This window comes from Sinohyriopsis cumingii, chromosome 2 (assembly GCF_028554795.1).
Source record: "Sinohyriopsis cumingii isolate HCF-2022 chromosome 2, ASM2855479v2, whole genome shotgun sequence".
Taxonomy (NCBI): domain Eukaryota; kingdom Metazoa; phylum Mollusca; class Bivalvia; order Unionida; family Unionidae; genus Sinohyriopsis; species Sinohyriopsis cumingii.
The window spans coordinates 10,744,511-10,816,599 of NC_142962.1; the positions used below are offsets into that span (position 1 = coordinate 10,744,511).

Genomic DNA, 72,089 nt, shown 5'->3' on the forward strand with positions numbered 1-72,089 from the left:
TTTTTCCCATTGGACATGTCCGTCAAGTGGTCTCTTAGAAGAATTAAGTTAATTCCTATTGATGGGTTCATTTAGTGAGTTCTTTTACGGTGTTGGAAATTTGAACATATCTCGTTGGAATAGTGATACTATGCGTGTTTTAGCCTTTTCGGCTGTATATAAATGGCTCGGGTTTGGCAGTTTTCTCATTCTTATTTCTTGTGTTGTTGTAACATCAAGTCTGCAGGCATATTACATGTTGTATTTAGATATTATTTTAGATGAAAGATATTAGTTTGAACTATTTAGTGGAAACAGAAAGTGGTTTTTGGACTCTAATATTCGTTTGGAACTATTGCGAATTATTCACAGTCCTGAACGATGCCATTTGACACGTTAAAACTGTTGGTGGACCGATGTATTCGTGGATCTAAAATTTATATATGTTTCGTTCTTTTTGAACTTGAGTAGAACTGTTTCAGGTTTATTTTGGATTCCGTTCATAATAATGTAAGTTCCTCTTAAATTTTCATTCTTATAACATTTATAATTAAATTGTTTGTTCAATTTTACAAAACTTGTTAATTTTCCTTCTTTCGTTACATAGTTTATGTATTTTATACTCTCTGCAGGTACTGCATTGTGCACTGCCTAAGGGTACTGTATTTTGGATTATCTATATATACTGTATTTTGTATTATCTATATGTACTGTATATTGTGCTATCTATAGGTACTGTATATTGTATTATCTATATGTACTGTATATTGTGCTATCTATATGTACTGTATATTGTATTATCTATATGTACTGTATATTGTGCTATCTATAGGTACTGCATTGTGCACTACCTAAAGGTAGTGTATTTTGCACTATCTATATGTACTGTATATTGTACTATCTATAGGTACTGTATTTTGCATTATCTATATGTACTGTATATTGTACTCTCTGCAGGTACTGCATTGTGCACTACCTAAAGGTAATGTATTTTGCAATATCTATAGGTACTGTATATTGTACCATGTATAGGCACTGCATTTTGCAGTATCTATAGGTACTGTATTTTGCATTATCTATATGTACTGGATATTGTACTATGTATAGGTTCTATGTTTTGTATTATCTTTGAATACTGTATATTGCACTATCTATATCTTCTGTATATTGTACTATCTATATGTACTGTATACTGTACTATGTATAAACACTTCATTTTGTATTATCTATCGGTACTGTATTTTGCATTATCTATAGGTCCTATATATTGTACTATCTATAGGTACTGTATATTGTACAATGTATAGGTACTGTATTTTGCATTACCTATAAGTACTGTATTTTGCATTTCTATAGATGCTGTATATTATGCTATGTATATGTTCTGCATATTGTACTATCTATTGGAACTGTATCTGCATTTGTTTACTTCGTTATTTCTTAACCATTTTCTTTCATTTTAAGATACTAGTCCACTCAAAAAATTTCAAAACATTCACATACAGTACTGTGGAAATCTCTCACGGCCGGTAGATCAGCACGACATTTTGTCTGTTTTAATGATAATATGTATAAAACGTCGCACCAAATTAAATCAAATAAGACAAATTAGTGTACTGAAATGAGACAAAAATCAGGCTCACCGATATTCGTCAAAATTGTACAGGTGACAAGACTGTACAACGACTCTCTGGCTGAAAGATTATACAATGCAACATCAAACCCAATGCCGCATATGATGACACTTTAGGAGGATTTGGTCAATATTATTTTATTGAATTATATTATATTGTATTGGTTTGTTTTTATTTTGTATTCATTATTTTAACGTACAGATTACACTGGACTAGACCCCATTTACTCTGGTCTTAACCTACATCTTGCTTTAAAATGTTCAAATTCCATTATCACGGAATTTCTAAAAAATAAATCCTGGAAAAATCTTGGACAAAAATTTCAGCGTATTACTGGCAATACACGTTTAGTTTAAAAGCACAAAGCGCATACTAGAAGGATTTGTGCACAATCGACTTCAAACTCCTTTATGGAGAAAATACAAGTCAAACACATACTTCGACAAGAAATAAATTGGTACTTTTTAGAAGAGCGCCAATGATGATGGGAGTGAATTATTGCATGTATGTATGTATGTATGTATGTATGTATGTATGTATGTATGTATGTATGTATGTATGTATGTATGTATGTATGTATGTATGTATGTATGTATGTATGTATGTACGTACGTATGTATGTATGTATGTATGTATGTACGTATGTATGTATGTATGTATGTATGTATGTATGTATGTATGTATGTATGTACGTATGTATGTATGTATGTACGTAAGTATGTACGTATGTATGTATGTATGTATGTACGTATGTATGTACGTACGTATGTATGTATGTATGTATGTATGTATGTATGTATGTATGTATGTATGTATGTACGTACGTACGTACGTACGTACGTATGTATGTATGTATGTATGTATATCCCATGTACGAAATTAGTTCAGGTGCATGTTTTCTTCTCTTCTTTTGTGCTTAGAATTGGACCTGAACTATGAAAAGACGAACAGGAAATTATGTTGACTGATAGGTCCCGTCTTCTTAGTCTGTACTGTACATTAACCAAAAACTTGGCATAATCAGTTTGACAAGAAAAGTAGGTCATCACAGCTACAATTAATTTATTTTGATTTTTAATCAAGGTGGCATCAGATATGAAATTGCATGATACATGAATGTCTTGGAAATTTACAAGCTCTAAAGAGTGTCTGGTTTACCTTAAACTTCTTGCATTATCTATTGCTTTAACTCACCGGATCAAAACTGTTTCACTACTTGGAGATTTCATTGCTATGCATTAAAACTTTTTAAACTCATCAGCGACAGCAGTAATCAATATTTCATTATCACATAAATTAATATAAAAAAAAGTATCAAAATATACTCTCTTAAGGTATGTCTGTTATTTCCGCTTTTGGAATCCATGTCCTTTTCCGTCAAGCCGAGAAAGAAACCACTACATTCGGAACAACTTTTGTTCACATGGCACAATATGAACTTCAGATTTTTATCATGTTCAAACGTGAGTGTCAGCCTTTTTCCGTTCAATATCATTTTGACAGCACTTTTCGACATTTTGTAACCAATAGAGAAAAAAAAGAAATACAGATACAACCTAAACTTCACTCGCATTTATAGAGCAATGCTCTTGGAAGTGTGGCTCCTAATTCTAGCTAGCATTAATAGTAATGAAAATTAGCGCGGTTCTATTTTGAGCCGACTCAGGTGTCAGATGTATATGAGCAGACCCTATAAAATCGTGTATGACTTTAGAAGGGTGTCAATCGATCAAACAAATTCAATCAAATGATTGTTAATTTCGTTTTCTACCATGCAGGGTACTTCATACTGATGTTTATTACGTCTATACCTGTATCCACTCCATTCCCTCCTTACAATGCATGTACGATATCCACTCCCTTCCCTTTCTTACACTGCACGCACGATATCCACTCCCTTCCTTCCCTAAACTACATGTATATCCACTCCCTTCCCCTTCCAACATTGCATGCACGATTATGATATCATCGATAAAAATATGATTTCTTTACGTGCTACCTTTCCTATGCGCAAAAGTGGTACACTATTGTTCTAATATAACATGATTTTGTCGTTCATCCGGATAGTAAAGACAATCCAATATTATCAAATAGTATCCGTCACGCCATTCTGTTTACAGCGTGCGTTCCAGATAAACCATCTACCGTCATAGGAAACTTTTTTTATTTATACAGATGAGAAAGATAATCCATCAAGGAAGTACTCTTTATTTTTTTAAAAATCAGCCCCAAAATACCAGTATGCAAAAAAGACAGTCTAAAAAATCAGATAGTGGTTTCGATTGGTTGAATGTCAATGATGACGTCTTAGTAAAGTTACTGATTTATTATGGTATTTTAAAAGGTAGAATATTATCTAGATTTGACCATCCAAATTATTGGGATGAGCAGACTGAAAAGCACTTTGGAGTTTTTTTCTCAACTGTAGAAAATGACTCCTATTCTACTACAAGAATTTTTATGATCTCATTCTCATATAATCATCATCGTCATCATTTCTCCCGTAACCTGGCTGGTCAAAGGGGCACCGCTGATGACTTTTCGGCAATCTCTCTCCATTTTTCGCCGTTCTCCACTCCTCTTTTGGAATTTGCTACATCAATGCCTGTCTATTCTTTGATGTCATCTTCCTAACTTTTCTCTATCTGCCTCGTTTTGTCTTTCATCTCACTCTTCTCTTTAGGATTGTCTTTGACAGGCCAGATAAGCGTAAAACGTGACCATACCATCTTAGTTTGTGTTTCTTTACAGTGGTGAGAAGATCTTCTTATGATCCAATTGCACTTTGGATTCTAATGCGCGACTCCTCATTAGAAACGTGGTCTAAGTATGGGATGTTCAGGATCCTTGGATAACATCTCATCTCTAAGGCATGGATTCTTTCCTCTAGTTCCGGTATCAGGGTCCGTGTCTCACATGCTTGCAGGAATATGGACACGACGAGGGAACGCATAAGATTGATCTTGGACCCAAGAATGATGTTGCTGTCCTTCCAAATAGGCTTCAGCCTAGCCAGTGCAGTTGTTGTCTGCGAAATCCTGGAAAGAACCTCAGGTGTGGAACCTTCATCCAAATCGATAGCGCTTAGGTACTTGAAGGTTGTCACTGTGCACAGCTTCTGTCCATTCAATCATATTTTCTTTTCGATGCTTTTCGGGTTGTTTGTCATTAACTTGGACGTTTCAGCTCTGATCTCCATTCCATACCTGAGTAATGCTTGGTTGAGACGGTTCTCTAAGGTTTCCAGTTCGTCTTCATCTCCTGCTAAGCCATCGATATCATCAACGAAGTGCAGATTGGTGATCGTTCTACCTCCAGCACTGAAACTACCCTTATGGTCTTCCAAGGCATAAGAATGATCATTTAAATATGTTTTGAAGAGAGTGTGTGAGAAGAGGCAACCCTGTCTGACTTCGACTTTGGTTCTGAACCAAGCTATTATATTGCCATTGACAAGAACTGCGCGTGCTCAGGAATCGCTGACTTTACCTATTACTGCCTATTACTGTCGTATTGAAGGTGGTGATCAATGAGTCTATTTATTTCTTCAACACATATAATTGTGAGTGGTGCAAATGTTCCGCCTAGTGTTGCATCAGATGCTCCTGTCACGCATGAATCTTTAAGATTTCCTAACCTTTCTTGGCTTCTTGAATTTTCTTAGACGAAATATGATAGTCATCATTAGCAAGTTATGATCGCTTCCTATGTCAGCTCCTGGAAAGATTCGTGTTCTGACAATGTTGATCCTAGGCGGGAAACGCTACCTCAAAAAGATGCAGTCAATCTGGTTGTTGTGTTTCCCATCTGAACTGTGCCAAATCCATCTTCTATATGGTTTGTAGGGGCCAAGGTGTATGTTAGCACTTGGTTATTGCTGGTGGCAGGAGGCAACGTTCTGGAGCTTCATTCCTCTCTCATAGTCTGTTCATTGCCTGTGCGTCTTCTCCTACCTCGGCTTTCTAGTCTGCTTGAATATCTAGCATATCCTTCTTGGGTGTTTAGTCAGTGAGAGTTTGAACATGGTCGTAGAACGCATACACTTCTTCGTCATAATGATTATATGTTGGGTCATAAACCTCTATGATGGTGATGTTGAAAGGAGAAACCTGAAACCGATGGTAATCATCCTGTTAGACATTGGTCTACAACCTATGACTACATTCATAATGTCTTTATGTACCATAAATCAGACTTCATGTTCATGTCCACTGAAGAAAATCACGTGTCCTTCATCTGCTGATCTCTCTCCGAAATTCTTCCAGTGCATCTCACAGAGTCCAAGGATGTGTCATTGGTACCTTCCCATCTCTTGGGTCAGCTCCTCAAGTTTTCCTGCTGGTCTTACTGTCCTGACATTCCACGTTCCAACGGTGATGTTACCTCTTACCCGTACTTTGAAGATGGTTGCACCAGTAGCATGATTATTACTTCCGTTCTTGCTGGTTATCACTTCCGTCCCGGTATCTGGTGGATGGCGTGGTCATTGGTAAAAACGGCTGCGATCGATTCAGTATGAGAACTATATGCATTAAGATATAGTCATCTCTGGCGTATCGTGGGCAACCTGGCAGAGCCCATCACTCTCCAAGCTGTAGACCACGGCCAATATCAACTACCATCCTATTTTCCCCATAGGTAGGAAGACTCGTGGAAGCTGGAGTGTCTTAAATCGTTCAAGTTTTATCTTGCACACTACCTATCCAGTCAAAGTAAGTCCCTAATGTTAAGCATCAAGCTAGGTAGCTCTTGGTGCCATTTCCATTTTGAATCTTGAAATGGCTCGGCCGGGATTCAAGCCCGGGACCGCTTGCATACGAGGTCGATGTACTAACCACTTGATATCTGGACCGAAGTTTCGCATATATTACAGTAGTTTAAACTTTTCATTCTACTAATTTAGCCAAAATCCAGATTTAGTAAACCCCAAAAAGGAATTTTGTGGTAATATTGAGGACTAGATGACTCTCTTTCTCTCCCCAGATTAAGTTTGTATATACATATAGTGAATTTACCTACATGTTTCATAATATATGACAAGCGACCTACTCGAATGTTTGCCAGTTGTTTTGTATTCATTACATATCTACAGCTCTGGCGCGACTCGAATGAATTATATAAAAATAAGCCTATAATCTGTTGTCGTTTTCGGTACAAACGTATTAATTTCTAATATCCAAATACAAATGTTATGCTTCAGCAACTTTTAATACATATATAGAATATGATTCATATAGTATCACAAAATCTTGTCTCGTCGGAAGACTCAACAGATCCAAGAACGCTTATGTCATCTCATAGGTAATTCAATGACTACATAATTACTTGGAACGATTATTTTGAAAGATTAAAACATGTATAATATTTCTCACGATTATATTTTGAAAGATTAAAACATTTATAACATTTGTTGAATAAAGACTCATCTTAACAGATCCAAGAACGCTTATGTCATCTAATAGGTAATTCAATGACTACATAATTATTTGGAACGATTATTTTGAAAGATTAAAACATGTATAATATTTCTCACGATTATATTTTGAAAGATTAAAACATTTATAATATTTCTCATGATTACATACCTGAGTTACGTCTGTATAGGTTGTGACTCAAGTAATGATACTTCAGTTACCAGAATTATGTACCAAACCAAAACGTGTGATCCTAGTAGCGATTAATATATGTGGCTTACATTACATGCTGAAATATTATTGATAGATGGGTTTCGACTTAAAACTTCGAGCTATTTTTTCAAAGGTAATACGAACAAACGAATGGAAAAATGATGAAAGGAAGCGAGGAAATAAGAAAGGAAGGAAAAAGTAGGGAACGTCAGAAAATGGATAGAAAAGAGAGGGAAAATTAGTTACTGTATCACGTTATTGTAAATTTAATATCCGACTTTTTGGATGATGTATAAGTTTTGTTTCGTCAATAGAATTGAAGCAAAACCTTTGAAACGAACTACACGAAGGATAGTATGTTTTCATCTGCAATACGGTTCCATTTTATATACTGTTATTTATGGTAGAAACAGTTCATACAAATGTTCGTCATCACCCGAGACAAACCGAGATCGTTAACCCGGGTGAAATCTGGAAATGGGGAAGTGTTAACATGACTGCGACTAAGGAAGGCCTATACAACTATTAGGCATCGCATTTCAATACAAACATATATATGATAACTAATGGAACATTTTAATTGACGTAGTATCACCAGTATAAGAACTTAATACTTCACAGATTCAGTTGTATTTATTAGTGACTCACATTAATGACGTCATCGTAAACGTGTATTCTATAAATAATAACTCGTTATGACGTAGTCTTCAGCATTTATTTCAAATACCTCGTTATGAAGTAGTCATGAGCATGCACTCTATACAAATATAGAAGATCTCAAATGGGTAATGATTTAATATTAAATTTATGAAACTCGTTGAATAATGTCCAGCTTTTCTCAAATGGGTAATGATATTAAATCATTACCCATTTGAGATTCTTTTTATCACATAGTTTTTATTTCAGTGGAACTTTTTTAGATAGAAATAAGAAAAAATAGTTTCGTTAATTCTGACAGCCGGTGCACCTTTCATTTGTTGAGCATAAAATATAATCCCAAAAAAGGTTGAACTAGTAAAAGCAGACTGCACTTTTTTACAAACTATAAATCAAAGAAAAAGCTTCCATCCGAATAAACAAAACATTTTATAACGACAAAATCATTTTTCAAAACAGAACGATCAATGCGATGTGATGCCACATTGTTTGATACGGTAAACAGTACTGCAGTAGGCGTAGAGTACATGTTTACCCTAAAATGTCACTTTCAGAACTAAACATTACATTGTTGCGATTTTTATGTGGAAATAGGATTACTGGATGCAGAAATTCCCACATTTACTGCAATGCATTAGTGACCGGATATTTGCAGTATTTGACTGGAACAATAGACCGTACAGAAAACGTAAACAAATTTCTTTTTGAGTCGGATTTGCATCCCATATATACTGCGTAAAGATGCTGTGGTTGGATAAAGTTCTGTCAGTTAGGAGACCCATTTATGTCAAAATTCTTCTGTGAACAGAGGTGAGTTTGTTTACTTCTATACGTTTACATTTAAACCACGCTTGTATATACGGTGGATTCTATATGTTACAGATATACCGCTCCCTCCCCCACCCCGCCATCAAATAAGCAATACCCTTAGTTTTACTTCTTATTGTTGTTCTTGTCTTGTAGTTTTGCGCCATTTTTTTCATTCTGATTTTATTATACATGACATAACAAACCCCTGTGGGGGTAACATATCCATGTTCAGGCAGCCTAGATAATATTTCCTCAATTTCCTTTCGCGAGTCGAGTTAAAAAAATGGCCGCCAAAAATGTTCATTCAAAACCAAACATTCCAGAAGGCGCGGTTATAAACGTTTTTCAACGATCCCAGCCAATCAGTAAAGAGAATACTGCACAATAATTTCATGGGCTTATTTGGACCAATCAGAATCACATAAAGTGATATTTTAACGTGTGGTAGTATCAAAAATATGAAACTGCACATACTATAGGAAAACTATGCCTACTATGTGATAAACCTCGTTATGACTAAGTAGTTTGTGATTAGCGTATAATCAATTTAAAATCATTGTGACTTCGTAAATCCAGTAAAACGTGAAGTTCAGTTCTTATAATTAAAGCTAATTATGCATATACTATTGAATTTCATGCCATAAATAGCAAACCACGTTGACTATTGTTTACAATGTCAAAACACACTAGAAGGTCACATCATTACCGAAGTATTTCCTTTATGGTGGCATGAACTGGTGATTTCTAGTTTTCCACATCACCTGTGCCTGTAGTCTCGAATGTACCAATGTGCCAGTGACTTGGAATGTGTTGATGTGCTAACAGTCTTTTGATGTATCACAATAATATATTCCAAAATGTCCTCGTCTGTATTGACAATAATTTCAATCTGATGATTTAGTCCAAAAATATTACTTAGCACTTTGTATTTCCAGCAAATAATTTAAATAAATAAATCCCCTTCTGTTAAAAACTGAACATAACAATAAGATTGATTCCACTTCGGATGTTAAGGCAGGAATTCGTTATTTTTTTCAAGTAAACAATATTGATATAAAAAGGTAAGACACAATAATAGAGCCAGGATTTAGGTCAATCTCCTCTCCAAAAGATTCAACGTTTTCGACAAGTTTAGGAGTTTCCAAGTGAAAAAGTAGTATCCTACATTCAGTTAGATGTAGACATGTTTATCACTATTAATAATGACTTGATTATTTAATCTTTAATCATAGAGAAATATTAACTATGTATTATGTTGTTTACAAAATAAATGTCACTGGTCTGGTAGACTATTAACTTGGTTTTGAACTAAGATCAATTACGAAATATACATTTACATAATATATAATCACTGAGAAATATAAAATCATTGAGAAACATAGAATCATTGAGAAAAGCCAGAAAGCAATACAAATTAAACAACAATACTCAAAGACGGATTAAACAGATTAAGCACGTAGAATTAAATGGGCATGTAATAAAAATAGCAAATCAGCCAGCCTAACACCTGCCAGTGCAACTGACATGTTTATTGACGAGTTGGCATGTCGATATTCTCGGTTAAATTGTGTTCTCTACTTACTCGATATGTAAATTGCTGACGACTACTGCTTAAATAATTTTGTTTATTTTTAAATGAAATATAAACTTTGCGTGTCAGAACGGCTACGGTTGCTAGACATGTGTACCAGTGTGGGACCAAAGTCGATACCCAGTTTGGCATTGATGTTAACAAATACAGAGATCAAACTGAAATTCATAACATGGAAATATTATATTTCAAAATAAAATGAACAAAACGCATACTTTTGTTTGAGTAATTTAGCAATTTTAATGTACTGTATGTTTCTGCAATGAAAATCCTTCCCCAAAATATATTAGTTTGTTAAAATATATAAGTTTTAATTTCGATTGCCCATCCTTTTTGGCAAGACATTTGCCTTTTCATTTGAACAGCAAGACCAATTCCTTTCCCAAAAATAAGCTTGTTTCCGATCAGAGAAAAACTTACTAATTATCGAGGTTCGTTTTTTTTTTTTTTTACATTTTGTCCTAGCTAAGGTGGACTAAATATAACAATAATGAAAAACATAGCTATTATTCGGTGACCCCGTTTTAATTATCACCTAAGTGCAGGTGATAAATTCAGAAGTGACACTTAAAATTAAAAAGCCACCTATGTTAATGCAATAATTATTTTACCACTTGCCATACAAATGCAGGTATAGCAGTGAATACCCCAAAAAGCAGGCCGCAATAAATGTGCGCATAATTGGTGCTTTGTGTTCTTTGGCACAGCCGCACAAGTAGGCTATTTAGTGACAAAACCATTCGAGTAAATTGCCTTACGCAAGGATACATCTCACTAGCCGAGCCAGGCTGATCTGATGGTAGGATTCAAGCCCGCACCCTTTCGGTCGCTGGTAGGATTCAAGCCCGCACCCTTTCGGTCGCAAGTTCGGCACGGTAACTACTGAGCCAAAGCGGCTCCTGCCTGGGTCGCCTCTTTCGACATTTTGGAGGGAGCATCTGCACAGAGAAAAGGGGAACAGCTTAAGCAATAACAGAGATTTCTGCTCATGGTTCGATTACAAATGCATTATGATTCAAGACAGCAGAAGAAAGATAATCTTTCGATCTGCCATTTCTCTACTTCTTATAAAAAAGATATAGTAAATCGACTTCTTTGATTAAAAATTGTTTTCCTTTCACTCCAAAAAAATGAAGATAGCAATAATTCGCAATAGCTTTTCTTATCTTGAGTTTTTTAATCGCACAATAAAACATTTCCCTGGCGTTCCCGATAGCAAGAAAAATAATACGATTGTATGAAGGTTTTTATTTCAGATTTTTCGCCCGCAATTTACATTTGCCGAAGAGATATTTTGTTTTTAATTATAGCGTCAGATGTTTTCACATACAATAGAAATGATGCGAAAATAAAGTTCCTAATGTAATACCAGTTGCGCAAAAGTGTCAAGAGAAACTTAAATAATTCACTAGTTATTATTCACCACATTATTAGCCTATATTCTCTGTGTAATTCATTAACATCATCAGACTTGTGACAGAACAAATAAAATAAATTAAACGCACTGAACTCATTAACCTTGTTTCGTTGCCGTCGTGTTTACTCTTCACTGGCTGACTATCGCATCCGATTTCCACTGACGGTTAGTCCGGAGTTTTAATATTTCCATCAACAATTATTCTTTTTTATTTAGGGCTGTTCCCAATAATATATTTCATTACAACACACGATGACCACGCTATTCTAAATTCTTCATTAGAAACAGTACAATAACACATTAGTGACAAAGACCATTGTTTTCTTTTCTTCTGCAAGTCAACTTCCACCAATATTGAAAATAAAAGTCTGTAAACGTTACAGATAATATCAATAATATAAATACGTCCTTGAAAGTGTTCACATTGATCCACAATTACTTTTTTATTGGTCAGTAATGGTGACAATTAATATGACCAATAATATAGTCATACTTAATATGTCTTTGGTTTGATACACGCAAAACATACAGATTATTTTCGTCGGTCTAAACTACCGACACGTATACACATAAGAGGAAAGCTACACCTGTAACAGGCAATAGTATACCCCCAGTCCGGAGTATACCTGGGGTTAAAGCGGCCTAGGCTAGATTATACCCGGGTACATTATGGCCCGGGCCAATTTATACCCCTGGGGTATATTATGGACTCGGCCAATTCATACCCCTCAGGCCAAATTATACCCCCATGATATCAATAGTGTTGAGCGATATACACAAGAATTACTTAATTTTTGAACAGTTTATTGAGGATTCAGCTTTGTCAGGTAAGTTAAGTGACATATTTCAGACGTACTCGTAGTCTGTCAAGGTATATACATACAAGATAAGATTTTATATATATATATATATATATATATATATATATATATATATATATATATATATATATATATATATATATATATATGACTTGAAAGAAATCGTTCTGTCACAAAGTAGGAATTTTTATAAATGATATAATGATGATCGATGTATTGCATTATTTCAATTAAATTGTAACTTATGTATGTTCAACTGTGTTAGGCTGAGAGGAAAGGATGGACCTTCCATATTGTTTGCAACATATCAAAAGTAGGTATCCTTTCTTCTTAGAAACACGGAAAAGTGCTCTTAACATATCCAATGTGACACTAAGATAGTCTCTTAACATACGAACTTACATGATTTAAATTCATGTCTCACTGCCGTAGATTGTACTAGTATATTAGTCACAGTGGTGAGTGTTTTTGCGGTTTCGAAAGGGAGAGATGCCAGGCGTGTGAACATCTTTTCTGTGATGAAATCTGAGGCAACCTCCCAAACTTCCCGGCCACAAAGAATGAATGAATCACTTTACGGAAGTAAGCATAAGTCATTAACCCTATACACAGCTCATTACAACTCATTACTTAACAAATACGCATTACATTATGCGTTCCGTATAGACTTGGGAAATACACATCCAGCAAACACTACAGCTTTTGTCAGACTCACTAGGGTCTTCTAAATTTCATTTTAATTCTACACAATAACTGTCTGTTAACTTTTCCTACTAATTGAAGATGTTAAAAATGCCATGCTTCCAATACCTGCCTAGGTTACTTGTTTAAAAATTCAGACATTTGACGCAAAGTCACTTTCCCGGCTGCGTACAATACAATACAATACAATACAATACAATACAATACAATACAATACAATAAAACACAATACAATACAATACAATGTAGTGCAGTGCAATGCAATGCAGTGCAGCACAATATTATACAATGCAATGTAGTGTAGTGCAGTGCAACACAACACAACGCAACACAACACAACACAATATATATATATATATATATATATATATATATATATATATATATATATATATATATATATATATATAAACAGTGTAGAAAACAATCAATTGTGGCTCATTTAAGATAGAAAACAATCAATCGTGGTTCAGTTAGAAACACTAGGATAAAATATAAAGAATTTTTAAACTCTAGTTAGCTGAGTCAATTGAGTTTGATGTATTGATTTACTATTCGTTTCCCTAATTTACTTTTAACAAGTAAATTGAAAGAACGATAACCTTTGTTCAGATACTAGTTAACTTATTCAGCCTTAAGGGTTCCAATTATGCCGTTAATAATTAGAGGTCAATTGGTGCCCAAAACAAAATTCCCTTTGTGCTTATTAACACTTCCTCTTGGTGAGTCAACGTTCCAGCTTGATTCTCACACCCATGCATATCGATGCTTTGCTGAATGACGGATTGCCTATGCTTTCCCTGATAGCGTACCCTATTTTCTTTAATACCAAACTATACAATAAATCCATCAGTCGTAAAACAACAATATTACCAAATGAAATATGGTTATCCATGTACAAAGCATCATAATGCTTGTTTTTAACAAGCATGAAAAGAGTATCAACGTGCATAAGCAACAATTCAGCCCTGAAAATTATAGGTTATATTGCCATTATAAAGTATGTAAAGAAACAAATAAATGTAATAAGCGTATGAAACTTCTATTTTATAGAATGTACTTAGTCTGACATGAAGTCGATAAATCTTATTATAGCGTACATGGTAAATACAGTCCAACAGGTATGGTATATATGCACTGGCAATTATATGGACAGACAGAAGGAGCGTGGTAAATATGCACTGGCAATTTTATGGACAGATAGAAGGAGCGTGGTAAATATGCACTGGCAACTCTATGGATAGATAGAAGGAGCGATTTGAAGATTTAACACGGTTCACAACAAAACAAAACTTCGTTAAACTCAGGTTGTAAAGGTTACCACATATGAATTATATAAGAAAAAGAATGTATGATGTTATTACAAAATGCTTAACAGGGATTACAAGATTGGGGAAAAAAAAACACCTGCAATTATTTCTTATGCATCATTCGTTTCCTGTATTCATTAATTGATTATATCTATAAAGGTTAGTCCTGGAAGTGTAAAAACGAGGTATAAATGTTCGTCTTTCTTCGTGAAAATAAGAACATTTTAGAAGATAGTGACATTCATCCTTTTGAGATTGACAGAGTGTGCAATATTTCTTGAGACTGACAGAGTGTGCAACAACTCTCGTTATAGGGAGCATTAAACCCATCTACCAGTTTCAACGGGAAACGCAGGATTTGCAGTTCTAAACTTGATTACATTTTTAGATGTATTATTTGGAAATGTGAAATAGATCTTTCCTAAATCCAAGCTAGTTTTAAATAACCTGTAATTAAGACCTCTAGAGGACGTATTGATGTTATCGTGACGTACTGATGTTATCATGACGTATTGATGTTATCATGACGTATTGATGTTATCGTGACGTATTGATGTTATCGTGACGTACTGATGTTATCATGACGTATTGATGTTATCATGACGTATTGATGTTATCATGACGTATTGATGTTATCGTGACGTATTGATGTTATCGTTACGTATTGATGTTATCATGACGTATTGATGTTATCGTGACGTATTGATGCTATCATGACGTATTGATGTTATCGTGACGTATTGATGTTAGCTGCCCAAGCTTTTAAGTATTGATCTTTTATTCGTTGTTCTACCGAAGTTGTTAGCCATTTAACCGACACAAAACTTTGATTTCTGTGTGTTTGTGTGTGTGCGTGAGAGAGGTAGAGAGAGAGAGAGATTGGATTTTTAACGTAGCTGTACAAAATATTCAGTCATATCGCTACCATGTCTATATTGTGGCAGTTTATAGTGATGTCTTGCACTTGGGCATCATGCCACAGACATTTAGCATCATGTCCCACCCAGTCACATTATCCTGACGCCAGACTGACCAGTCCTAACACTAACCTCTTAATGATGAGCACCTAGTGAGGCAGATGTTAGTACCATTTTTATAAGTCTTTGGTATGACTCGGCCGGGGTTCGAACCCGCGACCTCCCGCATCTGAGGCAAACGCTCTGACCACTAGACCACCGGAGCGGTCTTGATTTCTTTATACGTAGCTTAACCCAACATCAGCTATACTTATTTACTTCAAATAACCATTTATTGTCATAGGAATTATCAGCAAAGTGTTTGTGTAAGATTGAATACATATGATAAGATATTTTTTCACAACTACTAACCAGTTTAGCCCAATAGTTTATCATGCGATTTTTAATGTTGATAATTACGGGGGAACGACCAAGTTTTTCGTATACCATATAGAGAAGGGTCCATTTTCGGACATTCAATAGGCTTATGAGGAAAATAGACCAGTTCTTTTTTTATTACTATATAAAGTTTTAAAAATCCACACATTTCACAAGCACGCGTTAAAATCAGTATAATGGTTTGATCGAACAGTTTCGGCTGACAATCAATCGTCAAATGTAAATTGTATATACACTTTTCTTTTTAAGTGAATGCATACCTAAATTATCTATGGATACTAGATTATTCAGGGCGCTTGAGAACTTTCCATTCCTGTGAAATATAAGACCTAAGTAATTATATTCATCGATGACATCAATATCGGCATTGCTTATCTTAAATTTATATATATGCTTTTTTAAACCCAAAACGGTAATTTTTGTTTTCCCTATATTTATTGTAAGCTTCCAATTATCATAATATCTACTAAACATATCAGGATTATACTGCACAGTTAGCAGGATTATCTACGACAAGTATAGTGTCATCAGCGTATAAAAGCAGCATAACGTTTTAACATATTTACAAAGTCAGTATGTTTGGTGGGTACAGCGCATCTTCTGCACCCATTTACTAATAAAAAATATTCCAGGTTATTTAGGAAAAAGGAGATCAATAATGGAGATAAATTTTATCATTGTCATAACATTTTCTTCACTCGAGAAAAAATACCCCAGCAACAACAACAACAACAACAACAACATAATAATAATAATAATAATAATAATAATAATAATAATAATAATAATAATAATAAACAACTTTAACGAGGATAACACATTTGGTCATGACTAACCCATCTGCCGTGTGGTCCTCAATTGTTGTAATTAGCTATGTTAGAAGGGAAGAAGAAAAAAAAGAAGGAAAAAAAAAAGAAAAAACACCCCAAAAAAAAGCAAAATCATACACATGATCAGGTATCGTCGGACACTCATTCATGCGTATTTAACATGAATGAACATGTGTGACTATACTGGAAAACATATACACATATGAATAATATTGTATACAGAGGTACATATATTTCAGCATGAGTCGTACATATTGTATATACTTATATCAAATAAGACCTGGACATATTATTTATGGAAATAATGATACAGTTTTCTATTTAGAGGTTTTAATGTCATTCCAGCTGGTCTAGAAAGAATTTCTTTAATGATATTTTAAAAGAAGCAAGGGAAGTTGAATTACGTATCCTCATTGGTAAGGAATTCCATACAGTAGGTGCTGATACAGTAAATGAGCGTTTGTAATGATTGGTTTTCGACCAAGGAATCTGGAGATCGTTGTTAGTCGTCGATCGGAGATTACGCTCAGTATTCGATGATCTTAGTTCAATTATGTTGGAGATAATACTCTGGAGAAAGACCTTTTAAAGACTTGTATGTCATGATTCCTTTAAAATAAAGAATACGTTTTTGTATGGGTAGCCATTGCAGACGTGAAAACAGAATATTCGAGGGAGTCATAATGGGAAGTTTCAGTTCTATTCGTGCTGCCCTTTTCTGGAGTTTGTCATTTCTAGACAGATTATATAATTGGATGTGTTTCCCCATATGGTACAGCCGTAATCTATCAGTGGTTGTATATATCCCGATAAATAAAGCTCAAGTGATTGGGGAGGTCCATTATTTACACAGACACATGATTTCATATCATTATAAAAACTTATTTAACATTAATTTAAAACATTTTCATCGACTAATTGCATAGTTATAAACAACATAGATAACTGGGGCTATCGAAGGGATCATAAATAAGTGCCTATTATCGCTTAATTATAGACACTTATGCAATTGATGTGCACAGTGAAACTTCTCTACTTACACATATTTTCGATTCATGAAGTTCATAATGACATAATTTACGGATGAATCCAGTAATATGGATAACATAAAAGACAATACAGTAATGGTTTAATACTTGATTGGTAAGTTCAACCCATCATGCGGTTGTTTTGTATGTTTTGTTGTAGATTTTGAAAAAATAAATAATTGTTTCAGAAAAGCGTTCTTTTCATTCCTTCATTCCTTTAATAACACAGAGCTTCAGGTACCCGGCAGAGTATTAGGAGAAAATCCAAAACAATTGTGATTTTCAGAATCGAAACAAGCTTCTGGGTCCTTTTTTTAAAGACGTAAAAACAAGAACATTTCTTTAACAGTATATTTGCAGATATACCTACGTCACGTCACAATTTCCAGTCACAACAGATCGCTTCTATTTTCAGCTGGGGGTGATAAGCTATTCATCATCATGGCCACCCACCCTTATATAGGTCTAAACCGCCAATAATTAGCCTAATATAGATATAATAATTAAACAATATAAAGAACAATGTAAAGACTGCTTTCATGTGTATTAGCAAATCCATATCTTAAGTGCCCCACTCACCCACCCATCCCAACGACTTAATTCAGCCCATGTTTCCAGTTCCCCCATCAGCCCCATTTCCCCAGTCTTGTTTGAGTTTTTCCTATATGTGAGTCCTTGATCTCTCCAAACCTCCATCCACCACTCTTTGAATAAAAATTCTCCAATAGTGTTAGTCATTTTATAACTCAATCAAATTCTGAATTTTAGTTGAATGAATAAATAAATCCGAATGTCCAGGCAAATGAAAACATTCATCCAGATCCTGAAAAATGAAAGACCCTGAGAAATGGCTGCAACCTGGCCCCAGAAATAATAGGCCTATAACAAAGGATTAACTTTCCACATAGCTTGATGACATTTTCTACTTCATGGTTTCATTTGGAAAGAAAGAAACTTTACAATTTGCAGAAATCACAAGTCAGGTAATTTATCTGAAACAGGAATGTTCTTGCCATTGTTGAGGTGTTGGTTGTTGTTGTGGGGTTTAACGCCATTTTTCAGCACATGATAGGCTATACATGGCGGCCAGTATTAATGGTGGAGGAAGAACCCGGGAAAACTGGCAAGCTTTCGCACATACCCACATTGGCTGAATCCAAGACTCGAACCCACGCAGACAGAGGTGAGATGGCAGTGATCCATAACGGAGAGCGCTTTAGACCACTCGGCCACTCGGGGCCCCTTGAGGTGTTGGGAATTCGATGTAGGAAAAGTCCTGGTGATTACTAGTATATGGAAAACATTTATTGAGGTGCCAGAAAACTTACCCAATGGCCATTTCGCCGACTTGACATCTTGCGGAAGACAAACTTGTCAATATCCTAAATCTAGTCGATCAACAAACTCACAGATGCGACACTTCCCTGAGAGACAAACAGTGAGTGACTTTCTTTTCACGTTCAAGTGATCGTAAATAAATGTTTCAGACTCAGTTACATGCACGAGCAATATCGGTCAGCTCTCTCTTTACTTACATACCATTGACGTTTACTGAGCATACATCCAATTGAAAAGTTCCATTATGTCAATGAAACTTACTTAGCACCTCTCTATCTCTGTACCTAACACCAATTTAAGGGCCCCGGCTGTTGCCTAGCTTTAATGTTTACACAGTATTACTTAATAAAGGTAATCGCGATGGAGACAGTATTATTTGTTTTTTTTTTTAACAGAGTTAATCACGATGGATCCAGCATTATTTAATACGGGTAATCACAAAGGATCCAGCATTATTTAATACGGGTAATCACAAAGGAGACATTACTATTGAATATAGGTAATCACGACTGAGACAAAACTGACAACGTGGGCTAAAATGTTGAGAATATAAAAGGTAATAGTGAGCTTTGATTACTCTAGAAGTATTGATTTTTAGATTTAGCTTAAGTCTAGATGCAAGCTTACGTTTAATGCAGGAAGTAAGTGTGTAAAATTTTACAATATTTGTGCCATTAGTAAAAATTTCCATGTTAGGTTTGTATTAATCTCGTTTCAAACCTCCGTATGCTAAAAATGTTTGAAACTTTTTCTCTTAAACGTTTTTTTAAAGCCTCTTATACTGCCATTTTAATTTACCTGACTCTATCTCACCTGCTTTATTTATCCTTTGAATGTAAGCAATTGAGACATTTCTTCAAACATTGTGAGGAATTAGTGACGGACACTACTTTTTAAATGAGATGTAATTGATACCTTGAACAATACAGTCAGTTAATTTAAAAGTACTCACACAATGTAGCAACGTAGTAGCATTAGTAGTATGTCAAAAGCGGTTCCGAACACAGTGAAACATTTTCAGGCACGGCCGAAACCATTGTTTACGTAACGGCTTTTTTACATAAAGAAACATGGCAGTGAGCTCGAAACCGACTAAAAGCACAATTGTCAAAACTTTATTCAAAATGTCACAATGAACCTGTTTCACTGTGTTCGGAAATGCTTTTTAACATACTACTGCCGATGCTTTCTTTATAATTTAGGAAACATGTTTTGAGATTGTGGGGAAAATTTATTTTATCTGCTTTCTGAGGGCTACAGTTACGTGAATGTGTCAAGCTTACAATTGCAATGAAGTTTAATACTATAAATTTTTATCACTATGATATTAAATAGATTATTTGGTAGAAAATCTGTTATATTCTAAATATTCTTCCCTTTATAAGTACCAATTGATGTTCCTCATTTCGGGGTTTTTGTTTTGTTTTGTGTTGTTGTTTGGGGGTTTTTTGGGGAGGGGGAATTTTTTTACCCTGTTGTAAACACCCACGATATTTTTAAGTAAAATAATGAAACCTAATCTCTCTAAACGTAAGTTCTATGTATTTATTTCATATTTATCTATATTATATGCTATTTTATGTTACCTAGAAATTAATACAATACAAGCGTGGCTGTGGTGTGTGCGTGCGTGCGTGCGTGCGTGCGTGTGTGTGTGTGTGTGTGTGTGTGTGTGCGTGTGTGTGTGTGTGTGTGTGAGCATGTGAGATGAATATGCTTTGGTATTCATCCTTAATAAAGTCTTTGACTTATTATCACTGATTAGTCAATATTTGTCGCCAGCGTAAATACTTAATCAAGGAATATCAATTGTTCATGAAACCCGTCTCTTGCCATGCAACGATTCATTCGATAAAAAAATTAAAATTCGAGAGATACAACAGTAAAATTGGACTTGAAACAAGTGCTTCCATGTTGTTCCTTAAAGATTTTTATGTATGGGGTGGGGCGTGGAGTACGCTGTAATATGTATAATAATTTTGATTATGTTTCAGGCGACTTTTAGAAGTTTTCGATGCAGGTCGTTGAGGTTCTTAATCCTCCTCCCCCCAAAAAAAAAACCAAAAAAAAAAAAAAAAACTAAGTGAATGAACAGTCCAGTAAATCTATGCCGGATTAGAATATACCTATTTTGTCTCTTATCAAGTCCTAATGGGTACAGTTTCATCTAAATATCCTGCATTCATCATTTATAGTCAATAATTCAGTCATGCAAACGAATACCAGATGAAGAGAGAAGGGGTGATTTAACAATTATGGCAGTTGTAATTGTTACACACGTCCACCTGTCCATGTTATCGCCAAACAAATCAATAAAATTCCTAACACGTTATTTAAACAATCAGGATGTGATTGATTTCTGTAGCTGTCATCCACTAGCCTGACCATTTATCACATTTTCACCATGAACATTTTTATAAAAATAACAGTAATTTGATAATGGTGATAATGAATTTTATAGATTGATTGATCAATAATTTCGCTGTTACAACGATCTGTCTACCTTTATTTATCGTGCACTTATTCTAAACAGTGTGCAAAATACTTAATAAAACTATATACCTCATAACCCTCTCGCTGTCGTCAACCTTTCTGGCCCGATTTGAATGTCATTTGTAGGTACGTGTTTTTATACGCTCTTTGAGAAATTAGGTTAGTACTATCGTCATTGCATGAGTGCTTGTGTACGTGCTCCATAAGTTATGTACCCTAAAATCTTTTAAATTGTCAAAGCTACTGTTTGAATTTTTAGAGCAAGAATTAAACTTTTTCGTAGATATGTAGAACAGTTACATAATTTCGAGTATTTACCTGATTCAGTTGTGTTTTAGAGGGCAGTGGTTGAAAGCGGCAGCGGACGTGTGAACAACCATTAATAACGTGGCGATAACTTTATTTTCGGATGTAACAGTTGTAAACGTAGTATGGTTCCTGTCTTTGTTCAGTCCTGTGTTTTGAACTAGATTTTAAGCAACCTTGATAGCTTTAAGATTTATTCAGTAGAAAGGAAATGGTTATATTTTCATATATTTGCGTAAAGAAGTAACGAATGGTGATTGTTTATTGCAATTGTTCGTGGATAAATATCGTTGCATAAAGGCTTGTAAGGTTTAATATATCATTTGTTGTAGCTAAAAGCATGCTTTTCTTTAATGGATTAGTAACTGACCAATATTTTACTCTTTTTTTCTAGTTAGCGACATTCGCTTTTGTAAATCTTGCTTATTTCTTTCTGTTTGTTTGTTTGTCTGTTTTTTTGCTTGATTTCTTCATTCTTTTTTCTTCATAGTTTAAGCAGCATGACACAAGCACAATATAATTTCGGAAATAAGGTAGCAAAGGTGACTTTTGTAATGTTGAAAGATTTTCATTTAATTTTCAGCGTAATAGCCCCTCCCCCACCCCTCAATCCCTCCCAACACGCACGCACACACACACAAGAAAAGAAAGAGAAAATTATACTGTATGTCCTTTTCGCTAATAACACACGGATATTCACACCAAGTAATTGCAATAACTCATTACTCTTATGCAAAACTGTCAGCTGATGGGTCCAAATGCTCACGTGACTAATTGCTACACAGATGATTCGCGGCAGCAACTTTGAGGACACACCTCAAAAGCAGTAACAGTGTCCTGTTAATGATCGCTTCGTTTAGATCCTGTTAGGAAACAAAAGAAATGAGTCATGATTTAACAGGGAGATTGATTTTATTAATCAATATGAGTGTCAAACATGACAATCATAGAGATTTGTTAGTAAATGCCTCCATCGGTTTCCAAAGTCATGGTACACTCTGTGGTGAAGTCTTTGAGCATTGAATGATGCATGTATTATTTAGTGTAATCGCGCATTTTTAATTAGTGTAAAAATGCATTTACTAATTAGTATAGTCATGAAATGTAATCAAATGTAATGTTTAAAAAGAGGTTTAACTCAAAATATTCGGACAATCATCGGGTATTACAAAAGAATTAGATGTATTAATTCTTGATTGGAATAATATCCTTTCATCTGAAAAGGGCATAGCTTGTATTTGAAAGGCACATTTTAAATTGAAATGTTTGGTCTGTACAATACACTACACGGAAGATAAGAAGGAAACTAAATACAAGGATATTGAATTTCGTTCACTCTAAACGTATGTGAGGAGTGCTTTAGAAATAATATTATGTTCCTTAACACTCAGTTGTATATTGGTTTTTAATTATCTCATTTTGGATGTGTTTACACGTAAGCGCAGACTAAATTTTCTAACCTGCATGAAATCTAAATGCTTAATAGTTGTCGAAAAGAAATATCATTTTTATTGCCATTCCTGTACAATGTAAAGTTAAAGTTTCGTAACATAATATCACTTTTTTATGTATATAATATTTATCTTTGTGTGTGCGAGTGTGCGTTCATTGGTTATTTTGTATTCTGTCATCCATTGTCTGCCATCTACCCAGATATTATGAAGTCCTCTCTCTCTCTCTCTCTCTCTTTACCTATCAATCTATCTATCTCTGTCTGTCTGTCTGTATGTCTGTCTATCTATCTATCTCTCTGTCTGTGTCTATCTCCTACCTACCTACCTATCTATCTATCTATTTATCTATCTATCTATCTATCTATCTAACTATCTATCTATCTATCTATCTATCTATCTATCTATCTACCTACCTATCTATCTATCTATCTAATCTATCTATCTATCTATCTATCTATCTATCTATCTATCTATCTATCTATCTATCTATCTACCTACCTACCTACCTACCTACCTACCTAATACTAAATGAGTTACAGCTAATACTAAATGAGTTACAGCTATATAACTGCAATTTAAAATTGTACGATCCGATAGGCCAGTTACTGGGCTTTATGTTGGCTGAGTCATGCGCAGTATAGCGCGTCGCTCCTTTGACGTAATATAATGTATCACATGCGTTTGAATAATGTTCCCACTTGTATTCATTCTCCGTGTCTATGGAAACAGTCCATAAAAATATGACTGTCTACGTATCTGTATCTTTATAAATATATGAATGCCTCTCTCTTTATATATATATAGATGAAACAATTCTCAATCTAAATCCGTTTATTTTAGGAGCATACTCATATCACTGGGATAGAATGTTGGCCACAGGAGACTATTGATATCAAATAATGGGATAGAATGTTTGCCACAGGAGCCTGTTCATATCGCATAGTGTAACAGAATGTACGCCATATTTTATTCGAACCCTCTGCTGTAATGAAACAAAGTTAATTTTGATGTATTTACCTAATCATCCTACCTTTAAATTCGTTTTATTTCCAAATTTCAGTCAAGTAAACAATTAACGATGAATGTTATCAATATTGTGATAACAGATTTGTATAATATTTTTATATAGTTTTGTAACTCGCCCAAATATCATCCAGATATCACCGCCTCTTCGTAAATCGTATATTACAATGGATGATGACTATCCTAGGGATGGCCATTTGCCCATAGATTACTGGGAAGTCGTAGTTCTACTACTTGCTAACTGGGACTAATTTTTCTAGAGACACAAATATCATAAACATGTAGCCTAAATTACTGAAATATGTCAAGAATTTTTCTGAACGTACAAAATCAATTAAAATCCATTCTTCCCTAAAGCGAAACAATCATAAATTTGTTCATGAGGTTCGCATAATATTTTTTTAAAAATACTTTGGGGTCATGGGGATTGAAAACAGGAAAAAGTGTAGAAAAATTTAAAACAATTCTTTTTTTCTGTGTATTCACGTATTTATGTATTTATTGATTTATTCATGTGTTCGTATGTGGAATTGACTTCTTACTTTTTCTTTTGTTTGTTCGCTGTTCGTTTGTTTTGTTTTATACATTATATCAAGTCTAGCATTTTGCCAAACATGTTCATTTTTGGGGGTAGGTGGGTTGGGATTGGGTGTGTGTTGTTGTTGTTATGACTGATACTCAACGAATAAATGTTGTCTCTTTGAAGGACTCTCCACATCCTACTGTATAAATGGTACATGAATTAAGCAACCGCAAATCTTTTCCAAAGCCTGGCACAGTCAAAGTTTACTGAAGTTCAGTGCATTGGATTGTGGTTTATTCAGTTGTATTCAAAGGTAAAAGCTGATATACGTTTTACCTTCTGGGGAGTAAGATGAGCAATTTCAGTCAGGCCTGACCTCTCCTGTTACCAACAATTGAAAAAATAGTCAATATATGGAGTGTTCTTTGCAATGTCAAACGAAGCGTGACATTCAATATATAAATTGAACCCTGCACTGAAAATATTCACTGATGTTATTCATTTGAGATAAGTAAACTTTTTAAAAAATAAATGGAAAGTCAGGGGTGAAAGTGAGGTTAATCACACAAACGCATAGACACAATATCAAAACAACCTAATATAGATATCAAACGACATAGACTGTATTTGTTTATTTATTTGACTTGTGTGTGTTTATTATTACAAAAAATAGCCCGCTATCAGCTCATACATTTGTCGTTTAGATGAAAGAGTGGTTTTCATGCTCGATAATGAGTAATGACGTTGTGACACTCGAGTCACACAGGTATGCCTACTTCCCTTAAACTGGTCATGCCTTGAGTTTTTGAGTGAAGCCCCGATGTACATTTTTACACACACACACACAAAATAAAAAAATAAAAACAATTGAAGAGAAGTACCTGTTAAAGCTGGGAGGAAAAGGCATGGCTTATTGAAATTACGTGTAAAATATTGTAACGATTTTGAATCTCATCTGCCTTTCTTTGCAACAGTATACGAAATTAGATGTTGCACCCCTTTTTGGAGACTAAATAACAAATACAAAATTTCAGCTAAAATACTAAGTGATTTATATTAATAAAGATTAGCCTCTTCAAGACATTGACGATAGACATCCACTTATTAAATGTGATGATATCGCAATATTATCATTTGTTTCTTTCTTTTTTTTTTTTTTTTCTTCTATAACTTGTGTACTTCGAATCGACCGGTCACAACACTTGCCATGTTCAACACATTCACATTAGTGGTCTGTTTTCGAAATTATTACACGCGACTCGCAATTTCCTTAGTGCAATACAGACAACACTTAATAATTATATGTAAACTTCATCATCATCATCATCATCATCATTAAATTCTAATGTTATTTTTTTGTTTTATTTTATTATTTTATTTTGTTACAGCGCAGATAATGGATTGTGCTGATAGAATTATTTAGATTATCATCCACTCGAAAGAAAAAATGGTGAAGAAAGAAAACCCCCACAGAACAGCTCCTTATGGAAACTCAACATCGTTATTAACATGTTCAGGTAGAGTAGACGTATTTTACTTCAAAAACGTGAACAGTTTTTCGTCAAGATTTCAGTAGTATTGGCCAGACAAATCTTGGAGAAAAAAAGTTCCCAGCTTCTTCACGCAAAAAGGACACTAGTTGCGAAATAAAAACTTTCGTCAAAATCTTTCTTCATTAAAAATTACTGCGTTTTTGAAGCAAAGAACCATTGGTATTCACGTGTCATGGAGTAAGTATCCACATGCAGAAGTGTTGACGATATTCTGTTCTTCTGACTGAATTGTTATATTTGGCCTCCCAAGAAGGGTAAAACTTCGAAAATTTAAATTGATCTTTAAGAATCTAGGTCATTGAAGTTTATGTAATGCAAGTGAATTTGTGTCTTTTTATGTGTTAAAACTGTCCATGAGATTTGTGTAAAATGCAAGTATTCTATACTTTATTGAATTCGCACTTTTTCGAAAAAAAAATAGACTCAATGCAGATAATATTCCGTATAAGTTAGCATTATCAGGAAGCTTGCTTAACGGCAGAGGACTCAGTACAAACAGGGGTGGGGGTGGGTTTGCTTTTTCCCCGTCTTACATGGCCGAAGGGCTGAAAATAACGTAAATCCAAAAACCAATCATCTCTTCCTTCAGGTTCGTAGTGAAGTCAGCCAGCAACACACTAACGATGGAGTAAGTCACATTGATACGACTGCTGCATCTGGTTGGATAAAAACTACTGTTGTGATAGTAGTACCCGCAGATCAGGCCATCAAGACCCTAGATAGGGCTTTAGCCGATAACTGGAGCTTGAGGACAGGAGATCAAAGAACTATGTTGCTGCTAGTGTGCGAGTCTAGCACCGAGCGAATGAAGGTACGATGGCAACGAGATAGTAAGAAAGAACTAGATATAATAGGTAAAAATTTAAGAGGATTAGTTCCATTTGGATTTCTTTTAGGGTTTAACGTCATTTTTCAGCACATGACACATGACGCCCAATATCCAGCCTATGACTGTATGCATATATTAATTCTGAATGTCCATCCCAATGACTGTATGACTATATTGACGCCCAATACATATCCCTATGACTGTATGACTATATTGACGCCCAATACCTATCCCTATGACTGTATGACTATATTGACGCCCAATATACAGCCCTATGCCTGTATGTATATACTGACGCCCAAGACATAACCCTATGACTGTATGTACATATTCCTGCAATGTGATGGAGATATTATGCCGTTTTATCAGGACATAATAACTAAAGTTAGTTAAAAGTACTATTATGTTTGGAAATACGATGGGTGGGTGGTACTTTACAAAAAAATTTCTTCCGCTTGCATATTATATATCCTAAATTCTTCCGTAATATTTAGTTCGGTACTTACTCATGCCTCATTACGTCTGATGATACTAATATTAGTCATGACTCTTGTTTACAGTTTTCGATAAGGGATGAGATCCGGCGTGAGAAAGTCTTCTTCTTAACGAAGTCTGGGGAAGCATCGCAAACACATCGACTACAAAGAATGATTAAACCACTATACGGAAGTCGATACCGGACATATGTCACTTTCCTGGCGAACAATTCATCACTTACCATGAGACTGCAACTTATACATGTGAGATACACGCTGTTCTATGGAAGTTGTTATAATTGCGTTGGTTAAGATGACTAGCCATTATGTTTTTTTTTTGCTGTTTTGTTTATTTTGATTTGTTTATTATAAATCTGTTCTAATTCGAATTTACCGTGCATTTTTCAATTTTAAAATATATGAATACCTAAACAAAAACCTCGTTAGTAAAGACGATTACAAATTAAATTATATATTTCAAAAAAATCAATAGATTATTCAGTCTTTCTTGGGAATTTCAAACTTGTTGCTGGTACCATGGATCGTAAATTCAAATACAAATATTTAATATCACGTTTCTTAAGGGATTTTGGAACAATCAACATAGTCCAGTGTATCTTCATATGGCGACTCAGTATAGCATTTTTGTTTGACACACTCCACAGACTTTGATCCGCTGGGGCATTTGTTCAATGTAGCAAGTGTGAACCTGAACTCACAGTGCAGAACTAGTATTAGAGTGATCTAAGCGCTTCCGGGTCACAACGGTCCTTTTCTCAAACTCATACATAAAACACAATTTATATCAAAAGAAATATAAACACATCAAGAACACAATGAAAATACACAGCTCTACCATGTATTCCATGTACGTATGTTGTTTCAAAAAGAAAAATTGAATTCAATTATATGAATCGTTAATGCAGAGCCTAAACAAGCGAAGTAAGGCCGCCAGAAAGGTCATAAACTATCTGCACTTCTGTCGTGATCTTTAAAGGATGCTTACATGTTAAACCGAAAAATATGTTTAATTAGTCCTTGAACATATAAGGATCTTTAAGCAACATTTAAATAATAAATTTAAACAAATAATTCATGTTTAGGAATGATTATCTGACATATTTAGGAACCAGTAGATAAAGAAAAAATTACATGTATTTGCAATAAACGTTTCTTTACCTTCGACTTTATGCAATTATTCTTGTTTTCTTTGAGGAGAGTTTAACTGATTTGACAAAATGGATCATCAAGTAAGAAAAATATCGTCTTTTACTATTCTGGAACTGGATTTGAAATCAAATAATAATGATAATAATAATAATAATAATAATAATAATAATAATAATAATAATAGTTGTTAACAAGAAACATACTGTATTTCTGCTGTCACTATTGATAATTTGACTCAAATTAACCTTAAACTAGTTTGATTTTCTTTTTGTGCTGTATTTACACGTCTTCATAATTTTTTCAAATAACACATAAAACAAAACAAAACAAAACAAAATATCTCCAAAAGGAGACCCAAAAACAAAACAGCCGGAGCTTTACTTTTATGATAAGCGGACCTTCACACTAAATAATTTCAATACCCATGCGTAGAACTGTGTTAACTGATGGATCCGAATGTTGTTATGTGTTTAATTGCTACACAGATAAACTAGACGCACACTTTTAATTCCCATTCAGTACACGCGAATGTAGTCGCAATCTATTTTGGAGTAATTTTCTTCTCGTTTTTTTTTTTATGCTGATTCTTGGCGTGGATTTCGGCATTCTAGACATTGATCTACAGTACGTTGTTTATTATTTCGGACAGGATTCTTGTGATGTAGTTGTCCCGATGTATTTTGACGACATTGGACATTGAATAAACAGTTATTGATGCAAACCCGGAAGTTAAAATCTGTGACCCATGGCAGCTTCTCTTGTTTAAAGTTCAACCTCTGAAAGAGCTGGCTAACATAAGACAAGAACTTCACATTGAATTCATCTTTAAAGAAACTTTAGATCAACGTGTGATTGGCTAATATTTGGACACACTGGGAAGTTCAGAACTGAAAAATAATAACCAATCACCCTATAGCGTACTAGCCGTGTCGTGGTAGTTAACGATCGCTTTGTTTAGATCCTGTTAGTAAACTAATGAAATGAGTCCTGATTTAACAGGGAGATTGATTGTATTACACGGAATGAGTGTCACATATTAAAATCAAGATTTGTTGATAAATGCCTCCGTCGGTTCCCGTATTAAAGATACATTCTGTGGTAAAGGTTTGATGCATTAAAAGATGATGCAGTTTTTAATTCCGTAATAATGACATTTTATCAACAAGGGACTATAATCGAATGAATTTATTGTTTCTTTTTCTGTATTCGAATAATATAATATCGTTGCAAAGTTGTCACTTTTAAAGACCTTAACATTACTGTACATTCAAACAAAACTTTAATACTAAACGGTTTAGGCAGTAGACATAGATGAAAATATAAGAATGTAAGACACCCAATCTTTACTTTGATAAATCTAAATGAAGAGCAAATACAAAAATAATATTTTGTTGGATGACACTCTGGTGTATATTAACTATTCTATTATTTCAAACGTTTTCTTTTCGCGTAATCGGAGGATAAATTTCCTAACCTACAAGACACCTAAAATGTTTGACAGTTGTCGAAAATATTTGTATTAAATTGATATTATGGACATATCAGATGACCCTTAAATTTCATTAACCTAAAAGCTACGTACGTACCTACTTTTACCTACCTAATATTAAACGAGATTGCTGTACAATTACCTAACTCAGGGTCTTCACAAGATATTTTATACAACTGCAAATTGAAGTTACCACACTGTATTTTTGCTCAGTCATGTGCACTAATGCTTGTCGCGTCGTTGATAGTGTCATATACAACGCTTGCGTTTGAGTCATGTTGGCAATTGTATTGTATAAAAACAATCGATAAATACATGTCGACCTATCTATATATAAACTAAACTGAAAATGGAGGAAAGAAATTCACAATCTAAGTTTGATTGTTTGAGAAGCCTATTCATAATAAATAGTGGAATAGAATGTACGCCATATTTTATTGCAACCATTTGCTGTATTGAAATAATGTACTTTACAAATACACGTAGCTTTACAAGTGTCCTTTAAACAAGTTTTATTTATTAATTTGAAACAAATACACTCTTGATGATGAATGTGATCAATATATATATATATATATATATATATACATCTTAATGATTCTTTTTCAAAGGCAAATACAAATCTTAGACAAGATAAACAAATAAAACACAAAAACCGTTGGGTTTGCAAAACTCTATGTGGCTGTTTCTACAGGAATTAAAGCTTTAAATTTATTATGTTTCAGCTAGTTTATTTCAACTTGTTGCGGAAGCTGGAAAATATTTTTATTGACCTAGAAATCGATAAGCAATAACGACATCTGTTGTTTTATATAAATTTATTTAAGCGTAAATTATAACCCGGATATTTCATTGTCATAGTAGTAATTATAGGCTATTAAGCAAATTTAGATAATTATTTAAAAGAAAGTGTGTCGGCTGCAAAAGATAATTTTGTTTGAGTATGGCTGTCTTTTTCTAGCCTTCATGGTTTAAACCGCTTGGTTTCAGTGTTCTAAGGCGGCGTATCCAGTAAGATTCCTTTTCTTTCCTTAGCAATTGCAATAAATGTTATATCACTGAAAGTGTGGCCTGGGGAGGAGAAGTGTTCTGCGACCGGGCTTCTGTACAGTTTCTTTGTCATCCAATCAAATCTATGACGGTTGATCTTTTTGTGTAGATTTTCAGTTTCTCCGACATAGAAACTGTTTGGCTCGTTTTATTCTCTGTTTATCAGCTTCATTGGGTTGTGTCCAAAATCCTTTTGAAAATTTTTTCCCTTGTGGCTGAAAATTTCAATCTGCTTGTCATAAATATTGAAATTTTGCTTGTAATATAAAAACAAAGATCGAACTGAAACAATCCAAACAACCATTTCTATATATGATACACGAGTCACGCCACCGTAAATCCTTTCCAAAGTTGAACATAATGAAAGTTTGGAGAAGTTTTAGCACAAGTATAGCAGTGCGATTTATTTAAAGGGGAGATAATCCTAAAATTCCTTTCTTTTCTGTTTAAGACCTTTTAATATCAAATAGACTGAATGTGTAATTTTTTGTACTGTATATTGTATTATGAATTCTTATTTATTATAAATAAAACTGTTTAGCTTACCTCCATCCATCCACACACACACACACACACACACACATACATACCGGTACATATTATGTTATGTACAGGCATGCGTAATGTACATCCTTGTTGTCGCAATTAAATGTCTCATTTATTCTGTAGCTATTGAGGAGTTGTCGAAATCTGTGGGTTTGTATAACCAGGATACAGCTGTCATTGGTGGCATTGGTTGAGAGACGAAATTAGTTTACTCAGTGTGAGGGGCCAAAGGTTCTGGACCAACGGGTCTGTGGAACAGGGAAATCCTGGAGGGATCTTCTGCAGGCTGGAAGAAGCGGACGACACGAGGCGGTTCTTTAACCTTTGGTCGGGATCAGAAATATTTAAATGATCTCCTGGTATAAAATAAGGTCCTGAATCTAATGTCAATGTCATGTGACAATCAAACTAAAACAGCCCCCATATTCGGTAATGAGCAATACACTGTTCACACATCCATACTTGAGTCATATTGGTTGCCAATTTCTGTTGATATATCTATATATCAATGCTCTTTTAGATCCATATATCTGTGATATCTGTTAGATCCTTGTATCAGTCACATCTGTTCGATCTATACATAAGTCACACCCTTTTGATCCATATATTAATGATATTTATTAGATCCATATATCAGTCATATCGGTTGGAACCATATATCAGTCACATATGTTATTGTTAGATCCATATATCAATCACATTTGTTGGATCCATATAACAGTCATATCTTTTAGATCCATATAACAGTCATATCTTTTAGATCCATGTAACAGTCATATCTTTTAGATCCATATAACAGTCATATCTTTTAGATCCATATATCAGTCACATCTTTTAGATCCATATATCAGTCACATCTGTTAGATCCATATATAAATTACATTTGTTGGATCCATATATAAATTACATTTGTTGGATCCATATAACAGTCATATCTTTTAGACCCATATATCAGTTAAATCTGTTAGACCCTATATCAGTCATATCTGTTAGATCCATATATCAATCACATCTTTTAAATCGATATATCAGTCGCATATGTTAAATCCATATATCAGTCACACCTGTTGATAATTCCGTACATTGATGCCGTATTCATCTTCTTATCAGCCAACATATTCTTAAAACTGAATTTTACCATGCATTGAAATAACCCGAGGCTATATCACGAAATCATGACGTTATCAATTAAAAATACGATACCAGTTTGAAAAGGAAATTGGAAATACGTATGATTTTGATGCCCTTCACAGTCGTTCGTATACACATTGTCATATATCAGTTTTCATTGTTATGACGTGAACTACATCATTTTTTAATTAATTAATTAATTAATTTATTTTTTTAGCCAGTTTATTTATTTATTTAGCATAATTTTTTCTTATTATTGTAACTACTCGTCTGTCATGTCATCCATATGTCGTGAAATGATTTAGCAGTTTTCATATGTGAGACGTGAGATGTGTACATATTACCCATAATATGTTCATGCTTTGTGTTTCTTCACGACTGAGAAATCTCCTATTGAAACTGTGAGGAATGACACATCACCGGTCGGGTTTACTTGCAAAGTCTTTCTTAATAATGTCGAAAAAGTTTCTTTGAGAAAGAAAGTCAATTTTGCACCCCTTGGAGCATACTAAATAACTTTTAAGGAATTTTAAATAAACGCAATATGATTTGTATGAATTTACAAGGCCTACCTTACCTCTTCGGGACGTTAAATGTAAACATGTCTAATCAAGAATCATAGGAAGCTTTCGTCATTGACAGATAATAAAATCGTCAACACTTCGTTCTGCGCCCGAATTATTTGTGTCTTCCGTATGGCGCAAGCTATTATACACATTCATAAGAAGAATGCCGTGCGTCAAGGAGTAATACTAAAACCAACAAAGCGTTTGACTTTACATGATCAGTGACTTAATCACAATTAATATAACTTTAGGCTTAGGTTATAATCTAAAATTTCCGATAAATGGGTTTTCGCTTGGAATTCTGAAGTGGCGTTTTAGAGTTTTAGCAGAAATGAAAAAATAGAAACAAAATGGACAGAAAGAGTAAGGGGAGTGTCTTTTTGCTTCTAAACTTTCAATACCACCTCTAAAGATGGGTCTTATACTTTCTAAAGTTCGAAATTTTAAATTTATCTTTAAGGATCTAAGTTAGTGTATTGGTTGCTTTTACGTGTTAAACAGTCGATGGCATTTTGGTACATTTTAAGACTGGTATGTATTACATAACTCATACTTTTATAATACGTATAAAATTGACCATAATTAAATTAGAGCCAGACCATATTCCGAACAAATTAACATTATCAGGAATCTTGTTTAAGGACCAGGACCATATTATATTAGAAAGGTGAACAGTATACTATTTCTTCAATCTGAATTTACCTGTAGTCGAGAAAACTAACATATATCGTGGTTTGATTGGATGTTAGATGTTTGAAGCTACCTTGGGCCGACACGGTGATTGGCATGTGAGGCTTAACACCTAAATACCTGTCAATGTCAGTTTGATTGATACTTAGCCTTCTATTCAGTGCATCACAACATTGACCAATATGCACCTATCACACGTTGGTTGATAAGGTTAGGTAACTATGTTACACCGACTCGACCATACATAATGAAATACATGTATATAGCATATGTTACCTCCCCATAAAATTTTGGACTTCGGTTGTGAAGAAGATATTAATAGTCACAGTGTGGGTACGCATCGAATCAAATACCCATAGCGTGGGTACGCCGCAGATTGAACAAATACCCACTGTGTGGGTACGCCTCGAATTAAATAAATACCCACAGTGTGGGTACGCATCAGATTGAAAAAATATTGACGATATGGGGACACCTCGAATGAAAAGAAAATAAGTTTATTATTGTGTTAGACATTTGCGGATCTCTCTCCCTCTGTCTCTCTCTCTCTCTCTCTCTCTCTCTCTCTCTCTCTCTCTCTCTCTCTCTCTCTCTCTCTCTCTCTCTGTGCAGGGTTTAAATTTTGTCGTTTCCACAAAGAAATAAACTTTTGGTGAATGCACTTCAATGTTTGGTTCTCAGTTCAGTATGTGAACGATTTTCTCTTTATGTACAAGCGGGCGAAAGAGAGTACGAAATACTGTACAATTTATTACTAGAATGAAGTACTGTACAATTTATTACAAGTATGAAGTACTGTACAATTTATTACTAGTATGAAGTATTGTACAATTTATTACTAGTATGAAGTACTGTACAATTTATTACAAGTAGGAAGTACTGTACAATTTATTACAAGTAGGAAGTACTGTACAATTTATTAGTAATATATCATCATCGTCTGGTTGGTCCTAAATATAAAAGATAAAATTTATTCGTATTAAAATTTCAGAATGATATTGGCGTTAACATGAATGTAGACATTTTTTTATATATATCTAAGCCTATGAGAGACGATGCATCAGACAAGTTCCATGAATACACAGAAAGTCGGTGTCATTCCTCTAGCTACTATGCTCCTGTTATTTTTTCATGAATGATATAGCCGCAATTGTGTGTGCATGTGTGCGTGTGCGCGCGCGCGTGTGTGTGTGTGTAACAATAATGTAATCAGTAAATGTGTGTACAATAGTTAGTCAGTAAATGAGGAAAATAATTTATCAGATAATAGAGAACTAATTTGATACAGGTTTAAATTTTTATGCCGGTATTATAAAGTATCGTAACCACAATCACAGTTGATTTTGTAAAAGTAAAAGTCTGATATAACGTTATAAGTCCAAGTGAATAAAGTGAATATGAATTTTTCAACGTATTATGACAACAATACAGTGCAAGCTAAGGATGTTCAACATCGCAAAAGAAGGGTAAGTGGGTGGGATTCATATGTTTTCAAATTGGATATTTTTTCTGCAGCTTATTTTTGAAAATAAAAATATTCTTGATCTTCAAATATGTAAGATTTTCCTGGCTTTCAACATAATTAATGTCTAAAAATAATCTTTAGATATTTCCGGCATTCAATATTGCCAATTTCTAAAAATTAATCTTATTCCTTTAATAAAAGCAGAAAGTTTTGTTACTGTTTTAGTTTAAATCTCGAAGATAAATGAAAAGCAAGTTTGCTGTTCTTAGTTTGTACAAATAAATAAGCAGAATAAGTTTTGGTATTTTAAAAAAGAAATTAAACTTCTGTTTCAGGAATGAGTAGTTGGGTCCTATCAATATATCCTACGCGTAATTCGAAATATCGTACATGTATTTATTCATGTAGTGGCTAACAACATTGATAAAATGGCTTATAGATGATTCAGAAAACTTAAAATGTCCTTTATCTCTGGTGTTTATCTCACATTTAAGTCATTTGACACATCCTGACTTTGTTGAACAGCATAAAACAGGAATTATTTGATGAAAATGATAATCGATAGTTTCATTGGGAAATTTGTAATTACAAATATCGATAGTTTTATTAATCATCGGTGGTTAATTGTCACAGTTAGTCCCATTTTTTGATATTTGGGCATTTACTTTTGGGTGTAGGGTCAGTGCGCATTCCCTATCTAGAAGTTGGAATTCGCCGACACCATTTGGTGTCGGCATGGGGTAACCGCTTTCTAGCCGACCCAGCACACTTGAACGACCTTTCATCGAGATATACCTGCATGAAATCGATAGGAATATGATTTATTTTCTCAAAAATCGTGAGCATAGCATGCGTCATGTCTTTAATTCGCTGACAGACTAGACGAAAATAGGTCGTTGCTGAAATTTGGCCTGATCTGGCCATTTGCATTCCGAGTCACATGACTATACAAATCTCGGAACCTACATGTCAATGACATCAGAGGTCATATAGTCACGTGATATCGACAATAAACAAATTTCCCAAGTTGTTATACATAAAATTTGGACATATTATATAGAAGTCACATAATGTTTGTAAATAAATATAATGCACACTTAATTTTCAACATATTTATTCTGAGAACAACGAACAGAAACCTGTCGGTATCGCAGCATGGTGGAGAAAACCATTGTCAAGAAGTACCGAGCACGTGTCAGCGATGATATTTTTGTTGGTGTCACGTGACTACCACTTTGACACGTGCTCTTCATAGTGAATCTGGTTTTCTTCAAATTACTGCAACATTTACAGATTTTTGTCGTTGTTTTCACAATAAATATTTTGAGAAGTTTTTTTAATAATTTTCCTATAAAAATTACATGACTTTTATTTATATGTTCGATTTGTTTTCCTACAGCAACACTATAAATGGTCTGTTGTTGATATCACGTGACTGTATGACCTCTATGTCATTGAGATGTCGGTTGCGAGAGTTTTGTAGTCACGTGACTAGGAATACAAATGGCCATATCCAGGTCAAATTTTAGCAACGATGTACTTTCGTCTTGTGTATCAGCGGACTAAAGACATAACGAATGCTATGATAGCAATTTCTGAGAAAATAAATCATTTTCCTATCGATTTCATGCAGGTATATCTCGATGAAAGGTCTTTCAAGTTTGCTGGGCCGGCTAGTAAGCTGCTACCCCATGCCGACACCAAATGGTGTCGGCGAATTCCAACTTCTCGATAGGGAATGCGCTCTGATCCTACACGCCAACATAAATGTCCAAATATCTAAAATGGGGTGGCAAGGGTCAGAGGAAACTCGGACTATTGTCACACTATGCGTGACGAACCGTGTGTTCAGATTATTACGTAAACAAGGTACTTCGTAAACCAACATCTCCATCTCAGCATGACTGAAGTTGTTTCTGCAGTTTTTCTAGAGTTTCGATTTACAACATATCGATGTTCATTTCTGGTTTTCTCTTAACAGCTACAGATCTCGAAACTATTCCCAAAAAGTGAAAATCATTGCTGTTGCTAAAACGGCTAATTTATTTGCAGAGTAGTCAAACGGTAATCAGTTTCACAGACAATCTTAAAGAAACATTGATTAGAAAGAAATGATCAAAAGATAAATGTTTGAGACACCATGTGTGTTATTATAACTACTCGAAACAGATTATGAAGTCCGTTGAGATTATAGAAATTGTTTTTAATAATCTGATGCTGAATCCCAGCCTAAGACTCCCCCACCCTAAGGCATCCCCATCCCGCTTGCTGGTTGGGGAATGTAAACTGGCCCGATGCGTCATCCTACTTGTTTGCAAGAACAACATTATTTTGAGCTGAGATGATTTGACTGACTAATGACTAATGGGAATGCCAGTTATTACTGTATCTGTTAATTCGCTTAACAGAGGAGTAAATTAAAGAAAAACAAATCCAAGGCAAATAGTTTATTTAAATTTAGTTTCGAAGTAAAACAAAACAAATATGTAAACGGAATGATGCAAATTATTTAGTATAGCTGTAAGTAACAAAAAACTTAAGTCGCTCAAAGTTCTTATCTTGATCAACTAAAGTAAAGGTAATTCTTGTATACGGTCAAGTAGCTTCATGTAGACCTATTAATTTTTTTTTCTGAAAGAAAAATGGTTGAACAAAAGATGTCATCTTACCCAGCGGCAGTCATATTTGGAATTAACGGTCCTCTTTGTTCCATTTGCAATTAACGCATTCTTATTTGGAATTAACAGCCCTATTTGGAATTAAAATCACGCAGTGCTATTTGGAATTAAAGCATTGCTATTTGGAATTAACGCATTGCTATTTTGAATTAACGCAGTGCTATTTGGATTTAACGCAGTGCTATTTGGATTTAACGCAGTGCTATTTGGATTTAATGCAGTACTATTTGGAATTAACGCAGTGCTATTTGGAATTAACGCAGTACTATTGGGAATTAACGCAGTGCTATTTGGAATTAACGCATTGTTATTTGGAATTAACGCAGTGATATAGTGCATCTCCTCAAAATACTCCCCATGCACATCTACACACATTCTCAGTCTGAATATCTAGTTAGTAAATGTCATTTTGTATTAACTTTTGGTGGATTGCTCAAACAAACGAAGAGCTCGTGAAAGCATGAGGTAGTCCCGATCACCAAATAAGGACATAGGACATGGCCTGTTATCTGGCTGACTGAACGCAGTAAGAAAACGTCACAAGTGCAACATCCAATTATTAACAAACAAATGGAGGTTTGCCCATGGAGGGGAATATAGGCAAATTTCGATTGATCTCAGGCATCAGATGCGGCGCATTTCCTATTATTTAGTTAGTTTCTATTGATTTCAGCGCAGATATTCAGTAAAAAAGTTAGACAATGAATTCGTATATTTTAGAGTGCTTTACTTATTGGAGAAGAATAGGGATTATGATCAGGAAATATCGTTAAGCCCATCAAAGCTCTTTAACAGGCCTCATGTGATGTTACCACACAGGACCGTGATCTAACTGTTTATCTATTCTAGACAATACTTTTCAAATTTAAACTGCTCAATCTGAGAACATCGTCACGAATTACCGCCCCCCCCCCCACCATTTTAAAAAGACAAACAAATATGTACAGTAACACAAGCTTTCGTAAAAACTAACCACATTTATGCGATTTCAAAGAATTTTATTTAAGTATTTTTTACGTTTTCTTCTTTCAATACTTTATCCAGAATATTTCCATTGCTATTATCAAAGACATCATTATGTGTACTTACAAAGTCATTGTATGACGACAAAGCTTCAAACAAGATCGCCCAAGGTAGCCACAACTATTCAACTTCCGGAAAACTTTTCTTTTTCAGTCTTTTTTCCAGGTAATGACGGAGAGAACGGGGTGGGATTGGGGGAAGAAACGGACACATAAAATTACAGAGACAAAGCATTTTGTTTCTGTCACCCAAATGTTTAGCTTTCTTGACCACCATTTTCAAACTGTGAAATAAAATAGCACCAAATTAGTAAATTTTAGATGGTAGCAATTTACGTCAATAATAATTCAATATGTGCCCTGTCCCACAAGTACACGACCTGTTCATGATCGTGCTAAGTTAGGTTTAAAAAAGTAGTTTTCAAATACATTTTTGTTCTACTGATCAATCCTGACAAAGTGCATGGACTCAGATCTGACATCCCATTATACGACGGCAGATCTGCCTTGATAACGGACAACGTCTAGAATTCTTGTGGTTCTTTAACGTTAAGATTCTTAATTGTGTTTTATTCCAATATAAAGCTGAAAGAAAGGCAAAGAGGTTTCAGGAAAAAAGATGGCTGCAATCTTTATTAGGATTCCAGATATGATCTCAGCTTATCATTGGTGTGATTATAGGAGAATATAGTTTATGTTCTTGCTTTAATTGCGTCTTTCATCACAAGAAAGTGAACACACACAGACAGTGCGGACACGTATGTTGGCATTGAGCTCTACTTTTGGAAGAAACTAAGAAAAAGGTAATTCCTGCTTTTGTTGGTGTGCTATAATGGAAGATCTGGCATGACAGGTGACTTATAAAATAAAATAAAAAATGGCATGGAACAACAAGGTGTGCAGATTTAGCTGAAAGGCTGCTAAATATTTATCTTAAAATGGAAGTCAGTGGTTAAATTATTTTTTCAAATGATTGGTTCCGTTGCGATTTTTCACCTTAGTCTCTAATTTAATGCAAGAGTGAACTACCTTTAGGGTTTCTGGAAACGACACAAAAGACAAACGGTGAAGGTACACCTGATACCATAGAATAAGTGCATAGCGTACATTCTAATGGTAGAACTATCCATATAACACAGGTTTCTGACATTTTAAATATGGACAAAATTGCATTTTGTACTTTAAGGTAGTTAAACAAATTAATCACTTACAGAAACACATAAATATATTAAATATTTATTTTTATTAAATATCACTGTATGTTAAGGAAGATATTTTGCGTCGAGCCATAAAACTGTCTAAAGAAACCCCTGCTTTCATACTAACATGAAAAATAATCTCCATAAGCGGTCATGTTAAAGCAATTTGTAAATTTGTTTACTAAACTTATTGGTTTTCAAAATAAAATGCGTCAAAGGGTCACGTACACTCGACAATATTGAGAAATTATACCAATCTGCTTCATGGTTAACTTGGTTACAGCAAATTATCATACTTGTTTCTGAATCCTACAAAGGGTTTATGTCGGTTTGCTTCAAGACACGGTGACTTATATTTTTTCACTTTGTTTTGCAAAAGATGACATCATTCACTATACTTCTGGCTTTTGTTTATTATCTGGATGTGAGAAAAAAAATCTATTGAATCATAATTCCGATTGAATGGGGCATACTAAAACAGTAAAAGCGCTACGCAATAAAGAAAACATATTCACCTCTAATTCAAAGCAAAGCAGTATCTGGTGATTCATTAGAAAACTGAAACCGTATTAAAACGTATCTCTATTACAAAGAAATTCAAACAATCGATATGTGTCAACTAACTAAAATTTAATAGGTCACTTACGTATATTCAGATGCACATGGTCAACTCCAGTATTTGTAATTATTGCAGACATCTATATAATTAGAAAGACGGTTGTATTATGGCGGTGATTCCCTCTCGTATATGGAGGAGAGGGAATCACCGCCATAATACTGAATTTGTTAAGTCTGTTCGTATAATACTGCGATTTCGTGTCTTTAGATGCATGCGAGTGAATATATGTGCAGTTTTAAATATTAGCAGCTTTTAAGATTTCCAATTGTGACTTTCCAGCTCTATATTTTCTCGTTGTAACGCAGATTTCGTTCGAGAACACGCTGTCAGGTATAATAATGCTAATAACGTTTAACATGCTGAAGTCACAGTCTAGCACAGGGGTGTACAACCTTTTTCTACTAAGGGCCAGATTGCATTTTCTAAGACCATTCGAGGGCCGCAAACACTAATTTCTTTAATATAATTACTGTTCACGGGCCAGATTTCTGTGTTGTTTTAATTTGCCCCGAGGGCGGGACAGGGGTTGTGCACCCCTTGTCTAGCACAATGAAAGTTCCAAGCTAGCAAGACGTAAGTTGATATCAATTAATGTCACATTACGACAACAGAGGACGCCGCGATACTGGACTGAAAATAACCGTGGATCCGGTATATTTCAGAACCCAATCATGGAGGACAGGCCTGCCGTGTCTCATTACCGATGTATAATTCGATAAGTAACGAGACAATGTTTATTTCTTCAAGAGTGTTTATGTTGTTTTAATGAATCATTGCTCTGCGGGTGAAGAAATTGAATCTTGACCTGCACCGTTAGTAGTTTCAGCATGATCTCCGTTTTCTTTGTCATGTTTTCTTTCTTTTGTCATAACGCCAATGTTTTAAATGACGATCATAACGCAAATTAGTTATCTGAGGAATTTAAAACAAAGAAGAATTTGTCTAAGTCCAACACTCTTCTCTGATCATTTAAGTGATAAATCAACCTGGATTCTAACATGTCTCCCTACACAAAACCTTCCTCACCCCCCCCATGTTCAGATATTGTTGCATTTTGTACACACACACACACACACACACACACACACACATATATATATATATATATATATATATATATATATATATATATATATATATATATATATATATATATATATATATATATATATATATATATATATATATATATATATATATATATATATATATATCACCGGTGGTCTAGTGGTTAGAGCGTCCGCCTCGGATGCGGGAGGTCGTGGGTTGGATCCACGACCTAGTGATAACAGAGACTTACAAAAATGGCACTATTAGCTGCCTCGCTTGGCGTTCAGCATTAAGAGGTTAGTGTTAGGATTGGTCGGCCTGGTGTCAGGATAATGTGACTGGGTGGGACATCATGCTACATATGTACGGCATGATGCCCCAGTGCTAGACATCACTATAATCTACCACAATGCAGACATCGTAGCGATATGACTGAAATTTTTTTAAAGCTACGTTAAAAATCAAAATCACACACACACACACACACACACACACAATATAGCTCCCTGATGAAATAAATGGCCAATCCAAGAGTACTGATCTAACGTGTTCGACGCATTGTTCGGACAGTTCCGTACGACCTTTCTCTGTATTCGAGAATAAGCCTTCAGAAACAGCCATTTAACTTGATGTATGAATACGTGCTGAACATTTTCTGTTTCAAACCAAACAATTTGTCAGAATCATGGGCTGATAACTCTATAACTTCATAACAGTAGATTTCTTTTTAAAAGAAGCAATTAACTACCATTTTATGATACACGAATGTTTAATCATTTCGTGAGAAGAAATCTCCATATTGCATTGTTCATATTAACCATTCTGAGTACACAATTTACAAAACTACTAAATTAAAAAAACGCCTTACTCTAAAATACAATATTTATTTGGATTAGTAAGTTTTGTGAATGTTTTGATATTTAGCAAGACATTTATTTTAGAAACAATATAAGAAAATTATTGATTTGATTTAGAAGACTTAATGTGGCAAATTTAGCAATTCACAAAATAGTTGAATACGCAAAACACAAATATACTCGCTCTTCCGTTTCAGCGTGGAATATGTCTGTCCTTAATATTTCACACTTGGATGTTCCATATAAAAACAAACATGGAGGTAGGGTGCAATGTTGCAGATGGTACACCGATCAGTCTAAAACACAAAAAAGTATTAGCTAACCTAAATGCCATTTTAATCGTATAATATGCTGTTTTCTACACGAATGGCTCAAGCTATATTACATACTCTCAACACCAGATGACATAAAACTATCAAAATTAAACCATAACACTATAGATAGAACAAGGACTCGCTTTGTTTGTCTTTATATATATATATATATATATATATATATATATATATATATATATATATATATATATATATATATATATATATATATATATATATATATATATATATATATAAAATTTTTAAAATCGTGATTTTAGTAAAGCTCGTTAGTTAATGACATTATTTATGCTAATATCCGAATATCACAGCCTGCACTTTAAAGATTATTTATATCATGTATAATTCGGACCACTATTTCATTCATAAATTCCAAGGTCGATCAGTGGAACAATTCAAAATAACATCACGTGATCCAACGAGACATTGATACTGATAAAAATGTCAGGCTCTCCTATTTCCTGAGTTGCTAGAATTGGAACAGCTGATTTATTTGTCGAATTTGAGAATTTCGAACTAACAATGATTCCTTGAAAAACAACAGTATTGTATTTTTTCTACATTATATTAAATTAGAATACAAAAGGATTTTTTAAGCAGGATATTTTTATTTTAAAATTACTACTGGACTTGGAATGGATATATTGAGTATTTTGATTTATTGTATTTAATTTAACATCATTCGTTGGAAATACAATACTGTAACATTTATTTAATGACAATCCAATATTATTAGCGTGACGGATTTTTCGTGAAACATTCGGGGTCATTTGTGATTTTTATTTTTATTGAATTTACTGTGAAACATTCAATGCCATTTGAATTTTAAAAATATAGTGATTCTTCTGTGTTGTTGATATAGTTCAAGGTATATATAATTAATTATTGAGAATTACAAATATAAATCAAACAGAACCAAAAGTGTTATCGCTGGGTCGTACAAGAGAATGCTTGATAATATTGACAGAATTTATAAATACGAATAAATAACATTATCATCGAGGTTATACATGTTTCAATTTGTACTCAATGGAGATTCAAACCCAGGTCAGCGTGTAAACGTCAACTATAGCCTTGCCTATACGCATCAACCCCTATACCATCTCGACCATCCACACATCACCGAAAAATGATGAAATGAAGTCTGTGGAATTGGCATACTACACTGAATGCCGATATGTCAAAGTTTAATAATCAGTCGTGACTGGGACACATGATCAAAAAAGGTACTTGCCTCGAATAAAACACCTTTTGCATCCTCACCCGTATCCAGGGTTAAGCAAATCGTATCATAAAAATATTCTAACTATTGGGTTGTAGGGTCACCGGATCTAAAGTCTGATTGATTTGGTATAGGGGATTTTCGAAAACAGAACAAAACCTTCACTTGACATTGAAATCTCAAGCCACACATAGGCGGCATGTGGGAGCAAAGTAATTCTTACATATGTTACGTGGCGGTGTGTACAACGAGTAGTTATTAAACGTTTTAGTGTACAAGCAAATATATATGACAACATAAATGGGGTGTGCATTAATATCTTATGATATAAAACACGTAAAAAGTAAATTGTGAAAAACATTTTGTTTTGCACATACATATACATGTATGTATACCTAACCATACATACACATGGACGGACATACATAAGTTTAAGTGTATACATGTACATTCAAACATATAGAGGTGCACATTCAATCAGTAATACAAAATATATGTAAATGGAAGTTAAATGTATTTTTGTATAATTAAGTCAACAAATTTCGAAAGACTTGTTAATACTGAGCAATGTTTGGAGGAAAATACTTTATTATTACAATAGAATTAATACGGTAAAATAATAGTAAGAATTTACAGCTTTCTCTAGTTAGACAAATGAATAGTGAAATTCGTCATCTTTGTCATCCCCATCACACAGTGCATTATCTGTCTTGTCTTGGTATGTTTTCCCAACGCCAGGCCGTACTGCAGGTGTATCTTCGCTGAGTTCTAAATTTTAAAGGCAAATAAACAGGTATTTTTAGAGATATCAAATATTTCTCAAAGTTTAAATCTTTTTTGAATATTCGGTAAGTCGTTATTTTCGACATAAGTTCTAAACTTTCACTCCGTTCCTGTATAAATACGTCATTGCACGATTGTGCAACAAATGCTTTCAGAGTTGCGTATTGATGCTTGGCAGAGTAGGTAAATTCTTCCACCTGAAATCAGTATGCTTCTAATATGCTCAGACCACTTATAAGTAAAGCCTGAATGGAAATCACTCAGCACGATAACTTTTTGGAATATTATGAAATAAGTTTCATTTATTACTGAGATCCAAAATTCCAGTCATGCGATATTTAATGTGAATGTAAATTGGTTTCCTACCAAGTTCTGAATGCCAGAAAGCCACCGGTGTACTCTTTCGGATTCTTCTTATATATATATATATATATATATATATATATATATATATATATATATATATATATATATATATATATATATATATATATATATATATATATATATATATATATATATATATATATATATATATATATATATATATATATATATATATATATATATATATATATTGTTTTGTACCCAAAACTTCACATCCGTGTAGCAATCAAGGTAGAACTGTGAATTCGCACTGTTGAAACTGTAAATCTATTTGAATGTGCAGGCTATTTATTATTTTACAGGGAGTATTCATGACTCATTTGCTTGCAGAACTTTGTTTTATAGCTTTCAAAAATCTCTGATTTTTAAAAAAAAAATAACACATTTGTATTTAAATTCTTTACAAAGAAATTTCTGTCCAATGCCAACCTGAATTAACTACTATTACGCGATCCAAAAATTAATATTTTTGTTTATGTTATATTGACATTCAGTTTCCAGATTTTAGTGTAATCATAAAAGCATCGTGGAAAAAAAAGTCAGCATTAGTTGCAAGTATTACAGTATCGTCTGCATATAGTAAACTCAACAGTTTCAAATACATGTCGGCAGTGAGACAGTGTGTAGCAAGTTTGATGGGTTGTAGAGACCGTGGGTGTAAAAGTTTGATCGATCTGGTACAATGGGTTGCATAAACAATGGGAGTAAAATATGAATTATTTGATAAAATTAAATTATGTTAAACAAAATCATTATTCAGATATTTAAGGACACACTTTTCAAAATACCTTGAATGAAATACTAATACAAAGTAAAGATATTGGATGACAATTCTGAAGAATTCATTTATTGAAGTATGTATTCATTGAAGTATGTATGTAAAATAAATAAATAAATACTGAAACTTTATTCCTTGTTCGTTACCAAGTCTCATTGACAATCAGCGCTTCACAAGATTTCTCAGACTTCACTGGATGTCTTTAATAAATTTTCAACGTTACTCTGGAGTTACCTGAAGCATTTTTAATTGTGTTTGTCCAAAGCAGATTAATTTTTTTTTAATTCACTTACTTGCATTACACTAAAAATCAGATTAAAAGTTTTGTCATATTGTATAATAATGGTTGATGGTTTTGTGTACTTTTCCTTATTTAAAAGATTAGTAATCCTGTTGTGTGGCACACATTTGCTTACTGCATCCCAGAGTGTGTGCCTAAATTGTTCAACGCTTTCATTAATATCGTTTTATCAATACCATATTGATAAAACCAGTCTTCGACTGTTTCCACTATGAACGTGTTCTGGTTGTATGTGATTGTAGTAGTCTTCTAAGTTAAAAGAATTTGGCGGCCTGGCAATCGTAAAACACAGAACATTGATTGAACGATTGATACCCTAGCAATCGTAAAGTATATAGCGTTGATCAAACGATTGTCGGCCTTGTAGTTAAGCATTAAGCATTTATCAGACGAAGCTTGTACATGCTGGTTATAACCATTTTAGCTGAAGGGTATACACATCCTATTTAGGTAATTATCACACTCCGAACGGAATAGAAGCAACGGTTTAATTGAAAGTACTAGCTTTTGGTAATTCCAATTAGACAGGAAGGCGGATAATTCCTGATAATATTATGAACGGCATTGTTTCGTTTCTAGGGACAAAATGGAATAGATTGATTGTGCCGTTAGGTTTTCAAATTTACACTTATAGAACTTTTGATCCAGTCCAGAGATTAGCTTCTTTCCCTTGGATAATAAATACTAGATTTGGGAGACACTTAAGTTTCCGTAGCAACAATTAATTTTAATTCAAATAATTTATTAGGTCAAAATCAATTAGATACTATTTGCTACATGAGGTCAAGCAAGTAAAAGACAGTATTTCTTTGAGTGTCGATAAAATCAACAAAGATAAAAAAATATCAAATCTGTAAAGTATTATATAAAGATTAATTACATCCATATGTTTATGTCTTTGGAACTTTTTTTGTCCTGAAGCAAAGTAAAAATAAGTAATTTAAAAAAAATGCATCAAAATATCAATGTCTCGAGGCTATTGATTAATTCATATATTTTAAGCATATTAGGATTTCTTAAATAAAGATATGAACTGAGAAACAGCTGGTTTAACGTCAGACTAAGGAGCCGAGGGCCATTGGTTCGATACTCGCCTAAGCCAGTCCCGATATGTTGTCTCAGCGTTCCTTTCGGAAAGACACTTAGCTAACTCTTCATCGGCATGAACTAGCCAATAACCTGCTGAAAGTGCCGTTAAAAACCAACCAACCAACCCCCAAAACAACTATCCAACCTCCCAACCAACCACTCAACCAACCAACCAACTATCCAACCACTCAACCAACCAACTATCCAAACAACCAACCAACCCCAAAACCAACTATCCAACCAACAAACCAAAAAACAAACTATCCAACCAACTAACCAACCAAAAAAAAACAACGATCCAACCACCCATCCAACCAACTATCCAACCAACCAACAAACACTGTTTACAAAACCATTTAGGATCATCTGTTTTTCACAATATATTTAATAAAATATTACTGTTGAAAGCATAAAAGCTTCATCCCAAGAACATAATCTTTGGCTAAACAAAAAGAAAAGTATCCAATGTTCTTTTCTCACGACTTTTCTATGAAGAATCTATATGTACTAACAATCAACCTTTCTAAATAGTACAGCACTGAAATAATGAAATAGTATAATATAGCCCTGAAATAATGAAATAGTATAATATAGCCCTGAAATAATGAAATAGTATAATATAGCCCTGAAATAATGAAATAGTATAATATAGCCCTGAAATAATGAAATAGTATAATATAGCCCTGAAATAATGAAATAGTATAATATAGCCCTGAAATAATGAAATAGTATAATATAGCCCTGAAATAATGAAATAGTATAATATAGCACTGAAATAATGAAATCCTCATTACCATTAAACAATAAAATCAGTTATTCGTTGTACCTTAATTGAAACTTTATTCCTTGCTAATATTTCTTTATATTGACTATTAACCCTTCTAATATTGAAACGACTTGCTTAGATATTCTCTATACACTTCTCATAATGCTCCTTGGTCAAACAAATAGCCAAGAGTGTGTAATGAAAGGCATCATGTATTATTCTTCAATGTCCGTAACAATATTTCGTTTATGTCTTTAAGGATATGTACATGTATCATCCAAATAACATCTCAAATAATGATCGATACTCGTCAAAATATACAACATTTTATAAACTATGATCGATGCCAGTTGAAATATACAACGCATTTTATAATCTATGATCTATGCTTGTCGAAATATATAACGCATGTTATGATCTATGATCAATGCTTGTCGAAATATACAACGCATGTTATAATCTGCGATCTCGCTCCCCAATGTTGGTTGCTTCACTAAAGAAAGCATTTCCACCACTATATATGGAAACAAATTAACATACGATGACAGTATTAACGAACACTATCCATCAACACATGACAATAATTTGACAAACTCTTTCATTAGTCATTATTATTTTGTTACTTACGCCTGTCAAGATAAACAAGTGATGCGCGTTTTCTTTTTTTCTTTTTTTGCTAGGAAAATAAGTGAGCGCATATCTTGGGAATTCCTTTCTTAAAGAAAAGAAAGAAAGAAGAAAACTACCTCTCTCGTCAACAGGAACGACCATTTTATTATCGACCTACCTGCAAAATGTCATTATCTGTGAGTCACGTCTGAGTCACCTGACACCAATCATCTGATTGAACAGACAGGGAAAAAAATGCTGGAAGTTTCTTTATGATTCAGTTAACTGAAATATGCTAGTTTCCTTCCATTAGGTATTATGCTTGTGAAATCTGGGGATTTTGAGATCTGATAGAGTACAAAAGATATCTTTCTTTCCTCAAAATTGTACTGAACGTAAAAAAAACTTACACCTTCATATATGGTATACAGCGAACTTGGTCGTTTCCCCTTAGTCATGAACAATAACAGTTGCATTATAAACTATTGGGCCAGACTGGTAAGTGGTTATGAAGAAAAACTATCTTATTGTAGAAACACTTTGGTGATAATTCGTATGACAATAAATGGTTGAAGTAAAATCCATATCAGATGATGCTGGATAAGCTACGTATGGAGAAATCAGTCTTGTGTCAGTTAAACGGTTAATAACTTCTATATATACAAGCTTGGGCAGCTAACATTAATACGTCATCTAAAGGTCTTAATTACAGATTGTTTAAAACTAGTTTGGATTAAAAAAATATCTATTTCTCACTTACAAAATATATCTCAAAAACTTAATTAAGTTTAGAACTGGTAGGTAGAATAATGTTCCCTATAACGAATAATATTGTACACTCTGTCAGTCTTAAGAAATAAGGGATAATATTATTATCTTCTTTCATATTCTAGCTTTTTAAAACCACATATTTACATTTCTGGGACCAACGTTTATACATATAATCAGTTAAGAATACAAGTAATTTACAACTCTTAAAAAACTATTTGCAGGTTTCTACATTGTTCATTTTAAGCCTTATAGAATAACATCACCAGTAAATACATATTCTTGTATACCTCATATGTTGTAAACTTTGCAACCTGTGTGTAATTAAGTCTTGACTTGTATTGTCTTGTCTTGTCTCGTCTCGTCTCGTTAGGTCACGTCACGTCTCGTCTCGTCTTGTCTTGTCTTGTCTTGTCATATGATCAATTAGGGCATATATCAATGTGTTTCTTTTAATGCGCAAGAGACTGACTCTAATATATTTACTATTAACCAGTTCTTCATGTTGTAGCAAGGTCAGACTCCTCTAGGATAGTCAGGCTTGCTTTACTTTCGAATACGTAGCCCTCAGCTATTGAATTAACGCGGACATATATTGATTTACATGTCTTCCAATATTTATAATATTTGCTCGAAATTATTTATATAAGGAACCTTTTCGTATTCAAAATATGCAGTTTAGCATAAGCCCAAATACGTAAATCTTTTTTGGGAAAAAAATTATCTGAGACGTGAAACATGCAGTGTATAAAAGCTGATTGGGTTCAGCGCTGTTGCATGAATAACAGAAGCTTTGCAGTGTATAAAAGCTGATTGGGTTCAGTGCTGTTGCATGAATAACAGATGCTTTGCAGTGTATAAAAGCTGATTGGGTTAAATGTTGTTACATTATTAACAAATGCGTTGTAGTCTGTAAAAGATGATTGGGTTCCGCTCTGTTACATGAATAATATATGCTTTGCAGTGTATAAACCGATTGGGATCACATAATGATAACATTTACAGTTCACAGTATAAACTAACTGGATAGTCGGATGCTTTGCAGTGGAAACCACAAAGTCACAATGAGGGGAGTAGTGTCATGCAATTAACAATCTCTTCTAGAGCTGGTCAGCAAAACGATGGACTTGAGTCAAGCCTGAGATAGGATGGTCGATCTTACCATGGGACATGAAGTTTGAAATCTTTGGATTAACGCCCAAGTGATTCCAAAATACGAGACTCAAATTAAAATGTCGCATGATATTTTTGTACACTGAAAGATATATTATATTTTAAACTTGTTTGAACTTTTTCATTAAGTGATAACTTGCCGGAATCAGACGAATCATCAACTCAAGGTGAAATAAAATAAATCATCTAAACGAATAATACTTCAACATCCGTCTCCATGACACGTAGGATATCGATAATAGTATCATCCGTTTACCAGATGTCCGTTAGGGGTACTGTTATTCATTTGGACAGGTTAGTCAGAAAACGAAACCGAAAGTGAGTCAGTTCAGATTATTATTCATTAGCAAGTCCAACCTGTCAATAATGATCGAATAGAATAAAATAAATGGCCTTGAACAAAAAAACTATGTAATTGTATCACATCATCTGCAAGATTATTTTTAATTTTATTTCATTTGTATTTGAGTACACCTTAGATGTAACGCTTTTGACGCGTTTGTTTTCTTTAACAAGCATTCATGCAAAATGTGCTGAATTTCCGTTTCATTGATCTGCTTGCAAGTACCTAACAACACATTCTCAAACCGTCGGCATCCTAACTTTTTATTAGGTTACAAATTTAAATTTTTAAAAAAACTTTTTACTGGCACTTTTTTCGTACACAAACAAATGCAAACGTTCTCGCCCAAAACCTTTATTAGGATCAAAGTTACATTGGTACTGTTTATATATATCACTTGAAACAATCTTGCAAAAATATTTGAAGGAGTAAAGAAAGAAAGAAAACGAAATAATGAAAGAAGGTACATTAAGTTTTCTTTTTGTAAATTAGACTTGCAAATTAACTCTTAGTCCTTGTCAGGTATTAACAGTAACTATCCAATTCTCGATTTACTTCCTTATTACCTTTTTATTCATTTGCTTGCCCATTTTGGAATGTTGGCCCGCTGAATGAAGAATGCCAACAGCCCTAACAAGCTTCTATTATTAAATCAAATATTTAATAATGATAATTATAAATAATGCAAACGAAGTAAGTAAGGTATTTTGTTTTACAAGGGCATACTTATATCGTTTACTGAAACACCTGATACAGGTACTAACTGGAAGTATTAAAAGCAATAGGTATGACGCTTTCATATTTATAGTTTTCAACGTCTTCATTTTAGGAAACTGCATTGAACTTTTTAAAAAGGGGCCCACGCAATTATGCCAAGTCAGCATCATTTGGTCATTTTTAGAAAAAGGCCCACACATGCCAAGTCAGCATCATTTGGTATTTTGTAAACCGTCCCTAAGATCAAAGATCAGGCTCACCTATAATGCTCAGTATATAGTTACACAATCTATTTCTAGTCCAATAATAACTGATTATTTTACCGTATCGTAATTTGATATACTCGATCTTCTGTGCTTCCTTTCAAAGTCGAAACCGAAGCATTAAATGGTGTCAATGCGCGAAAGAAATAGTGTCATTACCCATCAGGCAGCAAGATTTCTTTGAGAGCACTTTAATGTGTATGTTAGCTGACTGGGTTGGTGGAAAATTCAGTGGCGCATCAAGAAATGCTTCTCCTCCCCTTAATTCTGTGACACCCTCATAATAAAAGGGTTGTTTCTTGGAAATTTGGTTTGCTTGGGCGGTTGCTACGCTACTGGGCAAAGTTCAGGTCAGTTTATTGATATTAGTGACATTTTTAATTTTGGAAGAAGAATTGCGTATTTACCTGGTCAGATGTCTTGCTGATGAACAGGTCAGAGGCAAGCGGATTGATAAACATTGTTGCTGTTAGTTTAAAAGCTATCAATCAGCCGAATCGACGATGTCACGAAGTGGTTGTCTGTGCTTGTTGTTCTATTGGAGTTAGTTCAAACACGTAAAGGGTGTTTACGGGCTTACACAGTTGTTTTAAAATGCTTTTCCATGTCCAAATGTCAGAGCTCTTATTGGGAAAACGAAGCGAAATAAAACAACATCTGATCCAATAATGGTCACTGCGCCAGGAGGAAGCCCTCAGTAGTGCAGTCGTTAGCACAACGAAAGGGGGCATGTTAGCCTTCCAACGTTACCAGTTAAAATGTTTGTTATTGTTGTTGTTCTTGTTGTCTTGTTAATTTGTTGATTTTTAATTTATAATTTTTTATTTACTTCTTCTATTGTTTTTTTATATAAAAAATGTCTTTGTAAGTAGTTTTCAATGATATTTGCATCGAATGATTAAAGTTATGAAGAACCATATTTTAATATTTTTTATGATAATGTTACATGTATATTATTATATAACGTTGGAATTTGTATCTCCCTTCAAGAATATTTATGGTGGTAATGTTTAATATTTTTTAATTTGATAAACTCAGCTTGTAAGTAAGACAACAGGTTAAATCCATGAGTTCCGATAGACGCCATTTTGTTTGTATTCGGGAACCGCAGAGGCTCCGTTGGTAGAATGCCGGATTCGTAATCCAAAGGTCGCTGATTAGATGCTCATTCATGCCAGAACGGACGGGTTGCCTTTGTGTGTCTATGGGACAATCACAATGGCAATGACAAATTCTTTATTACTCTCAGCTTGCAATACGCAATATTGGAGATAAAATATCAGTATCTCACTTTGCATGCGTGACCATCAGCCATTGACGATATGAGATGTTTCACAGTAGTTGCAATTTAACTCAGATTAGCAATAACTCCAACAGAATACGAACAAATTTATTCTTTAATACATTTATGTTGGTATTCTAGTAATTTGAAAGACATCAAATAAATTACGATAAATGGAACAAAAATTAATTTGTACCAGACTTAAGACGTTACAATGATGAACCCGTGTTACTTTTCTCTTCTTGAAAAAAATGGAAATTAAATAAGTTACACAAACTAAAGATGATTAAAAATTAACGAAATTTTGACAAAATAGTATCAATCATTTTAGAAAGGTTTCTTAGAATGCAAACTTGTTCAGAACTCAACAATTCTTAAAACGTTGGTACATTTGCACCTGTATAGAAGTGTTTGGCTAGTAGTTGCTTTCGTTGTTCTCTAAAATAGTTACATTCAAGGAGATAATGAAATTCATAACTAACGCAGTTTTTGCATGCAATTTTAGTGCAGTCATTCATGTCTAGGCAAAATGTCCCCATCTTACAGGTCTGAAATTTTATTATATTTCTATTAGATTTGTTTGTGGATAAGTTTAACAAATAGATAATTATAATTTTAATTCCTTTTTAAGAATTATATATCCAGGAGGTTTGACAGGTTATTGATGGACGATGACTATGGCTGTATAAACTGATGGCAAAGTCTTTCCTAAAAGATTGTATCTAAAACAGACTTATTGGGAACATTTTGATTAACCCAAAATAACTGAAACACAGTTTCTGAGATGTTATCAATGTTCTCTATAGGCTTTGTTCTGTCTAAACCATTATTACAATAAACAGACAAATTAAACTGAAGTAATCATTTCTTAAGAAGGTACATATATTTCTTGGTTTCATTAATTATAGTTTTAATTTCCAATAAATATCTACTATTTTTCGTTAGGATCAGTCTTAGATATCTATAATTTCTGATAATTTCAAGATCCGCATATCCTATTTTGAACTTTACATTTTGTTTATTGCTAAATTAAAGAATACTTCAGGACTATTTTGTATATCTCTTGCAAGATCTGAAAATATAACGTTATCGACTGCATCGAGTAAATAAATACTTCTAAATACCTTACTGTACTTGCATCCAGTAAATAGGCTGTACTGCCATTATAATTCGAGCTCAAAAGGTGATTCTCAATGTCAGATACAGCGATAATACTAGAGGAGAAAGATTTTCCCCTTTCCTAACTCCTTGACTGCAAGTAAGTAGTCCTTTTTTCCATTGTGGACAATACAAAATGCTACATCAGTATATATGTATATTATCATCTTGAGTATTTTCCCATTCATAGCAGTATTTAAAACGTTTCTCCATAAGTCTACCCTCCATACCCTGTTGAAAGGTTCAAGCAAAATCCACAAAGTGAAAAACAGTTGTGTTATGTCTTCGATTTAAACGTTCCATTAAGTTGAATGTAAGGCAAACATGTTATCAGTTGTGGAGTATCCTTTACCAAATCATGCATGTGCCTCAGATAGTAAATTGTTTTGTTCTTAAAAATGGAAATCATATTGTTAAGGAGAGCAGACCAGCCCTTAGTAAGACAACTCTGTAGAGTTATAGGACTGTAATTGGTATGATCTGATTTATCTCCCTTATTTGCATATGTCGGTGTAATCAGCCCTGCAATCCGGGTTCTGGAACAACATCTCTGTTTAAAATCAGGTTATAAAAGCTTACAAAACAGGAAGAAAACCTTCTCCTGAACACTTCAGATATTCATTCAAGATGGATTCTTCACCAGGCGACTTATTAGATTTCAAATTTCTCAGTACTTTGAGTATTTCTTCTGAAGAGATTGATTTCTTTAGTGCAGTGTAATTTTCTATATTTAATGGTTCCTCATTTTTATCTGTCTCGTCAGTATTCTCATCGAATGAGTTTATGTTCCTAAAATAATCATAAAAGGTGTTCCTTTCGATAGGTATGTCATCATTTGCTTTATTCCACGGTCGTATTCTGATGGAGTATGCCTCAGGTAAGCACGTTTGCACCTCAACGTGTATTATGAAAGCTACTACATTATGAATGTCTGAGTGCATTTGGACATAAATCAGAAACACAAACTTATTAAAACCGTTTAAAGTAGTAATTATACAGTCTATTACAATTACACCTTTAACTATATAATTTGCATATTTCTCGGTTTTGTCCAATTCTTGACTTGGCCATATACGCATATTGCAATTTCTACAAACTTCCTGAGTGTAAGTGCCATGGTTACTTTTCGATAACATTTTGATATATTAACGAATTGATTTTCTCACAAGCAGAGCTATGCCACCCGAAGTACGTTTGGTACTTTGTCTACTTTTCAATACTATAATATCATGATTTTCTAAAATAAATTACATCCAATTCGTTTTTAACAAAGACATTAATTCAGGACTTATATTTTAAACCACACACATTCAGAAAGGAAATGCTGATGTTACTTTTGTTTTTATTTTGACACAGGCCATCAAACTTAGTTATTTGCTTACGATATCCACACTGGCAACCACCACCACCACCACCACCCAAAAAAGATACTGTTTCATTCAGGATTGCTCCTTCTTCACCCATTGTAGTCATGCTCGATCTCTCACGTGCGTTGATTTTTGCATAGCTTCCTGATATGAAGGAATCAGGGTTGTTTCATCTGTTTTAGTTTCGTGTAGTTGTATGAGGTTCTGTAGGTAATGCCCAGTTACTGAGTTATGCATACCACATGAATTTATCATATCGCACTCATTGTGTTGCACTTCAGGATAATAGTGCCCTTGATAAATTGAACAGAAGAAATGATTTTTAAATTTTAATTTAACTCCTTGCAAGATACTAGAATATATAAAATCAGCTCAATTGCTCCGAAAGAGAAAATATTGTTCAAATTTTCAATGTGTCGAATTTTCGCAAATTATATAAAGAAATTACATTTTGATCTGTTCGCCTTCCTTGACAGATATATTTATTAAGTAGTACATTTGCAGAAAATAAATCGATCGATCGATCGATCGATCAATCGAGAGAGAGAGAGAGAGAGAGAGACAGACAGACAGACAGACACATAGAGAGACACAGAGAGAGATCACTTCCTCAATGATATAAATTTATAAATGATAAGAGCGAACACATCAGCCCCTTCGATCTTGATTAGAGAACGTTTCACAATCAATCACAAAATCACAATCTACTTATAATCCGTGGAAAAAGGGAATTTTCTTTCAAATGATTTTGATGATAGATACATGATGCCGATGAAGACATTATTCTATGTAGTTTGGAATTTCAGTCACGTGACGCAGGGCAGACAATTTCTCCCTCACGAATTATATAGTAAAAGCAATCGTTCTTAAGACACGTCTTAAGAAAGAATGTGTTGAACGAAACAGGCCAAGGTTGAGAATCTAAGTTGCTTACTAGGTATCGTATCGACCCTGAAATACCTGCGTAATCCAAAAGACACGTTTCAGATTTTGCTGGGTACCACAAAAAAATTTTGTACCGCGGTATTTCGGAACATAACGCGACATTTACCATGGTGTGCTGCAGTATTTCTCAACATACCGCGACATTTACTACGGTGTACCGTGGTATTTTTTTTTACATAACGCGACATTTACTACGGTGAACCGCGGTATTTTTTAACATCCAACGACATTTACTACGGTGTACTGCGGTACTTCTGAACATACCGAGATACTTACTACAATATACCACAATTATATTAGGGATCAAACAGTTTAACGTTCTAAGGCAGGGCCTAGGGGCCCTATATTTCAATTTCCGTCTGTCAATAGCTGCCAAAATATTTTACTTTTATAAGAAAACAACACAATATTATATTCATCATATTATATGACGGAAAAAAATACTTGCTTTGAGATCAAAGAAAAAAAAATCATCTCAAAAGAACATCGCACCCCCCTCCCTTTAAAAAATTAAATCTTCAGTACGTTATAGCAATTGAATTTTCTATGTGTATGTTAATTGTTTTATAAGTTGTAATGCTGTAACTAAAATTGGAATATTAAACTTATACTATAGCTGACACCCAATGAAGCGCATTGCGCTAACAATAGAGAGCTTCTTAATAAAACTATGAAGTGTTGACATTGAATTTACTTGGAGTATTACTGATATATAAAGCAAATCAGGGAAACTTTGAGTATTATGCCAACACCCGGGCAAGATATTATCAGAGAGAGTCGGTAAAGATAAAATACAACAGACGAGAAAGTATTTAATGGACTTGAGACATTACAATACACACATAAATCAATTGACGTCATGAAAATCACTGGATAAGTCACAGTCTCACAACGGAATACAGGAACTGAACACTTTAACATACGTTAGTAAATAACTGAAGAAAAAAATGACAAATTTTAAAATCATAATTTGTCACTATAGTTGAATTTGACCCGTATATATTTCACAATATCCCATTTAGCCACTACGCTTGCGTACGTGACACGTGTCAAACACCGGATTAAATAATCATAAATATAATTATATTGTAACAGTCAAAGTTAAATTGTGACAAATGAAACTGTTTTGGACAACAAATTAATTATGTCGTGACAAATGGAACTGTTTTGTAACAAAACAATTAATGATGTGGTCATGAAAAATGAACTCGTGCTGTTATATGAAAAAATTAGTAACAAGATTACTCGGGAATTTCTGAAGTACCGGTACATTGAAAAAATACCGTGCAAGTACTAACGGTAAAAAAAAATACCGCGGAAAACAGATATGTCTGTAATATCGCGCACCTCCATGTATCTGTCTCAACGCTAATTATTACTCAATCTCATCATTTATCTCACTGACACATTCGTTTTTCATTACGTGCTTCTAACAATGTGTTTTAACATGCATTTGCAAACGCATGAGAGATTGTACAAAGGAATTGACTCTTAAAGATTTTATAGTTTAACGTTCATAGATTGCCGCCCATTGTTTACCGTTTGAGGTTCAACATATGGCATATACTGGTTATCTTTCGTTCTTTATTCATTCATTTCAGTTCTGCGTTCAATTACCATTTGTTAACCATGTATAGAACGTTACATTGTTTGGTCCCTAATGTAACTGTGGTATATATCCCTCCGGTTTTGCAATTGGAAGATAATCACAGACCGTTCATGTATAATTCCATGTTTTTTGTTTGTATATATATCTCTCTCTCTATGTATGTATGTATGTATGTATGTATGTATGTATGTATGTATAGTATATATATTAAAAATAACATTGCATTTAAAGTTTTTGTATAAGGCAATATTTCATATACCAATACTATTGGTGTATGAAATTGTGATCCGCCACGGCGAAATAATACGCATGCTCGCCACCGTGTGCAGTTGATTCTAGATCAGTGATCGATTTCCACGCATTAATCATTAGTGACATATGAAATAACTATAAAAAGTATCAATAATCCCCGTTTTCTAAATGAATTTAAGATGGTACGCATTTTCATCATCCTTTCTGCTTTCTGTTCCCCTCTCATGCATAACGGACAAACTACGCATAAATGTGGAGTGAGAGAGAAAATGAATTTGGGCTGGATTAAAACCTTGAAATAGAAATTACACCAAGTAACCTACAAGAATTTTGTTCGTCGTAACGATATGTGTGCACTTTCATTGGGATTTATCTACAGTATCTATCAATGATACAAAGTTACAAATCATCTCGGCAATCATTATACGGTCAATATATGGTACATTTCTCGGTTACGTGGTACACATACTGTGATGTATTTATTGGTTTGTTGTTGTTGTTGTTTTTTAAACATATTATAATGTTCTGAAAATCGATTTAATTAAATATGAAAATGTCCAAGGGCTCTCTCTCTCTCTCTCTCTCTCTCTCTAGACCATCGTATCAAGATACGGGCTAAAATCTATGATATGACGAGAGTAGAGGATTTTCGTTTACGTCATCCCATGATTTTAAGTCAAATCAACCAAAAGATGAGAGAGAGAGAGAGAGAGAGAGAGAGAGAGAGAGAGATCTAAGGTCAAACCGACCAGAGAGTGAGAGAGAGTTTGTAATCCTTGGTACTATTACTAAATATATTAAAATATTTTAATTCCCTCTTGTTGGTTCGACACTTTGCTTAGTTTCTATTCCACATTAATTTCCATGCGCCGGTACGTGAATGGCTACGCGTTCATGTGAATGGCTTAGCTAACCAAGTGTTTGTGCTCTAATTTCATCATTAAAACCATCTTTCATGTTTAAGTCGTAAGTGTGTATTGTATTGATAAAATCAATCTGTAGACAAATAGAAACTAAAAAAGGAAAACAATCAACTTATCAATTGCAAAGGTGATTGTGAATGGCCAAAAAAAGGCATAGAACTACATTTTGGGGTGGACACGCTCGGGGATATGACGAGTTCATTCACCCGGTCAGTACACTCGGTCAACAAGCTGCCGATAGTAAATCTTAACTCCGTTAAAAGGGCAGATATATATATATATATATATATATATATATATATATATATATATATATATATATATATATATATATATATGTGTGTGTGTGTGTGTGTTAATTTTGTTTAAATGATCATTCTTTCAGTTCAGTTGTATTTTATTTTATTTTTGTCCCGTTTAATTTCTTCTCAAATTTGATTGATTTTGAATAAGTGATTTAACTTTCAGGATGTAAAGATTTCTCAAATATTATTCTTTTTCGGTCATTTGAAACACACACAGAGATTACATTGTGTCTGATAACTGGTCTCTCAGGTATTAACAAGCCAGCATACGACTTCTAATTCATATACTTTTAGCTTAGCGATTACGCGATCCTTTTAAATCTACGAATGATTTCAGATTTATGTCCAATTTTGGTAATTAATGAGGGTGACTTTACTATTTGTATTTCGCATAACCTGTGCTGTTTTAATTCTAGCTTTTGTGTTCCAAATATTTATATCACCTCTCTAAGACTGTAGAATTAAATTCGATGTAGGTTTTAATTAATATTTAAATAATCATCCTGCATAAAAATATAGGCTTATGAGTGAGTTTTCTTGATCCTCCTCATATTTAATAGATATGTCCAAAATTTAAAAAAGACAATATATTTATGTGCGTCGCAAACGAATAAGTTTTAAAATAGAAAAAGAAAGATCTGGGATTTTTTCTTAGCATTTAAATTTTATGTGAGTTTGTGTTACTTTCATTTTGACTGTAGTTGACATTGGGAGTTAAGTGAATTACTGGATGAACGTCATTACCGTATAGTTAAATCGTATTGTATTGCATGTTCTGATAACTGTACAATTCCTTTTCATTTACTGAAAGGAAAGTTAATGAAATTATACGATGGACGTAGATCATTTTACATTTTCATTTTATTCACATGATTGTATTATAATTCATTTTGATACTTTCTCGTAATCTGAATGTGCCATTCATAACGAATAAATTGTAACCTCCATTTTTTTGTCATATGTTTGGGAAAGGGTGATTATAAGCGTTGCCCGTTGCCCGAATTCTATGTTATGTGCTTAGAAAGAGTACTTTGAAACATAGTCTGTCGCCTGATCTCTGTGTCATGTGATTGAGAAAACGTGCATGAGGGCGTTGACTGTTAGTCAGTCTCTAGTATGCAACATCGGGGTTAATCCAATGGATCGTACATCGAATGCATACCAATAGCTGCCATTCTGACCAGCCTCGACTATTTACGAAACAAGGATTGACAGAGACGTTGCGAATTCATCGAACTAAAGCAACTTATCGGTCGATCCTACAACCAATCCAATCGTACAAAATAGACAGCGTCATGGGAATAGATTATGTTTGTTTTTATTTTGTGAAGAAATACCAGACAAAAAGTGTATTATTTCTTTGGTGTAAATTAGAGGCATGATTTTGTCTCACAAAAGAGCCATAGTGGTCTGAATGCCGATTACTGTGTAGTGTGAAAGGTGGTGCTTATAGGCATTGCCGATCTCGGCCATTTTGTAAAATGAATAAATAAAACAATAAATTTTGTGAAATTCAATTTGATGTGGAGAAAAATGAAAACATCTTATGCAATCAATACCAAAAGAAAGTACTGGGATAAAAAAAAAAAATCAGTTTAATTAAAAATAGTATAAATGTTGTATAAAATATTGTATTGTTGCGAAATATACACAAATAATTTTCTATTGTAAGTACACATACAGAAACACCCCCCATATATATATATATATATATATATATATATATATATATATATATATATATATATATATATATATATATATATATATATATATATATATATATATATATATATATATATATATACAGTTGTACAGCTGGTCACAAAGTATGGCCATGTTCATTTTAAAATGAATTCAAGATTTTATATTTTCAACTTTGTTTTAATTTATTTACATTTTACATTAATATACACTTTACAGTGTTAACATCTTTAATTTTTCCTTTTATCTTGTTGTAATTCATATTTATGTATATTTGGAAGAATTTATCTTCGTGTACTTTTTTGTTGCAATTCTTCACATTCTTTCATGTACTTTACGTTCGTGCCGGCATGCCCTTAAATCATAATATGTACGTACATGTCTGTATTAATCAACGCAGGAGGTGACTTGCAGGTCTATTGCTCAGTCATGCGCAGTATGTATAGTCACACCTTTACCACAGCAACATATATCACGTGCGTTTTAATCACGTGTCCGTTACAGCATTCAGTGCTTGTGATTAAGAAACCGCTGGGTATGACATGGCTGGTGTGGTTAGGGAAATATGTGTGAGTATATGCCTGAGAGAGAGAGAAAAAAAAAAAAGATCAAAGTTGCGCTGAAGTTAACTTCTACTCGTATAAAGAATTCCAGTCAGTTGATAAAACAATTCATAATAGCCTAACAGGCTTATATTAAATAGGTTGTATGGTATGTTGATTGATTAAAACAACTTAAACAATGTGCATACAGTTATTTGCAAAAAATTCAATGCATTGTGTGTGTGTGTGTGTCTGTGTGTGTGTGTGTCTGTGTGTGTGTATCACATCCAATTGCAAGTTTACAGTAAACAATAATTATTACACAAAGTGTTATGAAAATAGGAAAAGAAACGGTGAACGAGTTGGAGTGTTTTGGGTGGGATGGGGGAGGGTAATTTATGTTAAAATATTTAAATTTATATTTTTATTTATATAATACATATGGAAATAAATTACAGTTTCGTATTAATTCTACTCATCTGAAATAAACAATATCACGAGGAAAATGATACAATCCAACAATAGTATTTTGATTAAATATCACTTTAAGAAATGGTTCTTTTTCATCCACTTGGTGAGAATTTCGCGGTTAATAAGATGCAAAGGAAACAATACTCCATGCTCTGATGCCAAGAAAAAATACGATTGTACGTATCTCAGGAAATAAAGAAAATCTCTATTTACGCTCGAATATGCATATTTCATTTTTAAAAAAAAGATTTCAAAGCTCCTTATCATGAAAATATTTTTTCAGTAGTATTTATTAGAATATATTGCATTAGTACGAATAACTAATACTGGGTTAGTACGAATAATACTGGGTTAGTACGAATAATACCGGATTAGTACGAATAATACTGGATTATTACGAATAATACTGGACGAGTAAGAACAGTACTAGGTTAGTACAAATAATACTGGGTTAGTACAAATAATATTGGGTTAGTACGATTAACACTGGGTTAGTACGAATAATACCGAGATAATACGAATAACACTGGGCGAGTAAGAAAAGTACTGAGTTAGTACGAATAATACTGGTTTAGTACGAAAAGTACTGGTTAGTAAGATTAATACTGGGAGAGTAAGAATAGTGCTGGGTTAGTACGAATAGTAATGGGTTAGTATGAATAACTGGCGCCTAGCTGTCAGACAGGGCGTTCAAAAAGCCGAGGAAGACAGAAGCATAAAGTAAGCTGAAAAGAGAGCTAGAAAAAAGGAGAAACAAAGCTTACTCTTGAGCTACACCATCGTCTTCCGTAGACGGACGGATGCCAAGAAAATATGAATAATACTGGGTTAATACGAATAATACTGAGTTAATACGAATATAACTGGGTTAGTACGAATAATACTGAGTTAATACGAATAATGCTGAATTAATAAGAATATTACTGGGTTAGTACGAATAATACTGAGTTAATACGAATAATGCTGAATTAATAAGAATATTACTGGGTTAGTACGAATAATACTGGGTTCGTTCTAAGAAAGTGAAGCAATTTCTTCCCACTATAGTGTTTTAAAATGCCACAGGTAAAATGAAAACGGAGTTGTTGTTGGAAATAAGACACAAACATACATATACGTCTGTCTGTCTGTCTGTCTCTCTCTCTCTCTCATAAAAGGCCAACACTATAGAGACATAAAATAACCAGTCACACAAACGCACACACGCACACACATACACACCACATATACACGAACACATGATTTATGTTTCTGTAGTGTATCATGAGACATAGATGAACCAGTAAATCACCCATTGTCTGAACTCCCATTATTCGTTTTGTTCGCTAATATAAACTCCGACAATATCTCTCCAAAATATGTCCCAACTAATTTAAAACTGATTATCTGGAGGAATGATTCTTCTGAGAATTTTTAAAAATTGTCTTGCGATGGATCCAGATAATCGGCGTTTTACTATACCTCTTCCTTCGGGGACATTCAAACTCTGAAATCCTGTGACATAAATATAAACAAGAAATAAGCATGAAATTGACATTAATATAGAATTTGTTGGGCGTAGCTTAGTTGTTTTCATTGTCAAGGTGACACTAACGTCGTTTGCTTGACTGGAAGACTACCATCGTAGCAGCTACGATACAAAAAAAGTACTGAATAACCTCTAAATACAAAGATCACATATCGTTATGCTTCAAACCTCCACCTATATTTTATTTAGTGTATTTACTGAGCAGATGGAGGGGTCAAAATTATTTTAAAGTCACATTATCTCATCGTCTTTCGTAGGAAGCTTATGCCATTTCAAATTATTTCAAAAAGAATGATAAAATCTTTCAGGAATATTATAAAACGTCTACGTTCTTCAAGTTTCAGGTTCGGCTGTTGATGTACTGATATGACACAATTTATTAAACATTTATTACCACAACACCGCAAATCATGGAGTTATACCCCCCCCCCCCCTTTTGATGGTACATTATTCACTGTTTATCAACAGTTATCATTATAATTAGTTTATGTTTTTCTCTTGTACTTATTTATGAGCTTTTTTTCAGTCATCCACGGGAGAATAAACAGAACCAGTGAAAGAAGAACAAATATGCTTATGCACCGTCCAATACAAGTATTGAGATTCGGTATGGTATCAAAGAAAAACATACTTCGAATATCTGTTATATAATAAATTAAAAACCGGTCCGTTGCAATGATCACCCTAGAGCAGGGGTCTCAAACTCAAACCACCCTGAGGGCCACATGAGGACGTTTTCGATGGCCAAAGGGCCGCAACATCTTTGTTATCTTTCATGATACCTTGTGACGCCAAACATTTTGCGGGCCACAGGATGCGGCTTGGCGGGCCGCGTGTTTGAGACCCCTGCCTTACAGCAAGTGTACGGATGTTTCATTTTCGTCGCTATTGAGAGAGAGATAGCTACGATGTCGTAGCCTCAACTTGATTTTTTGTGGTTGAGGCTACGAACTGATCCCATATCATGTAATGGAGCAAAATAAATCATCACCTAAGTCAGAAAAACAAACAGTGTAGAAATCAACTACATAAGTATAATCATGTTGTGAAAGAAGTTTGGCTTATTTTGAATTTATTAAGCCCTTACACGATAAAATAAATTGGCATGGTTACTCTAACCTTATCCTGTCCGCCATGACAGATAACGCGAGACTCGCCGTGACCCCTTTTCTACGTAAGGCTTGCCAGACTATATTTTGGATATTCTACGCTATATTATTATCAATCAAGTGGCGAATAATCGCTTCTTGGTGGAATTTCAAAGTTGCCGAGAAACTGTATTTACTTTTAATGCACCGAATTTCTGACCCAAACGGCGCCATATTTTTACTACGATTTGTTTACATTTCCAAATAAGGCGTCAATGTCCTTATATGGCACACGAACAAACGAGGCTGAGAACGGAAGTAATCATTTTTTGAAATAATATGGCGGACGATCTAAACGAAAATATCGGCCTAGAAAAGGTAAACGAGATTTTACAACTATTTCTACAATGATTTTCGATACTTCCGGTATCAAATAAGAGGACTACTAAATTTATTTGATTATATTCGAGGAATATGTTTAAAGTGCTATTATTAGGCTAAAAGAACGCCGGGTGTGAATCACACCCGGCTTGCTCCATTAACACGTATATGCTCATGTTAGTACCCTGTCCACGAGGTACGAGTAAGGGTACTAATATTAGTACTAAGAGAGAGAGAGAGAGAGAGAGAGAGAGAGAGAGAGAATTTTAGCATTTTGTTGGTGAATATATCTTTCTAGATCATTTCTTCCAGGACTGAACTACTAATCTAGCCTCAGTCACAGAGTCTGACGATGCTAGTATGTTAGTAACATATACGAAACTTCGTCAGGATGTCGGCGAGGTTTGAGATCAGGAGTGAGACAGCCTTCTTTGGGAAAATCTGACAGAACCACTTAAAGCAGTGTGAATCACTTTTACGGAAGCAAACACGGGGCAAGGGTCACTGACCCGTCGAGGTAGTCATTACCAATGATGATTCATATTGAAACGTTTCATTTGCACGCCAAAACATGTGCAGGGAAGTGCAGGCTTGGCTTGGTTTTATGAGGTTTAACGCCTGTTTATATATGGCAACAAGTACGGGAATCGCGGACCCACGAGAAAAAGGCAAGCTTTCTCACACACCAATGTCGGTCGAGCCAGATTCTAATTCACACGGACAGAGGTGAGATGGGCGAGTGATCTGTAAAGGCCAGCGGTTTAGACAGCTCGACCAACCCGAGGCTCGAGAATTGCAATAAAAGAAAATAGCCGAATATTTTATATGCAAAAACACACACGCACACCTTACACAGTTGTTTTTTTTTTCTTCTTTTCTTTCATATCAACATTTCCATTCAGTTCTCTCCATTAGGGATGACCATTTCGTGACTATGTACGTTGTTTGATTACTAAGTGAGGCAACATTTGTGTACAAAATAAAACAATCAAGCAAACAACAAGAACAAGAACAACAAAATATAAACAAAATAGAGAAAACAGTATAGCAATCATTTGTCCACACAACGCATTTATAATGTAAATAAAAGATAAACGCGACACGTGGTATATGTTACACATGTCTCCTTAATTGATAAGATTCAGTTGATGACATGATGAAACTACTTCACTATTTAAAAATAAATTAACGCCGAAGAGGAAAATATTCATAAATTTATACATCTGAATTTATAAATATGCTTTCTTTGGGGACTTTTCATAAACAATGTTGACTTTTATTTAATTTAGGAAAAGTGCAATTAGATACGAATGAATCATCCTGACCGGTAATAAAGGTCGTCTCGTGTCAATAGGACACGCGTACTATTTCGGTCATAAGTAAACAGTCTGAGTAATTGAAGAGATAATGTTTACAACGAAAGTAGATTTATACTACTTCAGGCAGGATAGACTGATAACGTGTAATTGTCCGCACAGTTATTTGTTCGCTTGGTTGTTCGAGTGTATGATTTGCTGTTTTTTTTTTAAATAATCTTGTTCGAAACGTTTTCCTCATATTTGCCCCTTGTTACATGATTAGCTGTTAGCAGTTCCAAACACGTTGCCACATTACTTCCTTGATTTTCCTGACTAATATCAGTCTAATACATCTCTTGGAAGTAATTTTAAGCTAAGCACAATTCTTTCCTAAAAAAACTCGTGTTAATATGTGCCTTTTGCAAAAGCTTAAAATTGCCGCTGCTTTTTGGAGCACTTCCGTTGCAAAATCTTCTTTCTCGGAGGTCTTTAGTTTTGCACGTTATAGAGCTCTTCGCAATCCCAGAATGCATAAATAGAAGTCATCACCCCACCCCCCGCAAGAAAAAGAAAAAAAAAACAAAGAAAGAAAATAAAAATAAAAAAGTGAAGTTTGATGTGTCATTGCTAGTACTAATTGCTTTATATGTCGCAATCCAGTGTAACCTAGTTGCACTGATTAAACGATATCCGTTTGATAAGTTCACATCATTTTGTACTGTGAAAATCTTGACTAAGCTAAATAATTACTTGCAAATTTTAAATTATGATTAAACATACCGATAAATTTGTCTCGTGCGCTGTAAGAAAACAGTTGAAAAAAATATTGTGGTAAATGTTCTCCTTAATGTTGAAGGTACATATCGAGAAAAACTCGCAAGTAAAGACCACATTAACCAGAAATGATTTCCTTTTTTTTCCTTCAAATAAATAAATAAATTATTATACTCTTTAAACTCATATGTTAAATTGATGATTTGCAACTATCATTTTTGGTTCTTTTTTGTCTTTTATGTATTAAAGAAAAGTTATCACCATGTATCACACGAAACAAATATCCCGAATGTAATTATGGTCTTTGATGAAAATATTTGTTTTTAAAGAAAACTGTTTTAAGCTTAATTTGCGCGTACTAGAGTAGTCTAAGGTCGATTGAGTTATGAGTACACTGCATTTAATATTTTATGAATATTTATTTTATTGGCAAGACAAGGTTTAATGCCAGAGTCTCAGTAATAATATAGCTAATGCTAGAGTTGCAGGAAGAAAATAGTTAATGCCAGTCCCAGGGATAAAAAAGTTAATGTCGTGTTACAAAACTGAATCTGTTCAACATGGATGAAAGCTTTAACACAGTCATAATATTGAACAGCCTAGCTACAAAACAAACCAACAAAAAACATCCATGTCACAAAAAAAAAGAAAACAGTTTAGTATAAAAAGCCTTTAAAAACCATGGTTTCACTGTAGAATCCATTATAACTACAACCTGCGGGTTCTGGGCGCAATCAACGAAAACCAGGTGCAGATTAGTGTGCCGACCTTTCGTGAGGGTTCGAATCAGATCAGCCTGGGTCCGCTACTATGGTGTTTTCTTGGGCAAGGCACTTTACTTCGACAGTATAAACCACAAAACCAAACTCCACCCACCCCACAATAACTAATTTAAGGACACACGGTACTAATGATATGGAAAAATGGGAACCAGCCTGGAAATGGGTGAACATAAAATGGAGTATACATGGGTTTGGCTGACCAGGACTGGTTAATAATGTAAGTTATGTTTTAAGAAGAAAGAATCTTTTGAGAGCTTATTCTAGTTGTAAAAAAAAATAGAGACATTTTTTATTGATGGTATTTCATTCCTTTAACAGTCATGAGTTTGGAACACTCATTACTAAAATTAGCACCTGACTCTTTGGTGCGGAATTGAAAGCGCATGTTTCAAACACATGCAAGTCCAGAAAATGCCGCGGCTCATATAATTTCCTCTACACAGAAGTTGACATCCAGGTTTCATCTATACTGAATCTGACATCCAGGTTTCATCTATACTGATAAATATAGGTTTGATCATGAGTACTAAATTTTTTAATTTATTTAATTTTTATTATCATGTTTTTTGCATAGGCTTACTATGGGAACTGAATTAGTACCGTGAGCCCTTAACGTAGCGAGGCATGAGAGGTAAGATAACTTCAGCTGGATTTTGCATGACTCTCCCGACCCCCCCCCCCCCAACAAAAAAAAAACAAACTTAAAACAAAAACATAAGCTGCAAAACAATGGCTTATTCAAAAGAAATCTCTAAGCACAGACCTAAAACTGTTTATTTTAAAATCATGATCACCGATGCCAATTTTGAAAACATCTTTTTTTTCAGAATAAAAGAAACAGCCACAGTCTTGTTAGAGCGGTTCGCTAAAGTACGGTATGCGAGGTCTTCCTTTACGTTGATTTTTCAGTTATTCTTTATTAAATTCTATAAAGCTCTGAGGGTGTATGGAATTGTTGTTCTTGTCGACCGGATCTTGAAATGGAAGTCACGGGAGCCACAGTTACAGTTTCACATAAAAAGAGTCCATGAATGACTAATCCAAGGTGAATGACCGTCTGTGGTTGATGTAGGGGCAATAATCAATACTTGTGCTTTGTATCTTAACACCTGTGTAGAAAACAACACCAAGGTCTTCGATATATGGCGTCCAGTCACAAAATTCATGGTTTATTGGGACATACTCCTGTTGACGAACGGTTTACTTGCTTCTGTTCAAACTGTGTCAGGAATGACTAATCCTCGGTGAATGACCGTCTGCCTTAGAGGTATGGACAATAATCAATACAAGGGAATATTAACAGCTGTGTGGATAGAATATGAACCAGATGTTGACACCACTGGTAACAGCGAAGCCTTAGATATACGGTGTAAAGGCACAAAATCAGGTCGTTATTTGAACTTCCTCCGGTATTGGACCAAAAATTGCATTCAGCCTTAACGGAAGCATGCGTGTGTGTGTGTGTGTGTGTGTGTGTGTGTGTGTTTTCTCTGGGTTTGTATTAGTTTTTTTTAAAAAAAACACTGACAAACATACCTAAAAATGTAGAATATGCGAAACCTCACCTATTATACTTGTAGCATTTGTTCTTTCATTCACGTATGAGCTTAAGATATATTATGTTGTTCATAAACTAATATAAATTAAGCAAAGAGACGGACGGACGAACCGATAGTGATTTAATAAATAAAACCGCACTTTGTCCCCAGAATGTTTATGTAACAATCTGATAAAAAGGGGGAATATCCCATGTGTTCTCTTTTCGCGAGTGTAAACAACTAATGTTCATGTTAACACCATGATTTTGGATCGCATTGAGCTACACTAAGTGGCGCTCAAAATATAACTTCTGTATCGTGGAAGCGTCTTTCATAATGGAGAATAATTTCAATTTTAAGTTGACTATGTCGTTATCAACATCGTCGTCGTTGTCATCAACATAATCGCCAAATGAACCTTAAAGGCACGTCTTAATTAACGTGATAATTATTTTATTTTACAATGAAATTCTTCAAATTAATGCAACAAAAAAGTGATCACATAACTGCAGCCTTTAGACACGTGTGCCTCACCCGACTCAAATTTCCTAACCCACCCCCTCTCCAATATAAGGAACGTATGTAACTGTTATACGTTGACAAATGACAAGAAAGAACGAATAAATAGCACATATTTCGTGGAAGGTTCTGGCCACCATATTAATTTTTAAAAATATTATTTTAAGCATAACAAGCTTCGTTATGATCACCGTGCACACAACCTCAAAGCAGAACGTTTATGTTATTACTAGTCACAGGGTATAGTGTCCATAACAATGAATTTGGCAAGAAACTCTTGCCTTTCTTTATTTTATATATATATATATATATATATATATATATATATATATATATATATATATATATATATATATATATATATATATATATATATATATATATATATATATATATATATGTGTGTGTGTGTGTGTGTGTGTGTGTGTGTGTGTGTGTGTGGTCAGGTGGTGGCAATAAAGCTTTCATTCTAAATGAAATGCAAGCTGTTGTGATGATACATAACATACACTAATTAATATAATTCCCAAATACTTCGTGAACCTGACATTTAGATAAGTTAACATGTATTTGAATTTAGTTTTTATTCTCGTTATTTATATACATGCACCTTTCTTACATACATGCATACATACATACATACATACACACACATACATGCATACATACATACACACATACATACATACATACATACATACATACATACATACATACATACATACACACACACACATACATACATACATACATACATACATACATACACGCAATTATCTGCTATATTATGAATGAAGCATT

The 72,089-nt window shown here is 34.0% G+C and overlaps 1 protein-coding gene across 2 annotated transcripts; it reads left to right on the plus strand.

Annotated features, from left to right (window-relative positions):
• The first annotated feature begins 8,381 nt into the window (after window positions 1-8,381).
• Window positions 8,382-35,540, plus strand: LOC149804334 (uncharacterized). 2 transcript variants are annotated; one of them, XM_089938983.1, is made up of 5 exons: window positions 8,382-8,707; window positions 26,287-26,415; window positions 27,041-27,262; window positions 27,841-28,020; window positions 32,135-35,540. In XM_089938983.1, the coding sequence occupies exons 3-5, from the start codon at window positions 27,221-27,223 to the stop codon at window positions 32,216-32,218; spliced, it is 306 nt and encodes a 101-aa protein (XP_089795109.1). In that variant the 5' UTR covers window positions 8,382-8,707; window positions 26,287-26,415; window positions 27,041-27,220; the 3' UTR covers window positions 32,219-35,540. The 2 variants fall into 2 exon arrangements, with proteins under 2 accessions (XP_089795109.1, XP_089795118.1); XM_089938992.1 differs by lacking the exon at window positions 8,382-8,707 and adding an exon at window positions 24,198-24,306.
• The last annotated feature ends 36,549 nt before the right edge of the window (window positions 35,541-72,089 follow it).

What these genes read in the sequence shown, in the direction of transcription:
- LOC149804334 (XM_089938983.1), top strand. Translation starts at nt 27,221, where the DNA reads ATGTTGCTGCTAGTGTGCGAGTCTAGCACCGAGCGAATGAAG. An exon ending in CTAGCACCGAGCGAATGAAG is followed by an intron (nt 27,263 to 27,840) that starts GTACGATGGCAA and finishes TCTTGTTTACAG; the next exon opens with TTTTCGATAAGGGATGAGAT. An exon ending in TGAGACTGCAACTTATACAT is followed by an intron (nt 28,021 to 32,134) that starts GTGAGATACACG and finishes TTTATTCTGTAG; the next exon opens with CTATTGAGGAGTTGTCGAAA.